Source organism: Leptodactylus fuscus, chromosome 1 (assembly GCF_031893055.1).
Source record: "Leptodactylus fuscus isolate aLepFus1 chromosome 1, aLepFus1.hap2, whole genome shotgun sequence".
Lineage (NCBI taxonomy): Eukaryota > Metazoa > Chordata > Amphibia > Anura > Leptodactylidae > Leptodactylus > Leptodactylus fuscus.
The window spans coordinates 221,482,888-221,554,976 of NC_134265.1; the positions used below are offsets into that span (position 1 = coordinate 221,482,888).

The following is a 72,089-nucleotide window of genomic DNA, read 5'->3' on the forward strand; positions in this document are numbered from 1 at the left end:
GTCTGCGCTCAACCTCTACAATTCCAACTCATACTCCTCCACCATCTGCGTTGCACAATTCTCATTCTTCTAGGCTCAATCCACCCTGATTTCCTGAAACTCTGCTGGTTAGAGGCTGAATCCGCCGTGATTTTCCCAAACTCTGCTGGTTAGAGGCTGAATCTACCTGATTTTCCCAAACTCTGCTGGTTAGAGGCTCAATCCACTGTGATTTCCCCAAACTCTGCTGGTTAGAGGCTGAATCCACCGTGATTTTCCCAAACTCTACTGGTTAGAGGCTGAATCCACCCTGATTCCCCCAAACTCTGCGGGTTAGAGGCTGAATCCACCGTGATTTCCCAAACTCTGCTGGTTAGAGGCTGAATCCGCCGTGATTTTCCCAAACTCTGCTGGTTAGAGGCTGAATCCACCCTGATTCCCCCAAACTCTGCTGGTTAGAGGCTGACTCCACCTGATTTCCCCAAACTCTGCTGGTTAGAGGCTGAATCCACCTTGATTTCCCCAAACTCTGCTGGTTAGAGGTTAAATCCACCTGATTTCCCCAAACTCTGCTCGTTAGAGGCTCAATCCACTCTGATTTCCCCAAACTCTGCTGGTTAGAGGCTGAATCCACCTGATTTCCCCAAACTCTGCTCGTTAGAGGCTCAATCCACTCTGATTTCCCCAAACTCTGCTGGATAGAGGCGGAATCCACCGTGATTTTCCCAAACTCTGCTTGTTAGAGTCTCAATCCACCGTGATTTTCCCAAACTCTGCTGGTTAGAGGCTGAATCTACCTGATTTTCCCAAACTCTGCTGGTTAGAGGCTCAATCCACTGTGATTTCCCCAAACTCTGCGGGTTAGGGCTGAATCCACCGTGATTTTCCCAAACTCTGCTGGTTAGAGGCTGAATCACCCTGATTCACCCAAACTCTGCTGGTTAGAGGCTGAATACATCGTGATTTTCTCAAACTCTGCTAGTTAGAGGCTCAATCCACCCTGATTCCCCCAAACTCTGCTGGTTAGAGGCTGAATCCACCGTGAGTTCCCCAAACTCTGCTGGTTAAAGGCTGAATCCACCTGATTTCCCCAAACTCTGCTGGTTAGAGGCTCAATCCACTCTGATTCCCCCAAACTCTGCTGGTTAGAGGCTGAATCACCCTGATTCCCCCAAACTCTGCTGGTTAGAGGCTAAATCCACCGTGATTTTCCCAAACTCTGCTAGTTAGAGGCTCAATCCACCCTGATTTCCCCAAACTCTGCTGGTTAGAGGCTGAATCCACCGTGAGTTCCCCAAACTCTGCTGGTTAGAGGCTGAATCCACCGTGAGTTCCCCAAACTCTGCTGGTTAGAGGCTGAATCCACCTAATTTCCCCAAACTCTGCTGGTTGGAGGCTTAATCCACCCTGATTTCCCCAAACTATGCTGGTTAGATGCTGAATCCACCTGATTTCCCCAAACTCTGCTGGTTAGAGGCTGAATCCACCGTGATTTCCCCAAACTCTGCTGGTTAGGAGTTGAATCCACCTGATTTCCACAAACTCTGCTCGTTAGAGGCTCAATCTACTCTGATTTCCCCAAACTCTGCTGATTAGAGGCTGAATCCACCTGATTTCCCCAAACTTTGCTTGTTAGAGTCTCAATCCACCGTGATTTTCCTGAACTCTGCTGGTTAGAGGCTGAATCTACCTGATTTCCCTGAACTCTGCTGGTTAGAGGCTGAATCTACCTGATTTCCCCAAACTCTGCTGGTTAGAGGCTCAATCCACAGTGTTTTTCCCAAACTCTGCTGGCTAGAGGCTGAATCCTCCTGATTTCCCCAAACTCTGCTGGTTAGAGGCTCAATCCACCTTATTTCCCCAAACTCTGCTGGTTAGCGGCTGAATTCACCCTGATTTTTCCAAACTCTGCTGGTTAGAGGCTGAATTCACCCTGATTTCCCCAAACTCTGCTGGTTAGAGGCTGAAGTCACCCTGATTTTCCCAAACTCTGCTGGTTAGAGGCTGAATCCACCTGATTTCCCCAAACTCTGCTACTTAGAGGCTAAATCCACCTGATTTCCCCAAACTCTGCTGGTTAGAGGCTGAATCCACCGTGATTTTCCCAAACTCTGCTGGTTAGAGGCTGAACTACCTGATTTCCCCAAACTCTGCTGGTTAGAGGCTCAATCCACTGTGATTTTCCCAAACTCTGCTGGATAGAGGCGGAATCCACCGTGATTTTCCCAAACTCTGCTTGTTAGAGTCTGAATCTACTGTGATTTTCCCAAACTCTGCTGGTTAGAGGCTGAATCTACCTGATTCCCCCAAACTCTGCTGGTTAGAGGCACTAGTGAGCGTAACAATCCCGCTCTTGTGTGTGATGCGAGAATCCCTCATTGCCATCAGGGATAACGCAGATCACACTGAGGAGTCAGGGATAGCAGCAGAACCGTCACAGCAGGAGAGTAGGTCCACACACCTGTCCGTTTCACAGCGTTTTGGCTGACTTCATGTTGGGGTGCTTTTCAAGTGACAAGCACGTAGTCAAAATAACGGAGAGCAACCAATATTGGATATTTGCAATCCTTGACCCCCGGTATAAAAATAACAGCTCGTCTTTTATTCCGGTAGAGGGGAGGGCCAATCGCATTAATGATTGCCACAAACAATTGGTGCAGAACATGATGGAGATGTTTCCATCAAGTGTCGTTGGCGGCAGAGAGGACAGTTCCTACATGAGGCGAACAAGTGCCGTCCGGTCCACACCCACAAGGGGCACACTGTCTAGGCTCTGGGACACGTTAATGGCACCCCCTCGCCAAACCCCCGCCACTAAGGGGCCTAGTGTCACCAGGCGGGAAAAGTATAGGTGCATGTTGCGGGAATACCTGTCCGACCACAGCCCTGTCCTCTCCGATCCTTCTGCGCCCTACACGTATTGGGTGTCGAAGTTGGACCTGTGACTTGAACTTGCCCTAAACGCCTTGGAGGTGCTGTCCTGTCCTGCCGCCAACGTGCTATCTGAAAGGATCTTCAGCGCAGCCGGTGGCTTCATCACGGATAAGCGCAGCCGGCTGTCAGCTGAGAGTGCCGACCGGCTGACTTTCATCAAAATAAACTGCCACTGGATAGACCCATCATTTTCGTGCCCACCAGCGTCAAGCACCCCAACATGAATTGGCATGTCTGCGCTCAACCTCTACAATTCCAACTCATACTCCTCCACCATCTGCGTTGCACAATTCTCATTCTTCTAGGCTCAATCCACCCTGATTTCCTGAAACTCTGCTGGTTAGAGGCTGAATCCGCCGTGATTTTCCCAAACTCTGCTGGTTAGAGGCTGAATCTACCTGATTTTCCCAAACTCTGCTGGTTAGAGGCTCAATCCACTGTGATTTCCCCAAACTCTGCTGTTTAGAGGCTGAATCCACCGTGATTTTCCCAAACTCTACTGGTTACAGGCTGAATCCACCCTGATTCCCCCAAACTCTGCGGGTTAGAGGCTGAATCCACCGTGATTTCCCAAACTCTGCTGGTTAGAGGCTGAATCCGCCGTGATTTTCCCAAACTCTGCTGGTTAGAGGCTGAATCCACCCTGATTCCCCCAAACTCTGCTGGTTAGAGGCTGACTCCACCTGATTTCCCCAAACTCTGCTGGTTAGAGGCTGAATCCACCTTGATTTCCCCAAACTCTGCTGGTTAGGGGTTAAATCCACCTGATTTCCCCAAACTCTGCTCGTTAGAGGCTCAATCCACTCTGATTTCCCCAAACTCTGCTGGATAGAGGCGGAATCCACCGTGATTTTCCCAAACTCTGCTTGTTAGAGTCTCAATCCACCGTGATTTTCCCAAACTCTGCTGGTTAGAGGCTGAATCTACCAGATTTTCCCAAACTCTGCTGGTTAGAGGCTCAATCCACTGTGATTTCCCCAAACTCTGCTGGTTAGAGGCTGAATCCACCCTGATTTCCCCAAACTCTGCTGGTTAGGGGTTAAATCCACCTTATTTCCCCAAACTCTGCTCGTTAGAGGCTCAATCCACTCTGATTTCCCCAAACTCTGCTGGTTAGAGGCTGAATCCACCTGATTTCCCCAAACTCTGCTCGTTAGAGGCTCAATCCACTCTGATTTCCCCAAACTCTGCTGGTTAGAGGCTCAATCCACTCTGATTTCCCCAAACTCTGCTGGATAGAGGCGGAATCCACCGTGATTTTCCCAAACTCTGCTTGTTAGAGTCTCAATCCACCATGATTTTCCCAAACTCTGCTGGTTAGAGGCTGAATCTACCTGATTTTCCCCCAAACTCTGCTGGTTAGAGGCTCAATCCACTGTGATTCCCCCAAACTCTGCGGGTTAGAGGCTGAATCACCCTGATTCCCCCAAACTCTGCTGGTTAGAGGCTAAATCCACCGTGATTTTCCCAAACTCTGCTAGTTAGAGGCTCAATCCACCCTGATTCCCCCAAACTCTGCTGGTTAGAGGCTGAATCCACCGTGAGTTCCCCAAACTCTGCTGGTTAGAGGCTGAATCCACCTAATTTCCCCAAACTCTGCTGGTTGGAGGCTTAATCTACCCTGATTTCCCCAAACTCTGCTGGTTAGAGGCTAAATCCACCGTGATTTTCCCAAACTCTGCTGGTTAGAGGCTGAATCCACCGTGAGTTCCCCAAACTCTGCTGGTTAGAGGCTGAATCCACCTGATTTCCCCAAACTCTGCTGGTTGGAGGCTTAATCCACCCTGATTTCCCCAAACTCTGCTGGTTAGAGGCTGAATCCACTGTGATTTACCCAAACTCTGCTGGTTAGAGGCTGAATCTACCGTAATTTTCCCAATCTCTAATGGTTACAGGCTGAATCCACCCTGATTCCCCCAAACTATGCTGGTTAGAGGCTGAATCCACCGTGGTTTTCCCAAAACTCTGCTGGTTAGAGGCTGAATCCACCTGATTTCCCCAAACTCTGCTACTTAGAGGCTGAATCCACCTGATTTCCCCAAACTCTGCTGGTTAGAGGCTGAATCCACCCTGATTCCCCCAAACTCTGCTGGTTAGAGGCTGACTCCACCTGATTTCCCCAAACTCTGCTGGTTAGAGGCTGAATCCACCCTGATTTCCCCAAACTCTGCTGGTTAGGGGTTAAATCCACCTGATTTCCCCAAACTCTGCTCGTCAGAGGCTCAATCCACTCTGATTTCCCCAAACTCTGCTGGTTAGAGGCTGAATCCACCTGATTTCCCCAAACTCTGCTCGTTAGAGGCTCAATTTACTCTGATTTCCCCAAACTCTGCTGGTTAGAGGCTCAATCCACTCTGATTTCCCCAAACTCTGCTGGATAGAGGCGGAATCCACCGTGATTTTCCCAAACTCTGCTTGTTAGAGTCTCAATCCATCGTGATTTTCCCAAACTCTGCTGGTTAGAGGCTGAATCTACCTGATTTTCCCAAACTCTGCTGGTTAGAGGCTCAATCCACTGTGATTCCCCCAAACTCTGCGGGTTAGAGGCTGAATCACCCTGATTCCCCCAAACTCTGCTGGTTAGAGGCTAAATCCACCGTGATTTTCCCAAACTCTGCTAGTTAGAGGCTCAATCCACCCTGATTCCCCCAAACTCTGCTGGTTAGAGGCTGAATCCACCGTGAGTTCCCCAAACTCTGCTGGTTAGAGGCTGAATCCACCTAATTTCCCCAAACTCTGCTGGTTGGAGGCTTAATCTACCCTGATTTCCCCAAACTCTGCTGGTTAGAGGCTAAATCCACCGTGATTTTCCCAAACTCTGCTGGTTAGAGGCTGAATCCACCGTGAGTTCCCCAAACTCTGCTGGTTAGAGGCTGAATCCACCTGATTTCCCCAAACTCTGCTGGTTGGAGGCTTAATCCACCCTGATTTCCCCAAACTCTGCTGGTTAGAGGCTGAATCCACTGTGATTTACCCAAACTCTGCTGGTTAGAGGCTGAATCTACCGTAATTTTCCCAATCTCTAATGGTTACAGGCTGAATCCACCCTGATTCCCCCAAACTATGCTGGTTAGTGGCTGAATCCACCGTGGTTTTCCCAAAACTCTGCTGGTTAGAGGCTGAATCCACCTGATTTCCCCAAACTCTGCTACTTAGAGGCTGAATCCACCTGATTTCCCCAAACTCTGCTGGTTAGAGGCTGAATCCACCCTGATTCCCCCAAACTCTGCTGGTTAGAGGCTGACTCCACCTGATTTCCCCAAACTCTGCTGGTTAGAGGCTGAATCCACCCTGATTTCCCCAAACTCTGCTGGTTAGGGGTTAAATCCACCTGATTTCCCCAAACTCTGCTCGTCAGAGGCTCAATCCACTCTGATTTCCCCAAACTCTGCTGGTTAGAGGCTGAATCCACCTGATTTCCCCAAACTCTGCTCGTTAGAGGCTCAATTTACTCTGATTTCCCCAAACTCTGCTGGTTAGAGGCTCAATCCACTCTGATTTCCCCAAACTCTGCTGGATAGAGGCGGAATCCACCGTGATTTTCCCAAACTCTGCTTGTTAGAGTCTCAATCCATCGTGATTTTCCCAAACTCTGCTGGTTAGAGGCTGAATCTACCTATTTTTCCCAAACTCTGCTGGTTAGAGGCTCAATCCACTGTGATTTCCCCAAACTCTGCTGTTTAGAGGCTGAATCCACCGTGATTTTCCCAAACTCTACTGGTTACAGGCTGAATCCACCCTGATTCCCCCAAACTCTGCGGGTTAGAGGCTGAATCACCCTGATTCCCCCAAACTCTGCTGGTTAGAGGCTGAATCCACCGTGATTTTCCCAAACCCTGCTAGTTAGAGGATCAATCCACCCTGATTCCCCCAAACTCTGCTGGTTAGAGGCTGAATCCACCGTGAGTTCCCCAAACTCTGCTGGTTAGAGGCTGAATCCACCTAATTTCCCCAAACTCTGCTGGTTGGAGGCTTAATCCACCCTGATTTCCCCAAACTCTGCTGGTTAGAGGCTGAATTCACTGTGATTTACCCAAACTCTGTTGGTTAGAGGCTGAATCTACCGTTATTTTTCCAATCTCTAATGGTTACAGGCTGAATCCACCCTGATTCCCCCAAACTATGCTGGTTAGAGGGTGAATCCACCGTGGTTTTCCCAAAACTCTGCTGGTTAGAGGCTGAATCCACCTGATTCCCCCAAACTCTGCGGGTTAGAGGCTGAATCCACCGTGATTTTCCCAAACTCTACTGGTTACAGGCTGAATCCACCCTGATTCCCCCAAACTTTGCTTGTTAGAGTCTCAATCCACCGTGATTTTCCTGAACTCTGCTGGTTAGAGGCTGAATCTACCTGATTTCCCCAAACTCTGCTGGTTAGAGGCTGAATCTACCTGATTTTCCCAAACTCTGCTGGTTAGAGGCTGAATCCACCCTGATTCCCCCAAACGCTGCGGGTTAGAGGCTGAATCCACAGTGTTTTTCCCAAACTCTGCTGGCTAGAGGCTAAATCCTCCTGATTTCCCCAAACTCTGCCGGTTAGAGGCTGAATCCACCTTATTTCCCCAAACTCTGCTGGTTAGCGGCTGAATTCACCCTGATTTCCCCAAACTCTGCTGGTTAGAGGCTGAATTCACCCTGATTTCCCCAAACTCTGCTGGTTAGAGGCTGAATTCACCCTGATTTTCCCAAACTCTGCTGGTTAGAGGCTGAATCCACCTGATTTCCCCAAACTCTGCTACTTAGAGGCTAAATCCACCTGATTTCCCCAAACTCTGCTGGTTAGAGGCTGAATCCACCGTGATTTTCCCAAACTCTGCTGGTTAGAGGCTGAACTACCTGATTTCCCCAAACTCTGCTGGTTAGAGGCTCAATCCACTGTGATTTTCCCAAACTCTGCTGGATAGAGGCGGAATCCACCGTGATTTTCCAAAACTCTGCTTGTTAGAGTCTGAATCTACTGTGATTTTCCCAAACTCTGCTGGTTAGAGGCTGAATCTACCTGATTCCCCCAAACTCTGCTGGTTAGAGGCACTAGTGAGCGTAACAATCCCGCTCTTGTGTGTGATGCGAGAATCCCTCATTGCCATCAGGGATAACGCAGATCACACTGAGGAGTCAGGGATAGCAGCAGAACCGTCACAGCAGGAGAGTAGGTCCACACACCTGTCCGTTTCACAGCGTTTTGGCTTACTTCATGTTGGGGTGCTTTTCAAGTGACAAGCGCGTAGTCAAAATAACGGAGAGCAACCAATACTGGATATTTGCAATCCTTGACCCCCGGTATAAAAATAACAGCTCGTCTTTTATTCCGGTAGAGGGGAGGGCCAATCGCATTAATGATTGCCACAAACAATTGGTGCAGAACATGATGGAGATGTTTCCATCAAGTGTCGTTGGCGGCAGAGAGGACAGTTCCTCCATGAGGCGAACAAGTGCCGTCCGGTCCACACCCACAAGGGGCACACTGTCTAGGCTCTGGGACACGTTAATGGCACCCCCTCGCCAAACCCCCGCCACTAAGGGGCCTAGTGTCACCAGGCGGGAAAAGTATAGGTGCATGTTGCGGGAATACCTGTCCGACCACAGCCCTGTCCTCTCCGATCCTTCTGCGCCCTACACGTATTGGGTGTCGAAGTTGGACCTGTGACTTGAACTTGCCCTAAACGCCTTGGAGGTGCTGTCCTGTCCTGCCGCCAACGTGCTATCTGAAAGGATCTTCAGCGCAGCCGGTGGCTTCATCATGGATAAGCGCAGCCGGCTGTCAGCTGAGAGTGCCGACCGGCTGACTTTCATCAAAATAAACTGCCACTGGATAGACCCATCATTTTCGTGCCCACCAGCGTCAAGCACCCCAACATGAATTGGCATGTCTGCGCTCAACCTCTAGAATTCCAACTCATACTCCTCCACCATCTGCGTTGCACAATTCTCATTCTTCTAGGCTCAATCCACCCTGATTTCCTGAAACTCTGCTGGTTAGAGGCTGAATCCGCCGTGATTTTCCCAAACTCTGCTGGTTAGAGGCTGAATCTACCTGATTTTCCCAAACTCTGCTGGTTAGAGGCTGAATCCACCCTGATTCCCCCAAACTCTGCTGGTTAGAGGCTGAATCCACCGTGATTTTCCCAAACTCTACTGGTTACAGGCTGAATCCACCCTGATTCCCCCAAACTCTGCAGGTTAGAGGCTGAATCCACCGTGATTTCCCAAACTCTGCTGGTTAGAGGCTGAATCCGCCGTGATTTTCCCAAACTCTGCTGGTTAGAGGCTGAATCCACCCTGATTCCCCCAAACTCTGCTGGTTAGAGGCTGACTCCACCTGATTTCCCCAAACTCTGCTGGTTAGAGGCTGAATCCACCCTGATTTCCCCAAACTCTGCTGGTTAGGGGTTAAATCCACCTGATTTCCCCAAACTCTGCTCGTTAGAGGCTCAATCCACTCTGATTTCCCCAAACTCTGCTGGTTAGAGGCTGAATCCACCTGATTTCCCCAAACTCTGCTCGTTAGAGGCTCAATTCACTCTGATTTCCCCAAACTCTGCTGGATAGAGGCGGAATCCACCGTGATTTTCCCAAACTCTGCTTGTTAGAGTCTCAATCCACCGTGATTTTCCCAAACTCTGCTGGTTAGAGGCTGAATCTACCTGATTTTCCCAAACTCTGCTGGTTAGAGGCTCAATCCACTGTGATTTCCCCAAACTCTGCTGGTTAGAGGCTGAATCCACCGTGATTTTCCCAAAATCTACTGGTTACAGGCTGAATCCACCCTGATTCCCCCAAACTCTGCGGGTTAGAGGCTGAATCCACCGTGATTTTCCCAAACTCTGCTGGTTAGAGGCTGAATCACCCTGATTCACCCAAACTCTGCTGGTTAGAGGCTGAATACATCGTGATTTTATCAAACTCTGCTAGTTAGAGGCTCAATCCACCCTGATTCCCCCAAACTCTGCTGGTTAGAGGCTGAATCCACCCTGATTTCCCCAAACTCTGCTGGTTAGGGGTTAAATCCACCTGATTTCCCCAAACTCTGCTCGTTAGAGGCTCAATCCACTCTGATTTCCCCAAACTCTGCTGGTTAGAGGCTGAATCCACCTGATTTCCCCAAACTCTGCTCGTTAGAGGCTCAATCCACTCTGATTTCCCCAAACTCTGCTGGTTAGAGGCTCAATCCACTCTGATTTCCCCAAACTCTGCTGGATAGAGGCGGAATCCACCGTGATTTTCCCAAACTCTGCTTGTTAGAGTCTCAATCCACCATGATTTTCCCAAACTCTGCTGGTTAGAGGCTGAATCTACCTGATTTTCCCAAACTCTGCTGGTTAGAGGCTCAATCCACTGTGATTTCCCCAAACTCTGCTGGTTAGAGGCTGAATCCACCGTGATTTTCCCAAACTCTACTGGTTACAGGCTGAATCCACCCTGATTCCCCCAAACTCTGCGGGTTAGAGGCTGAATCCACCGTGATTTTCCCAAACTCTGCTGGTTAGAGGCTGAATCCACCTGATTTCCCCAAACTCTGCTGGTTAGAGGCTGAATCACCCTGATTCCCCCAAACTCTGCTGGTTAGAGGCTAAATCCACCGTGATTTTCCCAAACTCTGCTAGTTAGAGGCTCAATCCACCCTGATTCCCCCAAACTCTGCTGGTTAGAGGCTGAATCCACCGTGAGTTCCCCAAACTCTGCTGGTTAGAGGCTGAATCCACCTAATTTCCCCAAACTCTGCTGGTTGGAGGCTTAATCCACCCTGATTTCCCCAAACTCTGCTGGTTAGAGGCTGAATCCACTGTGATTTACCCAAACTCTGCTGGTTAGAGGCTGAATCTACCGTTATTTTCCCAATCTCTAATGGTTACAGGCTGAATCCACCCTGATTCCCCCAAACTATGCTGGTTAGAGGCTGAATCCACCGTGGTTTTCCCAAAACTCTGCTGGTTAGAGGCTGAATCCACCTGATTTCCCCAAACTCTGCTACTTAGAGGCTGAATCCACCTGATTTCCCCAAACTCTGCTGGTTAGAGGCTGAATCCACCCTGATTCCCCCAAACTCTGCTGGTTAGAGGCTGACTCCACCTGATTTCCCCAAACTCTGCTGGTTAGAGGCTGAATCCATCCTGATTCCCCCAAACTCTGCTGGTTAGAGGCTGAATCCACCATGAGTTCCCCAAACTAGGCTGGTTAGAGGCTGAATCCACCTGATTTCCCCAAACTCTGCTGGTTGGAGGCTTAATCCACCCTGATTTCTCCAAACTCTGCTGGTTAGATGCTGAATCCACCTGATTTCCCCAAACTCTGCTGGTTAGAGGCTGAATCCACCGTGATTTCCCCAAACTTTGCTGGTTAGAGGCTGAATCCACAGTGTTTTTCCCAAACTCTGCTGGCTAGAGGCTGAATCCTCCTGATTTCCCCAAACTCTGCTGGTTAGAGGCTGAATCCACCTTATTTCCCCAAACTCTGCTGGTTAGCGACTGAATCTACCTGATTCCTCTAAACTCTGCTGGTTAGAGGCTGAATCCACCTGATTTCCCCAAACTCTGCTGGTCAGAGGTTCAATCCACTCTGATTCCCCCAAACTCTGCTGGTTAAAGGCTCAATCCACCCTGATTTCCCCAAATTCTGCTCGTTAGAGTCTCAATCCACCCTGATTTCCCCAAACTCTGCTGGTTAGAGGCTGAATCCACCTTATTTCCCCAAACTCTGCTGGTTAGCGGCTGAATCTACCTGATTCCTCCAAACTCTGCTGGTTAGAGGCTGAATCCACCTGATTTCCCCAAACTCTGCTGGTCAGAGGCTCAATCCACTCTGATTCCCCCAAACTCTGCTGGTTAAAGGCTCAATCCACCCTGATTTCCCCAAATTCTGCTCGTTAGAGTCTCAATCCACCCTGATTTTCCCAAACTCTGCTGGTTAGTGGCTGAATCCACCTGATTTCCTTAAACTCTGCTAGTTAGAGGCTCATTCACCCTGATTCCCCCAAACTCTGCTGGTTAGAGGCTGAATACATCGTGATTTTCCCAAACTCTGCTAGTTAGAGGCTCAATCCACTCTGATTTCCCCAAACTCTGCTGGATAGAGGTGGAATCCACCGTGATTTTCCCAAACTCTGCTTGTTAGAGTCTCAATCCACCCTGATTCCCCCAAACTCTGCTGGTTAGAGGCTAAATCCACCCTGAATCCCCCAAACTCTGCTGCTTAGAGGCTGAATCCACCTGATTTCCCCAAACTCTGTGGGTTAGAGGCTGAATCCACTCTGATTTCCCCAAACTCTGCTGGTTAGAGTCTCAATCCACTCTGATTTCCCCAAACTCTGCTGGTTAGAGGCTGAATCCCCCTGATTTTCCCAAACTCTGCTGGTTAGAGACTTAATCCACCCTGATTTCCCCAAACTCTGCTGGATAGAGGCTGAATTCACCCTGATTTCCCCAAACTCTGCTGGTTAGAGGCTCAATCCACCGTGATTTTCCCAAACTCTGCTGGTTAGAGGCTGAATCTACCTGATTTCCCCAAACTCTGCTGGTTAGAGGCTCAATCCACTCTGATTTCCCCAAACTCTGCTGGATAGAGGTGGAATCCACCGTGATTTTCCCAAACTCTGCTTGTTAGAGTCTCAATCCACCCTGATTCCCCCAAACTCTGCTGGTTAGAGGCTGAATCCACCGTGTTTTTCCCAAACTCTGCTGGTTAGAGGCTGAATCTACCTGATTTCCCCAAACTCTGCTGGTTAGAGGCTGAATCTACCTGATTTTCCCAAACTCTGCTGGTTAGAGGCTGAATCCACCCTGATTCCCCCAAACGCTGCGGGTTAGAGGCTGAATCCACAGTGTTTTTCCCAAACTCTGCTGGCTAGAGGCTGAATCCTCCTGATTTCCCCAAACTCTGCTGGTTAGAGGCTGAATCCACCTGATTTCCCCAAACTCTGCTGGTTAGAGGCTCAATCCACTCTGATTTCCCCAAACTCTGCTGGATAGAGGTGGAATCCACCGTGATTTTCCCAAACTCTGCTTGTTAGAGTCTCAATCCACCCTGATTCCCCCAAACTCTGCTGGTTAGAGGCTAAATCCACCCTGAATCCCCCAAACTCTGCTGGTTAGAGGCTGAATCCACCTGATTTCCCCAAACTCTGTGGGTTAGAGGCTGAATCCACTCTGATTTCCCCAAACTCTGCTGGTTAGAGTCTCAATCCACTCTGATTTCCCCAAACTCTGCTGGTTAGAGGCTGAATCCCCCCTGATTCCCCCAAACTCTGCTGGTTAGAGGCTCTACTCACCCCAAGGGCCAAAAGCACTGCTGGTGCAAGGCTCTACTTACTCCAAGGGCCAAAAACTAAAACTCTACTGGTGCAAGGCTCTACTCACCCCAAGGGCCAAAAACTATGCCGATGCAAGGCTGAGCTAAGTTAAAAGGCCTAAAACTCTGCTGGTAAAAGGCTCAAGTCACCTCAAGGGCCTCAATCAATAAACTGGTAGTTCAGCTTAAGGGTCTCTAACTTAATTTGGAAGGGCTCACGTGAAGGGCCAGAAAAGTAATTTTTTAAGTTCTCACCACATCACACCCATAAACAATGATAGTTAAGAGTGGGGGCTTTTGGATATCCCATTGCCTATGCCATTTGTAGTTGTTATGAGCAACGTGATTTAAAGGGGTGCATGCTAATGTTTCTTTAGCTTTAAATTTGTGTTTCTGTCCACACTATTGTGGAGGAAAGTAGGTTTCCAAGTATTTTTCCACTTTCATAGGGGTCCTACTCAGTTTGGAAAGTGTCTAGTTGATAGGCTGGTAGCAAAAAAGTCAATGGTACCGCACACTGTAAAATTATATGTGGTGCTAGCGAAAAAAGGTCCTTCGACCCAAATATACTAGTGAAAATAGATTTTGCTGCACACACTGTTTTGTGATCAAAGGAATATAGAGATTTATTTTACAATATAAAAATTATATTATATTGTAAAATAAATCTCTATATTCCTTTGATCACAAAACAGTGTGTGCAGCAAAATCTATTTTCTCTAGTTGATAGGCTGTGATAGTGGGGGATAGTGGGGTAATACAGGGACTTTGGCGTGTTAGATGCCCTCCTGAGTCGAATATTGGTTTCCCCCTAAACGAGGATATTCGTTCGAACAGTCGAGTTTTGAGGGGCTACTCAAATTGAATATCGAAATTCGAACATTTCACTGTTCGCTCATCTCTAGTTGCGCTCTAACGAGGACAGGCATATTCAGCTTGGGATGACCACTGACAGAAAATAATGCATTTCAATGCTTTTTATAGAACAGGTGAAAGGAGAACGCCTACATGCCCAGGAACAAGATAGTCAACAGCACCTGGGATTCCCAGTCAGTCTCCCACGCTGGTTCTTGCTAGGCCTTAAGCTGCTTGGCGGCTAGCGATCTGATGAGGGCAGGCATATACGACTTACTATGACCAATGACAGAAAGTTTTCAATGTTCTTTATAGAATAGGTGGAAGGAGAACGCCTAAATGCCTAGGAATAAAATAGTCAACGGCACCTGGGCTTCCCAGCCAGTCTCCCACGCTTGTACTTGCCAGGCCTTAAGCTGCATGGGAGCTGCGATTTGACAAGGGCAGGCTTTTTCAGTTTAGGATAGCCACTGACAGAAAATGATGTAATTCAGAGGGGGCGGAGCTTGACCGCCGAGTACAGCGGACGCATGAGCCTGTAGCTCCGTTGTATCTGAGGCTAAAAGGAACGATAGAGCAGCAGTACCAAGACAAGAATGGTCAAGATCGGCAAGGAGAAACCTGGGGATCCCCCCTCTACCCCCAAAACGAGCCGTTCGCAGCTGGACCTGCGGAAATTCGCCAGGAAACACAGCCCACATAACAAACAAGGAGCAGCCAAGAGGGCGCTGGAGAGCGCGAAGCATAGGCCCGATCCCCATGTAGCGGCAGACATGGAGAGCGAGGGAGAAAAAAGTGCCTGTGAACTTACCACTTCATGTATTTCGAAATCATTCTTTAGGCAGGCACCTTCACAAGCGCTCCATCCAGTCCTGTCGGATCTAGCAGAACTTAAAGCCGAAATCCCGTACTTACGTCGGAGAGTAGAAGTGGTTGAAGACGCATGCGCAGAGCTAACGACTCACTCATCTGCCATTGTGGACCTGCTTACGATACAGAAAGCTCAGCTAGACAACGCCCTGACCCTCCTGGAGGACCAGGAGAATAGGGACCGATGCCGGAATGTACGCATAAAAGGCCTAGCAGAGTCTTACTCTCCGACTGTCCTAAAGGAGACTGTAAGTGACGTTTCTTCTATATCATTGGGCCCGGATAGAGCTAGCTCCCTAGCTATTGAGAGCGCGCATACAGCCCTTAGGCCTAAGCCAAAAGAGGGAGACCCTCCCAGAGACGCTATTTGTAGTCTTCTTTCATATGTAGACACTCAGGATATTCTTTCACTAGGTAGGTCTAAGGGAAAGATGGCTTATGGGGAAGACAAACTTACCTTCTATCAAGATTTGTCACCTTCAACACTTGCCAAGAGAAGGACACTCCGTCCATTACTTGAAACTTTAAGAGGCCACAACATACCGTACTCATGGCTATACCCGTTTGGGATTGCAGTCCATCATAAAGGGAGATGTATCTATGTTCACACTCTGGCAGACCTTCTGGCCTTGTGGGATCAGCTCGATATCACCCCAGTGGACATTTCCTCATGGCTCCCAACCCCAGATATCGCCACTCTTCCTCCGCTACCTGATTTCTCCTCCTGGCAGAAACCACTGAGAACCAAATCTCCTAAGACAAAGAGGTCACTACACCGCTATCAAGATGATACCTGAGGAATGAAGATCTGGCTCATCTCTACATTTGCTGGTAACAGTAAAACAGGTTCTAATGCTTATATTTTCTGTTCTTTTTCCCCCAGTTATAGCTCTTCACATAGATACTAGGGATATGGCCAAAATACTCCTATTGCGTCACCTTAAAGTTCACATGTCTGTGCACACTGTTTTTGATTTTTGGATTATTTACTGCTACAGTACTGCGCCCTCCAAAGTATATCTCTAAATGTGATTTTTCTTTCTACCAACCCAGAAAAGAGTTTCTCTAAGATTTTAGAAATTATTGAAAATTATGGCCATATTTCCCACTACAAAGTCAACTTGAATAAATGTGAAATTTTAAATATTTCTGTATCCGACCCATCAGCTATAGTTTTTATGAAAACCCTCCCATTTAAGTGGGCACCCTCTAGCATTAAATATTTGGGAGTTAAAATTCCAGGTCACATTAGAGATATTTACTTGCAAAATTTTGAGGAATTGCTTTTGGAAATTGATAGATTACTACGCCAATATGATATCCCATTTATTTCTTGGTTTGGTTGGCGGAACTTGATCCAGATGTATGTTCTCCCGAAGATCCTATATTTTCTGAGAATGTTTCCCATTAAGCTTGACTTCAGATTCTTTTCTGCCATCACCAAATTGTTCCCGAAGTTTTTGTGGAAAAGCAAAAGACCTCCACTAACTTATCGCTTGCTTCAAGGACATAAACTAGAGGGCGGCATAAGTCTTCCAAACGTAAAACAGTAGTAGGATGCAATCCAACTTCAACTCTGGGCAGAACTCTCAACACCTACAGGTACTTCCTCGGTCAAGAAATTGCTACTGGCGCTATATGGTCCAAATCTTCTTAAGGCCCTCTGGTTGACCACACCCTCGCAATCTGCGACTGATCTTAATTGCTGAAGAAACAATATCCTTTTAATAGGGGCAGTAGACACGTGGAAAAAATACAGTGCAGACTTACCACCTTATGCCTTCTCGCTGCTTACCTTTGGGACTTATGCCACACGTCACACCAGGTTTTAGGAGACCACTAGGTCATGTGACTTGCCCACAGGTGTACAGCTGATTACCAGGCAGATGTCTGATTACTGTGCTGTGACTGTAACGAGCGGCACCTGTGTGCGCATCACATGACCATGGACCGTAAATCACATGACCATGGTCAGCGTTTTATCCTCTAGAAGTAACAGAATGAGTGACAGCAAGCAGAGATCTAGAAAACCGTGAGGAATTGATAAAGAAAGTATATTGGAAAATTGTATATCTTTTTATTGTACATTTGTTTGTCAATATTGGTCTGAAGGTGGCCAACCCCTTTAAATGCCCAGGAACAAAATAGTCAATGGCACCTTGGATTCCGAGCCAGTCTCCCACACTGGCACTTGCCAGGCCTTAGGCTGTTTAGTTGTTGCAATCTAACGAGGGGAGGCAAATTCAGCTTAGGATGACCGCTGACACTATAGGATGTAATTCGATGCTTTTTGCAGAACAGTTGAAAGGAGACTGCCTAGGAACAAAATGGTCAACGGCACCTTGGATTCCCAGCCAGTCTCCCATGCTGGTACTTGCCAGGTTTTTAGCTGCTTGACAACTAGCGATCTGATGAGGGCAGCCATATGTAAGAGAGTGAAACAGCCCCTGTGGAGTGAATGTGCAATGTGTAATTGAGTTGGTGTTTTCACAACCTGACATTTTGTTGTTTGACCACAAGAGGTCGCTGTTGCAAGATGACAAGTAAAAGGAAAAAGGCTGTATGCCCCTGGAGGATTGATGTGGGAACCCTGATCGTTGTAGGAGGGTTTAGGAGCCATTTTTGAGACAGTGTGTGCTGGAATCTGAAGCAGAAGAGAGAGCTGTGGAGACATCTCGGTGCGGAGAGGGTCCTTGGAGGGAGAAGCCACAGCAAGAATAGCTGAGAATTCAAGACTTTCAGAGTTTGTCCAGACACCATCCTAAGGAGAAGATTACTGTCAGAGACTTGGCTGAGAAGTGAGACTGTCAGTGAGACCGCATGCTGTCTGAGGAGCTCCTCTTCAACCTGCTGCTAACAGAGACTAAAAGGTACCCAACAGAAGTAAACGTGCACGCACCACACTGCAAGTTTGACGCCAAATTGCTTGGCACTGAGTAAAAGCCTGTAGTTAGCTAGTTAGGTATAATCATCACCCCAGGCTGCAATACTGGTGAACTATCTACCTGTCTGGTAGAAGGACTAAGTCACAGAGGATTTCTACAGAGTTGTATCTCTCAGAAAGGGACTTTTAAGGAAGTCTGGGAGCAACAATTAGTTTAACTTTGCACTGTTTGGCTTGCAAGCTAACCAACTATTATGCTTGCTTAGTTGTACTTGGTTTGGGGGGGGAATTTAGTAGTATTGCGATAAGATTGTAAACTTTGATGTTACACCGCCGGTGCCTGTGTCACACACACTGAATTGTTCCTGTGTAATAGGGTAATAAAAGGTAACAGGCAGCTGCATAGGCACAGCCTGCAGGTAGGTAAAAGCTTGGAGTATATTGAAGGCCACATTAGTGGGCACCGTGCTGTATAACACCAGGGTCCCAGTCTCTAGGCTGTGTAAATGTAATACCTGGGAGTGTTCTTTTGGACAAAAGAGGTTAACTAAACTAAGTAAAATCCTATCTTGGTTAAATTGAATTGGACTCACTTCCTTTGTTCGTGACTTTGCTGTATCCTGGGGAGCACACCTCGGTACACGGCTTACACATCCTCAGCTTAGGATGACCGCTGATATAAAATGATGTATTTCGATGCTTTTTATCGAACAGGTGGAAAGAGAAATAGTCAATAGCACGTGGGATTCTCAGACAGTCTCCCATGCTCGTACTTGTCAGGTCCTAAGCTGTTTGGCAGCTGCAATCTTACAAGGGTAGACATATTCAGCTTAGGATAACTACTGACGAAAACTGATGTAATTCGATGCTTTTTGTAGAACAGGTGGAAGAAGAACGCCTTTTTGCCCAAGAAACAAAATAGTCAACGGCACCTAGGATTCCCAGCCAGTCTCCCATGCTGGTACTTGCCAGGTTTTTAGCTGCAATCTGACGAGGGCAGGCATATTTAGCTTAGGATGACCACTGACATAGATTGAGGTATTTTGATGCTTTTTATAGAACAGGTGGAAGGAGAACGTTTAAATGCCCAGGAATAAAACGGTCAACGGCAACTGAGAATCCCAGCCAGTCTCTCACGCTGGTACTTGCCAGGCCTTAAACTGCTTAGCTGTTGTGATCTAATAAGGGCAGGCATATTCGGCTTAGGATGCCCACGGAGAGAAAACACTGTATTTCAATGCTTTCTACAGAACAGGTGGAAGAAGAACATCTTGCCCAAGAAACAACCTTGTCGACGGCACCTGGGATTCCCAGTCAGTCTCCCACACTCGTATTTGCCAGACCCTAAGCTGCTTGGCGGCTGCGAGATAACAAGTGCAGGAACATTCAGCTTAGGATGACTGCTGACAAAAGTGAATATAATTCAAAGCTTTTTTTGTAGAACATTTCGAAGGAGATTGCTTAAACACCCAGGAATAAAATAGTCAATGGCGCCTGGGATTCCCATCCAGTCTCCCACGCTGGCACTTGCGAGGCCGTAAGCTGTTTAGCGGTTGCAATCTGACAAGGGCAGGCATGTGCAGCTTAGGATGACCGCTGTGAAAATAGAATGTAATTCGACGCTTTTTGTAAAACAGTTGGAAGGAGAACGCCTAACTGCCCAGGAACAAAATAGTCAACGGCATCTGGGATTCCCAGCCGGTCTCCCACACTGGTACTTACCAGGCCTTTAGCGGCTTGGAAGCTGCGATCTGAGGAGAGGAGGCATATTCAGCTTAGGATGACCGCTGAAAAGAAATAATGTAAATTGATGCTTTTTATAATATAATAATATAGTTACATAGTAGATGAGGTTGGATAAAGACATTAGTCCGTCAAGTCCAACCAATAACCCTACAATCCCTACAGTGTTGATCCAGGGGAAGGCAAAAAAAAAAAAAACCCCTATGAGGCTTATGCCAATTGCCCCATTTCAGGGGAAAAAATTCCTTCCCGACTACAAATCTAGCAGTCAGTATAAAAACCCTGGCTCAATGTGTCCTTAAAATCTAGAGTCCATAACCTGTTATATTTTTCTCTTCAAGAAAGGCATCCAGACCCTTTTTGAACTTGTTTAATGAATCTGCCATCACCACTTCCTGGGGCAGAGAGTTCCATAGCCTCTCAGTTCTTACTGTGAAAAATCCCCTTCTATGTTTCTGGTGAAACCCTCTCTCCTCCATACGTAGTGGATGTCCTCTTGTCACAGTCACTGGCCTAGGAGTAAAAAGATCCTTTGAAAGTTCTTTGCATTGTCCCTTCATGTATTTGTACATTGTTCTAAGATCTCCCTGTAGACGTTTTTCTCTAAACTGAATAACCCCAAGTTTGTTAATCGATCGTTGTACTCCAGTCCACCCATTCCCCTAATCATTTTGGTTGCCCGTCTTTGCACTTTTTTAAGTTCACTTATGTCTTTCTTGTATATCGGGGCCCAAAATTGCGCACAATATTCTAAGTGTGGCCGTACCAGTGATTTGTATAGAGGCATAACTATGTCCGTGTCATGAGAATCTAGACCTCTTGATGCATCCCATAATTTTATTTGCCTTGGCAGCAGCTGCCTGGCACTGGTCACTAAAGGTAAACTTGCTGTCCACCAAAATCCCTAAGTCTTTCTCATTGTTAGTCTTTACCCAGTAATTTACTATTAAGTACATAATTAGAGATGAGCGAACACCGTTCGATCGAATAGGTATTCGATCGAATATCAGGCCGTTCGAGTTATTCGTTTCCAATCGAATACCACGCAGCATACGCAGTAAAAATTCGTATCCCCTCCCACCTTCCCTGGCGCGTTTTTGCACCAATAACTGTGCAGGGAAGGTGGGACAAGAACTACGACTGCGGAGGCATTGAAAAAAATGGTAAAAACCCATTGGCTGCCGAAAACATGTGACCTCCCATTTATAAGAATAGCCAGCGCCATCTTCGTGTCATTTTGCGGCTTGTAGATGTAGGGACAGATGAGCTGCTGAGGGCTAGAGAGGATTTAGTAGGCAGGGAAAAACTGAAGAAAAACAATAGCTCTTTTCAAAGCTATACTGCAGGGAGAGGAGTCGAGCTTTCCATGGGGTGTCCCCCCGAAACAGGAATACAGAGCAATTCAGTCCAGTTCTATACGCTCAACCCAGCTTTGCAGGCGGTGTCCCCCCAAATACCTAACAGGGGTACAGAGCAATTCAGTCCAGTTCTATACGCTCAACCCAGCTTTCCACGGGGTGTCTCCCCAAACACCTAACAGGGATACAGAGCAATTCAGTCCAGTTCTATACCTTCAACCCAGCTTTCCATGAGGTGTCCCCCCAAACACCTAACAGGGATACAGAGCAATTCAGTCCAGTTCTATACCTTCAACCCAGCTTTCCATGGGGTGTCCCCCCAAACACCTAACAAGGATACAGAGCAATTCAGTCCAGTTCTATACCCTCAACCCAGCTTTCCACATGCTGTACCCCCCCCCAAAGCTAAGTGGGAGACAGCCGTTCAGTCAGGCCATGTATGGTCAAACCTGTTTTTAATGCTGTACCCCCCAAAGCTAAGTGGGAGACACAGCAATTCAATCAGGCTATATCAGCTCAATCCAATTTTTAAGGGTCTACCCCCCAAAAGCTAAGTGTGATACACAGCAATTCAGTCACGCTATATAAGCTCAATCCAATTTTTTGTTCAATCCAGTATTGTTTGCTCTCCATGATGTGAACTATGCCTTTGTCTCTTGAAAAGAAACCCAACATGAAGTCAGCCATGTGTGCCAGTGTATTACTTGGCATGACTTCGCTGCCCCCAACTGTAAGGGTCACTCTCCTTTTCCTCCATTTTCCACTCCCCTTCACACCATCCGTGCTGAAGCAATGGATGCACTGAACTTCACCCTCAAGCCTCGTGTGGGACAGTGACATGAAATGCCACTTCATCCCCCTCGTCTTCCTCCGCCAGCCAATGGTGCGAAGATGACAGGAGTGTGCTCTGAATGTTTTCAGCCTAGCAGAGGCTACTTTTCACTTACGAAAATGGCTGCACTTTGACCAGTATATCAGGCACAATGGTGTAGGTTTCAAAGAACCTTTGCATCAACAACGTTAAAACGTGGGCCATGTGTGGACCGTGTTTGAGACTGGCAAGCTCCAGATCTGCTACCAGGTTCCTGTCATTATCACATACGCAAACAAGCCTGGGCCCAGGTGCAGCAGGGAAAGCCATATTGCCATATCATCCAGGATGGCATCCCTCTCCTCGGAGGCAGTGTGCTGACTGTCCCCCAAGCTTATGAGCTTCAGCACGGCCTGCTGACATCTCCCCATGCCAGTGTTACAGCGTTTTCAGCTCGTAGCTTGGGTCGAGGTTGCAGCGCAGGAGTAGGCTTTCAGAGAACCCCTGCCATGAATTTTGGGCTAGGAGAGGAGATAGGCCACCCCAGTTTTCACCCTGGGCCCAGACTCTACTACATTCACCTGGCCTATCATTAAAGAGAAGCAGCATCCCTGACCGCAGGCGCTTGTCGATGTGCCGGTGGTCAAGTGGACCTTGCAGCAAAGCGCGGAACTCTGGGCACAACTGATGTTATGGGACACGTGCAGGCGCAAGGCGGGGACAGCACACCAAGAGAAGTAGCAACGGCTAAGCCCAGCATAGCGAGGTGCCACAGCTGCCATCTGATGAAGGAAGGCCTGAGTATCCAGAAGCAGAAACGCCAACATCTCCAAGACCAGCACTTTTTAGATGAGGCCGTTGAAGGCTTGGGCATGTGGGTGGCTTGTGCTGTGCTTCTGCCTGCAATGAAACGCCTGGGAGATGGGGAGTGGCTGGGAAGGGGCATGATGGTGCAGGCAAAAGGCAAAAGGGCGGATGGGGGTGAACTGCTCTGCTGCAGAGCGGTCGCCATAGCAATCGGGTCTCCGCTATATGCGGAGGCCCGATGCTAATGCCTGCAATCAGAATGTACTCTGATTCAAGGCATTAAAACTTAACCCCACCCCCGTCCACAAAGCGGCCCCATACCTTTAAAGTTGCAGGCCGGGTGAGCCGACCTGTTCTGGTGACAGCCGGGAGCCTACTGAAGGCTCCCAGACCTGTCATAGCGATATTACTATCGTGGCTAGTCTATGACCAGCTGCGAAGGTAATGTACAAAATCTCCCATAGACGGCAATACGCTTGTCAACCCTAGTGACCATGCAGTGATAACATACTACACATGTGACTTCTGCAGCCAATCACTGGCCTTATAGTTCTTGTGCCGTAAATACAATCACTACTGTGGTGACACCAGTACAAGTGAAAGACTGTTTAGAGGAACCACCACTTAAGTAGAAGTTATATTTTCAGAGGAAAACATTTCCGATTTAATTAAAAAAATGAATCTGGACAACACCTTTATACCTCAACCACAAATAGAAATAAAACTTGGAAAGAATAGCAGAACTCTGTCAAACTCCAATATAGTCAGTTGGGCACTGTTTGTATTTATTATGTCACCTATAACATTATTTTCACTGTTCTGTTCCATAAGGTGTCCACACCATAATTACTTCATCTAACCAACGTGTGTATTGGAAGCGAATGTATCACCTTCAACAGTCTGTACGAGGGATTGCAAATTTTCATTTTAGGCAAGTACATTATGATCTCAGTGTTTTTGTTTTAAATTCTGATTTTATTAATAATTTTACAAATTTTAACAATGAGTTCACAGAAGAGGTACAGAAAACAGATACTAGTCAAGACAAGCATCTAATAGCAAATAGAGTGAAACATAGCAAGTAATCAAACAATGAAATGAAAACAACGTAAGAATATTATCTGTAAGAAACAACCAAAATACAGATTATGGGTCGTAACCTCGTTCTACAAATATAGAAGAGTATACACATATCCCACTAAAGAACCTAACATATTAACTTTCCATACTGGGACGAGGGGTAGGTAATATGACTAGACAAATGTGTATTGATTAAGCATTAGGTGGGGAGGTTACCTAAAAAAATGGGGAAGAAGGGTTCAGGTTGGAGGATAAGAGGGAGGGGGGAATTGTGTTATCAGTCCAGAAATTGGGGTAGGAAATAAGACAATAGAACAGCCGGTTTTTATTGGCTAGTGGCTAGATCCTCATAAACCTTCCACCAGGGAGACCATATTTTCAAGTACGTATCACGTGTGCGCGATTTGCAGTACATTAATTCCTCATACCTGGCGATTTGATGATTTTTTTTTCTCTCCAGAGTCGTATCGTTGGGGGAGTAGATTAGAGCCAGAATAAAGGCAACAGTGATTTTGCTGCTTCGATTAAATGGGTAATGAGTAGAGATGAGCGAACAGTGTTCTATCGAACACATGTTCGATCGGATATCAGGCTGTTTGAGATGTTTGATTCCATACGGACACCACGTGGCAAACTCCAAAAAAATTCAATTCCCCTCCCACCTTCCCTGGCGCTTTTTTTGCACCAATAACAGCGCAGGGGAGGTGGGACAGGAACTACGACAACGGGGGGATTGAAAAAAATTGGAAAAAGTCATTGGCTGCCGAAATCAGGTGACCTCCATTTTAGACGAATAGTGGATTTCAAATCCGGGTCATATGAGAATATGAACTTTGTGACTATGAGACAGGGATAGCTGTACAGGCAGAGATAGCTAGGGATAACCTTTATTTATGTGGGAATGTTATTAAAAATAACTTTTTGGGGCTCTATCGGGTGTGTAATTGTGTTTTTTGTGAGATAAACTTTTTCCCATAAGAATGCATTGAGCAGCGTTGATTGGCCGAATGAGGTACAGAAGACGTGCAGAGACTCAGCAGTGTTGAGCCAGTTGTGCTCAACTACACCGTGTGCCGGTCAGCACCACTGTGCGAGCTCAGCACACACTCAGCTCTGCATCACCGCTGGCATTGGCCAGCGTTGATTGGCCAGTATACAGAATCAGTATACAGAATCAGCAAAGCTGAGTGTGTGCCGAGCTCGCACAGCAGAGCCGACCGGCACACGGTGTAGTTGAGCAGAACTGGCTCAACACAGCAGAGGTGAGTGTGTGCACTCGCTCAGCTTGGCTGCATCACCGCATACCCATAGGAATGCATTGGCCAGTCTCCAGCCAATCAGCGCTGGCTCTGCCGGAGGAGGCGGAGTCTAAGGTCGGACCTGAATGGAGACTGGTGTGGAGCGATCTTAGACTCCGCCTCCTCTGGCAGAGCCAGCGCTGATTGGCCGAATTCTGAAGACTGGCCAATGCATTCCTATAGGAAAAAGCTTGCGAAAATCGCAAGCTGACAGGGATTTCCATGTAATAAAGTGACTTTTATGCCCCCAGGCATGCTTCCCCTGCTGTCCCAGTGTCATTCCAGGGTGTTGGTATCATTTCCTGGGGTGTCATAGTGGACTTGGTGACCCTCCTGAGACGGATTTGGGTTTCCCCCTTAACGAGTATATGTTCCCCATAGACTATAATGGGGTTTGAAACCCAGTCGAACAGTGAGCGGCTGTTCGAATCAGATTTCGAACTTCGAACATTTGGGTGTTCGCTCATCTCTAGTAATGAGATTTATTTTTGAAGGTGAGTATTGGGGTGAGGGCTTGGACAATAAGACCATTTCGGGTGTCAATCAAATTTGATTTTTCATCACTCTAGAAATTTGAGTTTCTACACCCGTCCAAAAGGGTCGGAGCAAGTCACATGACCACCAGATGTGTAACATGCTACCCGTCTGTGTCCTACACCTCCAACACAATTTGGACTCCGCTAGGCCATGGGCATGCAACTATTCAGGGGTTTTGTACCACCTTGCTAGGACCTTAAAGTGAGTCTCTTGCAATCTTACACACCTAGAGAAGCCATGAGAATTTTTCAGAATTAGGTCAGTCTCTGCACTTGTGAATTTTGTGTTTAATTCTTTTTCCCATGAGGAGAGATAAGTGGGTATTAGAGATGAGCGAACAGTAAAATATTCGATGTTCGTTATTCGTTACGAATGGCATCTCAATATTCGACTATTCGAACGAATATCGAACCCCATTATAGGCTATGGGAGAAAATGCTTCGTTTCAGGGGATCCTACCATTCGACTCAGGAGGGTCACCAAGTCCACTATTACACCTCAGCAAATGATGCCAACACCTCTGCAATGCAACTGGGACAGCAGGGGAAGCATGTCTGGGGGCATCTAACAAGCCCAAGTCACTGTATTACCCCACTATCACAGCCTAACAACTACACACTTTCCACACTCAAAAAACCTCCATCAAAGTGGGAAAATACCTGGAAACCTTCTTAACTCCCCAAATGGATGGACACAAACCCCAATTTAAGCTCAACAAACAATAACAAGCACCCCTTTAAATCACGTTGCCCATGACACCCACAGATGGAATAGGCAATGGGAAATCCTTCAGTCCTCACCCCGAACTGTCATTGTGGATGTGTGTGTGTATGTGTGTGTGATGTGGTAAGACCTTCCAAAATTCACTTTTAAGGCCCTTAACGTGAGCCCTTCCAAACAAAGTTACAGGCCCTTAAGCTGAGCTACCAGCAGAGATTGGGGCCCTTCAGGAGACTTCAACTTTATACCTGCAGAGTTTTAGGCCCTTTAACTTAGTTCAGCCTTGCACCAGCAGAGATTTCTTGGATCTTTGAGTGAGTGGAGCCTTTAAAATACAGTGCTTTTGGCTGTTGGACTGAGTAGAGCCTTTCAAATACAGTGCTTTTGGCCCTTGGCGTGAGCAGAGCCTTTAAAAAGCAGTGCGTTTGGCCCTTGGAGTGAGTGGAGCCTTTAAAATACAGTGCTTTTGGCTGTTGGAGGGATTGGAGCCTTTAAAATACAGTGCTTTTGGCCCTTGGCGTGAGTAGAGCCTTTAAAAAGCAGTGCTTTTGGAGTGAGTTGAGCCTTTAAAATACAGTGCTTTTGGCTGTTGGAGTGAGTAGAGCCTTTAAAATACAGTGCTTTTGGCCCTTGGCGTGAGCAGAGCCTTTAAAAATCAGTGTTTTTGGCCATTTGAGTTAGTACAGCCTTGCACCAACAGTGCTTTTCGCCCTTGGCGTGAGCAGAGCCTTGCTTTGATGTAACTTTATGGGAAGTGTTTCAAGACTCATTTCCAGAGGACATTGAGGGACTCACACATTGCATAACGGACTACATTAATTTCTGTGTGGACAGCACGGTACCAACTAGAAAGGTGAGGTGTTTCTCCAATAACAAACCATGGATCAACTCTGAGATTAAAACTCTCCTCAAGGGAAAAAAAGAGAATTTTTAGGTCTGGGGACAAAAATGGCCTGGGCGCGGTGCAGAAACAACTAAGACAACTGATCAGAGAAGGGAAAGCCAACTACAGGCGGAAGATGGAGCTACAGATGGGGGAGGGTAGAGTCTCTGAGGTGTGGGACAGCCTTAAGGCAATTTCAGGACACAAGGAAAAGACAGGGCACCGAACAGTAGGGGACAGGAAGTGGCTTAACGAGCTTAATCTATTCTTCAATAGATTCGACTCCAAGCAAATGCTCCCTCCACCAGCATGTCAGCCAACCGCCCTCCCCTCACACACCAAGACCCAACCCCCACCGAACTGCGGTCAACTGCAATCTGACTATCTGATCCTGCAGGAGTCTCAGGTGTGTAAGGAAATGAAGAATATTAGAGCAAACAAAGCGGGGGGACCTGATGGTATAAGCGCAAGATTTCTTAAAATGTGCAGCGACCAGCTGGGTGGCATTATTACGCACATGTACAATATGAGCCTGAAGCTGGGAGTAGTACCTCAACTGTGGAAAACATCTTGCGTGGTACCAGTCCCAAAGAAACCCAACCCGATGGGCCACAATGACTACCGACCAGTAGCACTGACATCACACCTGATGAAGGTCCTAGAGAGACTGGTCCTGACACACCTACGCCCCCTAGTGAGCTCCGCTCTGGACCCCCTCCAGTTTGCCTACCAGCCAGGCATTGGGGTAGATGATGCCATCATCCACCTTCTTCATAGAGCTCTCTCTCACCTGGAGAAACCCGGGAACACTGTGAGAATAATGTTCTTTGATTTCTCTAGTGCTTTCAACACCATTCAGCCAGGGCTACTGAGGGAGAAGCTGAACCTTGGTGGTGTGGACCATCACCTGTCTAACTGGATACTAGACTACCTGACAAACCGCCCTCAGTATGTGAGAGCCCAGGACTGTGTGTCTGACACTGTGATCTGTAGTACGGGGGCACCACAAGGTACAGTTCTTGCCCCATTCCTCTTCACACTGTACACTGCTGACTTCAGGCACAACTCATCCAGCTGTTACTTACAGAAGTACTCCGATGACTCTGCTATAGTCGGCCTTATCACTGATGGCGACGATAGGGAATACAGAGACTTAAACCGGGATTTTGTTGAATGGTGCCAGCAGAACCAGCTCAGGATTAATGCTGGGAAGACCAAGGAGATGGTGGTGGACTTTAGTAAACGGAGAGGTGCTCCGACCCCGGGGGAGATCCAAGGAACATGTATTGAGATAGTCAGGACCTATAAGTACCTGGGCGTGCTCCTCAACAATAAACTAGACTGGGCTGATCACCTGGAGGCGCTGCACAGAAAGGGCCACAGCAGACTCTACCTGCTCAGGAGGCTGAGGGCCTTCGGAGTCCGGGGGACACTTCTTAGGGCCTTCTTCAACTCTGTGGTTGCCTCAGCCATCTTTTTCGGTGTGGCCTGCTGGGGAAGCAGTATATCAACCAGGGACAGAAATAGACTTGACAGGCTGATCAGGAGGGCCAGCTCTGTCCTGGGGAGCCCCTTGGACCCAGTACAGGTGGTGGGTGACAGAAGGATACTGTCTGTGGTGACCTCCATGCGGGAGAACAAATCCCACCCCATGTATGGGACCCTGATGGGACTTGGCAGCACTATAAGCGACCATCTGCTTCACCCCAAGTGTGAGAAGGAGCGCTATCGCAGGTCCTTCCTTCCAACCGCGACCAGGCTGTATAATCTACATCAGACCAAACGAAGATCACTCCGCAAAGAGAACTAATGATTATGACGATGACCATGAGGTCTTCCTCTTTCTTTTCTGTTTTTCCTTAGCTGCCATGGACTCCTAGTATATCTTCTCTTCTCAGCTTATCTATGTCTACGTCTGTAATATATTACTCTGTATTATCCTGTATCTGTATTACTATGCTGCTGTAACACGCTGAAATTTCCCCCAATGTGGGACTATTAAAGGATTATCTTGTCTTATCTTATCTAAAAAGCAGTGATTTTGGCCCTTTGAGTGAGTAGAGCCTTTAAAATTCAGTGCTTTTGGCTGTTGGAGTGAGTAGAGCCTTTAAAACACAGTGCTTTTCGCCCTTGGCGTGAGCAGAGCCTTTAAAAAGCAGTGATTTTGGCCCTTTGAGTGAGTAGAGCCTTTAAAATTCAGTGCTTTTGGCTGTTGGAGTGAGTGGAGCCTTTAAAATACAGAGGTGTTGGAGTGAGTAGAGCCTTTAAAATACAGTGCTTTTGGCTGTTGGACTGAGTAGACCCTTTAAAATACAGTGCTTTTGGCCCTTGGCTTGAGTAGAGCCTTTAAAATGCAGTGCTTTTGGCCCTTGGAGTGAGTGGAGCCTTTAAAATACAGTGCTTTTGGTTGTTGGAGTGAGTAGAGCCTTTAAAGTACAGTGGTTTTGGCTGTTGGAGTGAGTAGAGCCTTTAAAATACAGCGCTTTTGGCTGTTGGAGTGAGTAGAGCCTTTAAAATGCAGTGCTTTTGGCTGTTGGAGTGAGTAGAGCCTTTAAAATGCAGTGCTTTTGGCTGTTGGAGTGAGTGGAGCCATTAAAATTCAGCGCTTTTGGCTGTTGGAGTGAGTGGAGCCATTAAAATGCAGTGCTTTTGGTTGTTGGAGTGAGTGGAGCCATTGAAATTCAGTGCTTTGGCTGTTGGAGTGAGTGGATCCTTTAAAATACAGTGCGTTTGGCTGTTGGAGTGAATAGCTTGTTGTCACTGGTGCTGGAAGCCGACATCTGTGTCCTTGGTATAGCGGTGGTGCCGGAGCACTACAGCCCTGCTCCCAATAACTAGGAACACAGCTGCAGTATTCACCCCCGCCTATATACAGTGAACAGAGCTGCAGTATTCACCCCCGCCTATATACAGTGAACAGAGCTGCAGTATTCACCCCCGCCTATATACAGTGAACAGAGCTGCAGTATTAACCACCACCTATATACTGTGTACAGAGCTGTAGTATTAACCACGGCCTATATCTGTGTACAGAGCTGTAGTATTCTACCCCGCTTATATACAATGAACAGAGCTGTAGTATTAACCACCACCTATATACAGCGAACAGAGCTGTAGTATTCTACCCCGCTTATATACAGTGAACAGAAATGTAGTATTAACCACCGCCAACATACAGTCTACAGAGCCTTCTAGGTTCTAGCACTGGAGACTGGCTGGAAGTGCTGAGCCCCACTGATCCAATATTGGTGACCCTATCCTAAGGGGGAGGGGGGGCCATCAACCCAGAAAACCTGCTTGATGAAAGTTTTTTATAGACCACAGAGAAAACGAAAATGAAAACAGGACAATGAATATTTTTAGTTAAAAATTGATTTTTAATTTCATATTTAGTATCAAAAAGATAATAATAATTTAAGGTAAAAAAATTTAAAACCCTACAAAAGAAAGACCAAGGAGGAGGGGAAGACCCAAATAAGCAAGGAATGGGAATAGGAAGGGGAGAGGCGGGGGAACGGAATTCTAGACCACATCATGTTAAAAGATTATATAGTATATACTTAATAATGGACATCTGATGGGGCCGGGGTAACAGCTAGTGTCAGATCCTGAGGGGTCGTGCCTACACTGCACTGGGATTCGTTGTTACTAGCAATAGGTGGATTAACACCTGCAATATTTCCATTGGGGGAAAGCAGCACTTTTCTCTCCGCATGATTCATGCGGAAAATACACAGACCCCATTCTAGCCTGTGGGGTCCGTGTGGTTTCATTGCTCATCGCTTTTTAATGCGTTCAATATTCCGTTCAGAGGGCATCTCCAAGCGGTCTCCCCAAATGGAATACCGAACACAGATGTGAAGCAGTCTTAGCTAATGCATCATGGTACGTGTACGCTGACTTGCACTACCTCCCCCTCCGTCTCTCTAGCTATCCCGACCATTACTAGACCTTCTCAACTAAGGTTTGGTTCACACATCAGTATGCCATCCAGTATGCAATCAGTATGTGCATCAATCCGTTTTAAGTCTCAAACTGAATTCAAACGGACGGATGGCATACTGATGTGTGAACCAAGCATAATAAGCCCACCGCCCCATCATACTTGCCTCTCTCTTACTTCCAGACTTCCTCCAGTAAAACAGCTCCTCCCTCTTTTCTGACTCTGCCGCAGCACACAATAGTCCAGCCGTTGCTCTTTGCTCTGCAGTCGGCAAGCCACCACTACAACGCAGGCATGGGAGGCTATTGTTGTTTTAATGGCATTTACTCTGTAACCAAAAATGACATGTCACCTGTATTCTATGTTTTGGTACAATTCCAGGGAAAACAAATTTATATGGTTTTATTTACATTTTAACCCCGTAACAAAAACCCAAAACTGTGCCAATATTATGACACCCATAACTTTTTTTCTAATTCCGTGTATGGGGGTGCATAGGGCATTTTTTTTGCAGACCCAGGTATACCCCCCCCCCCCAGGGGGCCTTATCCCTAATGTAATGCATTACGAAATATTGGCACTTCTACTGCAGGCTGCATACATGTAGAGGCAGAGTAAGGGCCATTATATAACATGCTGGTCGCTGTGGGGTCATTATATTACATGTGGGCAGCGAAGGGGACATTCTCCTGAGTGTGGGGGCACTGAGGGGGCCATCAAATAACTTTTACTGAAGGCTCCAAACAAAGCCTTATTTTATAAACCTTTATAAGTGTTGCCTATTTAGAGGAGCCCGGTTGAGACATTTGATCACAAGGGGGCACTTCGCTTGGTCTAGAGCACTGGCACCTAATGATCTTGAAGTGGAGTCTTCACACCATTAAGATCTCACATAAACCTAGAAACAAACAAAAACCTAGTTAAACATTGTTTTGAGGTTTATTTTTAGTCAAATGTATAAAAAAAAAAAAAAAAAAAAAAAGGACATTCCGGAATTTGATGTGACAGCAGAGACACAAGCCCCATGTAAAACAATAAATAACATGGGGGGGGGGGGGGGGGATTTAAGTGTTCCCTTCATGAGACTGACCCATTTGTCACACAGCCTGAACCCCTCTATCATGCTCACACACAGTCTGAACGGTTGTGACTAAATACTAGACGCCCAGTGGCGTAACTAGGAATGGCGGGGCCCCGTGGCGAACTTTTGACATCCCCCCCCCTCCCGAAGACCTCGACCGGCCCCCTCCTCCGCACTCTATTATGTCCCTTACTGCCCCCTGCACACAGAATTATGTCCCATAGTGGCCCCTGCACACAGTATTATACCCCATAGTGGACACCCATAAACAATTATTATACTCTGGGGTATGAAAAGACCCCAGAGTATAATAATCGGAGACCCAGGGGAATAAAAACATAAAAAATTACTGTTTCTTACCTGTTCCCGGCTCCTACGCTGTCTTCTCCGCTGCCATTCTTCTGAAATGACGTCAGACATCACATGACCCGGGACGCAGGCCGGGTTCATGTGACGTCAGAGACGTCAGAAAGGAGGCCTGGCAGGATCGTAGAGAGTTAAGTAACAGTGTTTTTTATGTTTATTACCTCTCCCGGTCCGCTGATCATTATACTCGGGGGTCTGCAAAGACCCCCCGAGTATAATGATAGTATTTGTGGGGCCCGCAGTGTCACTTACCGATCCCGGCCCAGCCAGAATCGGCAAGTGAATAGCGCCCCTAACAGCCTATAAAGAAAAAAAAAAAAAAAAATGCAGCGGTAGCGGCTGTCACCGGGCCCCCTAATGGCCCAGGCCCTGTGGCAGCTGCCTCTATGGTAGTTACGCCCCTGTAGACGCTGTAGGGACCTGGTCCTTACCAGGTCTAGTATTTAGCCGGCTCAGTGTGAGTTGTCTATTTCCCCTTACTGGTAAGGACCTTTTTGCCGCCTGGTGGTCGGGTCCTTAACCGAGATAGTATTTAGCCAGCTCACAGTGAATTGGCTAAATCCCGTACTCCAGAGGGACCAGGTCCTCACCAGTGATAGTATTTAGCCAACTCTATGTGAGCTGTCTATTTCCCATCATTTGTAGGGACCATTTTTGCCCCCTATTAGTCGGTCCTGATCTCTTATAGTATTTAGCTGCTTCAGGGTGCGTTCACACGATGTAACGTGGAGCGCAATCTGGCACGTATACACGTGTGAGCAGATTGTTTTGCGGCCGCAAAATAACACGGCGTATACGTTCCTAACTCCCATTGAAATGAATGGGATCTTTTTCAGAGCGCAATCTGCTCACACGTGTATACGTGCCAGATTGCACTCCACGTTACATCGTGTGAACGCACCCTCACTGTGAATTGGCTAAACCCCGTTCTCTGTAAGGACCTTTATAATAGCTGGGCTCCGGCTTCAGTAATGTTTGTAAATCTCACAATAAAGGGACAAGATTAGATCATAAGAATTATAAGATAAAGATAATATGTGTCTTATTATTATTATTATTCCAACAATTGTTTGGAAATCAACAATAAAAGCGGTAAAAATATTTTTCAGCAAAAAGTGTGAGGGAGTTTTCCTTTTCCATGTTTCCTATACATACAAGGTTTCATACCGGTGAGGTCCTTCCAGTGATAGTATTTAGCCGTCTCACACTGTATCCATGTATCATATACTGTACTTAGAAGGTTTCAGATGGTATAAGATAGTATAGAGACAGTGTATGAAGAGATCTGTGGAGAAAGAGAACATGTTGTATTGTTTGACGGTCCGTGACCCGGCTATGTGAATAGCCTCATTGGAGCGCTCCCATTGAAGTGAACGGGAAGTGTTTGGCAGTCTGCCGTAATGCCGGCGTGTACGGCTGTGATACACGCCCGGCGTTACTCCGTGTGAATGAGCCCTTAGGCAGGAATTGGGAATAATAACAGCTCTTTTCAGAGCTCAATTAATAACTAGCTAGCAAATCATGCAGCATAGCAGCAGGGGACGTGGAACTAGATACCCAGCTGGGTATCAGCTCCAGAGTCCAGGTACTGGAGAGAGGCTGCCAGCAGCAGCATGAGACGTGGGTGAGGATGTAGATATCCAGCTGGGTATCCACTCCATAGCCCAGGTACTGGAGAGATTCAGTCAGGAACCAATTTACTCTTCCTCATCCTTCTCATCCTTCTACAACCCCAGCCCCTACTACTGAATGTTTGAAAAAATTATTTCAATTAAAAAAAAAAAAATATCTCATGCATACCCCCCCCCCCCCCCCCACAGGGGCCTGCAAATTAATATTTTAGGGCTCCCCCCACAGGCGCCTGCAAATTAATGTTTTAGGGCTCCCCCAAGGGCCAAAAAAAAATAAAAAACCCTGCTGCTACAAGGCTCTAGTCAGCCAAAGGGCCAAAAAATAAAACCCTGCTGCTACAAGGCTCTAGTCAGCCAAAGGGCCAACAAATCTCTGCTGCTGCAAGGCTGAACTAAGTTCAAGGGCCTAAAACTCTGCAGGTAAAAGGCTGAAGTAACCTGAAGGGCCTCAATTTCTGCTGGTAGCTCAGCTTAAGGGTGTGTAACTTAATTTGGAAGCGCTCATGTTAAGGGCCTTAAAAGTGAATTCTGGAAGGTCTTACCACATCACACACATCCACAATGACAGTTCGGGGTGGGGACTGAAGGATTTCCCATTGCCTATTCCATCTGTGGTTGTCATGGGGAACGTGGTTTAAAAGGGGTGCTTGTTAATGTTTGTTGAGCTTAAATTGGGGTTTGTGTCCATCCATTTGGGGAGTAAAGAAGGTTTCCAGGTATTTTCCCACTTTGATAGAGGTTTTTTTGAATGTGGAAAGTGTGTAGTTGTTAGGCTGTGATAGTGGGGTAATACAGTGACTTGGGCTTGTTAGATGCCCCCAGACATGCTTCCCCTGCTGTCCCAGTTGCATTGCAGAGGTGTTGGCATCATTTGCTGAGGTGTAATAGTGGACTAGGTGACCCTCCTGAGTCGAATGGTAGGATCCCCTGAAACAAAGCATTTTCTCCCATAGACTATAATGGGGTTCGATATTCGTTACGAATAGCATCTCAATATTCGACTATTCGAACGACTAACGAACAGGTTTCCGTCTTCTTCGTTTGCGAGAAACTGGACAGGAGACAAAAACTGGCAGTCACTTTTCATTTGAATGGGTTTGCAAAGTGTCCGCCCGTGAGCGTCTTCTGGCATCCGCGGCGAAACCTTTTTTTTTTTCCTGCATGTCCGACTTTGTGTCCAGTTAAAAAAAAACAAAAACTGTTTCGCCGCAGAGATTTGAAGACGCTCACGGCCACTCAGAAGCGGACACTGGCTGCCGGGTTTCCATCAGGGTTTCTCGGGCACAAGATGGAAACTCACAAAGCAGAGACCGGGCGCAAGTGTGGACCCGCCCTTAGATCAGTCCTATTTTGTGAGGTCTCAGCCTAGAGTTACATGAAGGTATAAATTAAAGGGATTATTGGGACTATGATATTGATTGCTGTGGTCTCTTCTCTACTTACTAAGCACAGTGCCATACACTGTATAGAGGCTGTGCTTAGTATTACAGCTCATCCCCATTCATTTCAATTAGATTGAACTGCAGCATGGCCGTGTGACGGGGCCCCACGTTGCGGAAACACAGCTTTACTAGTTGCAGTTTTTTGAGTCAAAGCCAGAAGTGGATTGTGCAAAAGGTAGAAGTATAAGAACTTCCTATATATTTCCCATTCCTCTTGTAGCTAGTCTTGGCTTTGCCTCAAAAAACTGCAACAAAATAAGCAGCGTTTCCGCAACGTGGGGCCTCACATATTAGTAACCCTTAGGCCGGCTTCACACGGACATTACAGTATGGAACGCTGAAGCTGCGAGGAAGCCGGAACTCCTAGCATCATAAACAACTATACTGCTGGGAGTCCGGGTCCTGGTCTGGGAACCACAGCTGACAACCAAATGTTTCCATGTGAAGCCGGCCTTAGGGTGCCATTACACATGTGGTCTTTATTCACATTAGCGCATGTGCTGTTGTTTCTACTCTGATCAAAAACACACCTGTGTAATAGCAGCCCTAGAGCGGGTTCAGGCTACCCTTGTTAAAGGGGCTCTATCAGCAAAATTTTGCTGTATGAGCCCCACATATGCGTGAATAGCCTTTAAAAAGGCTATTCAGGCACCGCTAACCTTATTTTAAACCCCCGTCCCGTTTTAAAATAAAACTATAAAAACATATAGGTAAATCATACTTGAACATCCACGGGGGGCGGTCGTGCACGATACGACGTCATCTTCTAGCACACCTACCTCTTCTTTCGGCGACGCCCTCCGGTCCTGGCTCTTCCCGGCTTCATCTGTATCTACTTCCAGCGGTTCAAATCCAATTGGTTGAAGTCCGGCGCGTGCGCAGTAATGCTCCCTCTGGAGCTACTGCACATCCTCTGGCACCATTTTTCTCAATGGCAGTGCCGCCGGAGTGTGCGCAGTAGCTCCGGAGGGAGGGCTACTGCGCACACGCCGGATTTCAACCAATTGGATTTGAACCGATGGAAGAAGATGAAGCCGGGGAAGAGCCAGGACCGGTGGGCGTCGCCGAAAGAAGAGGTAGGCGTACCAGAAGATGACGTCGGATCGTGCATCACCGCCCAGTGTGCACGTTCAAGTATGATTTACATATATGTTTTTATAGATTTTAAAACAGGACGGGGGATTAAAATGAGATTAGCGGTGCCTGAATAGCCTTTTTTTAAAGGCTATTCACGCATATGTGAGGCTCATACAACAAAATTTTGCTGAAAGAGCCCCTTTAATGTCCTTTGATGGATGACCGCAACGAACATTAACTGCAGCAGAGAAATGGACAGAGACAGTCAGTGTCCATTCAAGTTAACACTAATGTAAACAACACGATGGCCGCTGTCTCCTGTCTGTCCTCAGTCTCCCATCTTTCCTGCATCATTTAAGTTTAGTTTTGTGACTGAAGAATAAGTTGTGCGCGCCAGACATTTTCCTTCCTTTACAAAAATAAACAAAAATTACGGAAAAAACACAAGAGACAGAAAAAAGGAGACAGAAGACGGCGTCCTTAATGGGTTTTTTTTCTTAATGTTCTAGTCAATGGGAACAGACGCAGGAGGATGAGGAGACTCCATCTATGTCTGTTGCTCTCATCCTATGACAGATAACAGTAACGGACGTGCATAACAGTAGTGTGAACGTAACCTTACTCCATCATGTTCTAGGTCTTCCACTACTGTATGCAGAGATCTTGTTGTGCCTTGATGAGTCAGAGTCGCTTTGGTGACACAAGAGGTGGGGATGGGGTAAGTTATAGCTAATTGATGGATTTCTTACTATTAAAGTTATGACATTCAGAAAACACTATTTACACATCTATTTTTTAATTTTTTTGCCCAAAAAATAAAATTTATTAAAAATAAAAAAGTCAAAACAACAAAATAACAGCAAAACATGAACAAACTCAGGATCCCTTTAAAAAGTGACCTCTATCATTCAAACGCATTTTTTTATGACTAACACGGCGGAATAGCCTTAAGAAAGGCTATTTGTCGCCTACCTTTATCAGTCGTCTCCGGCCCGCCGTTCAGTAGAAATACCGGGTTTTTACCGGTATGCAAATGAGTTTTCACAGCACTGGGGGCGTCCCCAATGCTGCCAGAGAAGTCTCTCCAGCGATGCCTCCATCTTCAACAGAAACCACCTCTTCTGCGTCTTCTCTGGGGTCACACTCCGGCACCTGCACAGTCTGCTCTGCCATTGTGACGCAGGCAAAAGCCAAGTGAACAGGCAGGCGGCCATTTTTTTGGAGGCCGCTACGCTCGCATGCACAGTAAGCTCCTATAGTTGTATGGAGAACAGGAGCGTACTGCACATGCACGCGTATGCATGCGCAGCTATTCCGACGTGTCAGCTAGGAAAAAAAAAAAAAAAAGTGTTTAAATGATAGGATCCCTTTAAATAATTGTATCCCTTCCCGACATCTGTAATAGTACATGCCGGACCTTTAAAGATGGCGGCCATCATAGCCACTGGGTCTTCACAGTATTGGAGACCCGATACTAACGAGTGCAGCTATAACTACATCCAGGTATATCCCACTATCCCCCATGTCCCTCTGGTGTACCCCTGTCAGAGCTCAGGTCACGATTATAGCATGTTATATTTTACGTTTTGTTGAAATACTAATTTTCCTTTAAAACTAAAGACTATCAGCTTTGGAATAAAGAATGTATTCTAAGATGGCGCTGACTCTCATGTTTTGCTGAATTCCTTAGATTGTAACCAAGACTACAACAGGTTATACGTCACGATCAAGAGCCAATCATGTGAAGAATTTCAGGTTATATTATGCATCAACCCTTTCTTTTCCTTTCCTGTATAACTATGTGTGACGTGAAATAAACGCAGTTCAGTGCTGGGCTGGGATTGAAAACGGAACTGAGTGTCTGTGTCATTCTTCGCGCGGTGCACACATGCTAATACTAATTTGGATCTGACCGATTGACCCGTGCTGTCGAATTCGACCCTGACACGCACCGCAACAAGCACTGCACTATCCCCACATTACTTTTTGTACATTGCAGCACATGGAAACTATATGTATATCTAAAGTAGAAAGTCCGCAGAGGAAAACTGCACATTTTACGTGAAAGGCCTTGTAGGAAGATCGCAATGTGTTTCCACAGAGGTTTTTCCTGCAGAGCTTTTTGGCTGTGGCCCCCTATGTGGGGCTTTAACCTAAAGCACATTGTCAATCACCTCTGCACCGCCAATGGAGGAGTTTCTTTGTGCCTCTTATGCAATCCTTAGGCCGGGTTCACACGGGGTATTTTGGACCGGAACCTGAGGCTGCCTCAGGTTCCGGTCCCAAAATACAGGTGGCTGTGACTGGATACCAGTGCACTGCACCAGCATCCAGTTGCGCACTCCGCTCCGGATTAGGTCCAAATGAATGGGCCTAGTTGGGAGGAGGGAGTGCCTTCAGGCGGATGTCGCGAGGTGTCTGAAGAATGAGCATGTCCGTTCTGGAACAAACGGCTCCCAGAAAAAAAAGAACTGAGCAAAAAAAAAAAACCTGTGTGAACTTACCCTAAATCCACCAAGCATCAACCATAGCTTGCCATCCATTAAAGTAACACAGCTCTAAATCCCCCCCCCCCCAATTCACCAGGCACCCCACACTTCCCCACCCCACAGTTTGCCATGCACCCATCTCTCCCCCACAGTGAATTGTGTACCCCACATCCACCCTGCACAGGGTCGGACTGGGGTGTTTAGGGCCCACCAGTGGAATTGTTTTTAGGGGCCCACCGCCAGGACCCCTGTAGATGAGTTGTACAGAGACAGGATGGCTAAAGGTAATATCAGGAGCCGGCTGCTCGCCTGCCATACGATGTGTACCACTGCACTACCTAAACCCACTGCTACATCCTGTATGGCAAGAGAGCAGCGTGGCTCCTAGAATTGTCACCATTACCTGTAGCCGCACTGTAATGAAAAAGCTCATCTGCAGAGGTCCTGGCTGTCAGATTCCCACAGATGTAATATTGATGGCTTATCCTGAGGACCGGCCATAAATATTAGAAACATGGATAAATCCTTTAAAGATATTGTCCAGGAATTGGAGCAACTCATGTGCCGGGCTGGAGGTTTAAAATAAAAAAAAGCATACTCACCTGTCCTCAGCAACCCGTTGTCCTCGGCCAGTGTCCATTCAGTCTCGTGCTGGCACCTTCTTGCTGGGAGTCCTGCACATCATGTGACCGCTAAGAGGAATTGGGTACAGAATTTCCAGAAATTAGGTGTTGCCATGAGACGGAACAAACAGAGGCGGAGGACAACAGGGTGCTGGGGACAGGCGAGTGTGTGTTTTTGTTTTTTTTTTTTACACCTCCGTGGCTGAGGTGTAATAATGAGGGATGAATCAGCTGTTTGAGTGAATCGTGGCATCTGTGCAAGCGCCGTGACCCCTTCTCTGTTTACGCAGTATCGTACATCTCACAGTGGCCATGTCATGTAACTACAGCCTCGTCCTATAAGCGTCTATGTGACAAGGCTGTAATTACACCACACGGTCACTATAAACAGACAGCGTGTGATATAAACAGGCACCATGGCCCCTTCATACAACTGATCAGGGGGTCACTTATCTCTTATTGATGATTTATTCTGAGGATAGATCATCAATATAAATAGGCTTAAGGAGTTTTCCAGTTCAAGGCCCCACGTGGTGTCCTGCAGCAAAAAAGCGCTGCGGGAAAAACCGCATCCATGACGCATCACGTTTCTTCCTGCAGGCCTTTGCACAGAAAAGTTTGCAGAGCTTTCCTCTCTATTTTCTGCTTCAATTATATTGAAACCGCCAGAATTTCCGTAGGCATGCTGCAATGTCTAACGCTAAAACCCAAGACTGCTTTGGAAATTACAGCATGTATCTTATTTTAACGCAAAGTGTGGATGGGGCTTCATATGGCGAAAACACCACGGAAAAAGCCAACAGTTCCTGCAATGTGAATGGGATTCTAGCAAATCCCATCCACACGTTGTGGAAAATTATGTGCAGTGAACATGCTGCGATTTCCAAAACCGTTGGGGTTTTGGAAATCGCTGGAATATCACTTATACCTACGAAAACACTGATGGTTTCCCTATAGGTGTAATGGAAGCAGAAAATGAAAAGCGCTGCGGGAAAAAAAAAAACACAATGCGTTGCTGCTGCGGTTTTTCCTGCAGCGCTATTTTGTTGCAGTTTGCAACGTGAGGCCTTAGTCTTAATAAAGCCCAAGTGCCACTTTCATTAAATTAATTGCCCCCTCATAGTATGCCCCTAATTCCCCCTGACATAAATACTGCACCCCTAATATCAATGACTTATGTTCATAATGCCTCCTAATATAGCCTCCCCTTGTATTCGTAATGTCCCCTAATAACCCCTATAAAAATGACCCCTCTTATGTTCATAATGCCCCCTCCTTATAATTATAATTTCCCTCTCCAAACAACCCCTTGTACTATTAAAATACCCAAAACTAAGCTAAAAAAAAAAAAAAAAAGTGTTATACTCACCTACCTGCGATCCTGATGAACGGAGGTGCCCACTTTACATCCAAGTACAGGACGTCTGTGTATCAGCACAGTCGATCTAGTTAAAAATAAGCTATATTACTGGCGGTGCCTGGACCCAGAGCAGCGCCATTGGTGTAACTAATGTTTTGTGGGCCTGGGTACAAACTTTTGTCCGTGGTCCCCTATCCCCTTACTAGAGTGAATTCTTGATAGTGGCGGTTATGGGCGCTAAAGTAATATCTCAGATACCTGAAAGAGATACAGCTTTAGTACCCACAACTGCAGCTATCAAGAATACGGTGAGAAAGCAGCGCAACGCCCCACATGTAAGCAATACTGGGACAGCATAACGTGCTCCACAGGGGCCCCCAAACAGTATTACGTGCTCCATAGTGACCCCCATACAGTATGATGTGCACCACAGAGGCCCCCCAAACAGAATTAGGTACTCCATAGTGACCCCCATACAGTATGATGTGCACCACAGGGGCCCCCAAACAGAATTAGGTACTCCATAGTGACCCCCAAACAGTATTATGTGCACCACAGAGGCCCCCAAACAGAATTAGGTACTCCATAGTGACCCCCAAACATTATTATGTGCACCACAGTGGCCCCCAAACAGAATTATGTGCTCACCAGTGACACCCCCCCACGGTATTATATGCTCACAGGGTCGTGACTAGAGTGGAGTTGCTCCTGGTAGGTATGATGTCACAGGAAGGGGCGTGGCCTCTCAGAGGAGGGCAGAGTTTCGGCCATCACTGCTCTGTGCTGTATAGAGGAAGCCGGAGCCGAGCTCATGAAGCTGGAGAACAGAAAGCAGAGAGGATTGTCTTGTGGTAATGGAGGATGGAAGGGAAGAGACAGGTTTGTTTTACATGAGACGACATGTTGGATGAGGCTGAGGGGAGAGAGTGATGTAGTTACATGGGACTGTATGTTGGATGAGGCTTAGGGGAGAGAGTGATGTAGTTACATGGGACTGCACATTAGATGAGGCTGAGGAGAGAGTGATGTAATTACATGGGACTGCATGTTGGATGAGGCTGAGGGGAGAGTGATGTAATTACATGGGACTGCATGTTGGATGAGGCTGAGGGGAGAGAGTGATGTAGTTACATGGGACTGCACATTAGATGAGGCTGAGGAGAGAGAGTGATGTAGTTACATGGGACTGCATGTTGGATGAGGCTGAGGAGAGAGTGATGTAATTACATGGGACTGCATGTTGGATGAGGCTCAGGAGAAAGAGTTATGTAGTTACATGGGACTGCATGTTGGAGGAGGCTGAGGAGAGAGAGTGATGTAGTTACATGGGACTGCACATTAGATGAGGCTGAGGAGAGAGAGTGATGTAGTTTCATGGGACTGCATGTTGGATGAGGCTGAGGAGAGAGAGTGATGTAGTTACATGGGACTGCATGAGGCTGAGGGAAGAGAGTGATGTAGTTACATTGGACTGCATGTTCGATGAGGCTGAGGGGGAGCGCATTTTTATGGGACTGTATCCCGAAGGGTCTGGTGGATTGGATTGATCTTTAGGGTGGTATAGGAGTCGTTGGCATAGAGGGAGACGGGGTCCTTTAGGTGTTTCTGGCATTTAAGGGGGCGCAGGAGATCTTTGGGGGTACTGCTGCATCTAAGAGGGGAGGCAGTGGCGTGCACAGTATTACATACCCAGCAGCCCCCCCCCCCATATACAATATTACATGTCGAGCAGTGCCCCCCCCCCCCCCCAACACACACATTATATCTCCAGCAGTGCCTCCCCCCCCCCCCCAGTATTATATGCTCCCAACAGCCCCCTCCAGTGATATTATTCTACACTGTGGTCACCTCAGACCCCAGAGTATAATAATAGGAGGCCCAGGGTAGGTGAATAAAATTAACAAACCCTAATACTCGCCTTTCCTGGGCATCCTGGCTCCGGCTGTCTTCAGCATCTTCCTGACGTCTCTGTTGAGTCCTGTGATTGGTCCTCAGCAGTCACATGAGGGGTCACTGACATCATTACGCCGCTGCGCTCCATCTGACTGCTGGGGCCTAATCTTAGGCTTCAATCACATGATGGAAGACGCCGGAGAGGACGCAGAGAGGTGAGTATATCTGTTTACTTTAAGTCACCTCTCCTGGGCCAGTGTCTATTGAAAAAGGGCCTGGCAATATGCCGGTGCCCTTTTTCATTTACAATATATATAGTGGTCGGGGAACCAGGCTTTCCCCTGCTGCTGTCACATAGTGGTACTGGACCCCGACTATCTCTAGCTGGCTACTGGCCCCGTGTCTCACCGGGCCAGGTCACGATCGTTACACCCCTGGCAGTGGGTCTTTGAAGAACTGCTGGTATCTAATGGGGGGCACTGGGTCTTTGGGATACTGCTGGCATCTGGGGGGGGGGGGGGTCTTTGGGGTACTACTGGCATCTAAGAAGGGGCAGGGGCCTTTGGGGTGCTGCTGGCAACTAAAAGAGAAGGACAGGGATCTTTGGTGTGCTTCTAAACGGGGGGGGGGGGGGCAGGGGTGCAGTTGGCATCTGTAGGAGTGCATGAGTCCCTTGGATGCTGCTAGCATCTAAGTGGGCAGGGATCTTTGGGATGCTGGCATCTGAAGAAAGGTAGAGGTCCTCGAGGTGCTTCTGGCATAAAGGGGGAGGTCCTTGGAGTGCTATTAGCATCTATGGTGTATGCTGTTGGCATGGATAGGGGCAAGGTGTCCCTGGCGTGCTTCTGGCAACTAAAAGGGGCAGAGACCCTGGGGTGCCATCGACATCTAATTATGTTGGCATGTATCCTTGGTGTGCTTGGGCATCTACAGGGGGGGCGGTGTCCTTGGGGTGCTGCTGACATCTAATGGATGAGCAAACATCCCTGGGGTGCTGCTTGCATGTAATGGTGGGGAGGGTCCCTGGGGGGGCCTGCTGCATGCGTTTGTGTGGGTTCCCAGGGGTATCGAATTTGTGTGTTGGGGTCCTGGGGTACTGCTTGTATGTGAGAGGGAGTTCTGGAGGTGGTCCCAGGGTGCTGCGACCTGTGTCCTTGTTTGGAGGCCCCTGGGATGCTACCTGTGTGTGTGAGGTGGTTTTGGTGGTGGTCCCTTGGGTACTTCCACCTGTGGGCATGTGGCGGAGGTTCCAGGGTACTGCTTTGTTGTGTTTAGGTCATTTGGGTGCTGCCTTCATGTAAATGGGGGATTCCTGCAGTGCTGTTTGTATGTGGGTGGGGGTTGTTCTTGGGCCCTGAGATGTTACCACCTGTGTGTGTTTGGGGATGCTGCCTGTGTGTTGGAGGGGTCCAGCACCTTGGATGTTGCCACCTATGTGTTAGGGTGCTCCTGCTGTATACTGAGGGGGGCTTCAGTCCATGGGGGACTGCCATCTGTAGCCTGAGAGGGGCATGGGGGCTGCCATCTGTATGATAGGGGAGATCCAGGACCTGGGGGCTGCCTCCTGTGTGAGCTGTAGGTATAAATATTCTGCACTGCTCACTCTCCAACCCTGCAGTGATCACTAGCACCAAACTGATGGGGGCGAATCTTAAGACATTACTTTTCTGTGTGTCATAACTGAGTGTAAACCCTTGACTGTGACTCTTGCACTTGGGGTTAGTCGTGGTCAGGTTATGACTGCAATTAACTCTTTCTAGTGCATGAGTTAGCAATTCTAACAAATGTCATGGTCACTTTACTCTCCCTGTACAGCAGGTGCAACCCTAAGGAAGATTAGGGCAGCTATACTTTATTTCAGTGGTCAGCAACCTTCGGCTCTCCAGCTGCTGTGAAACTACAACTCCCAACATGCTCCATTCACTTCCATGGGAGTTCCAAGAACAGCAGAGCAAGTATACATGCTGGGAGTTGTAGTTTTACAACAGCTGGTGTGCTGAAGGTTGCCGACCCCTGCTTTATTTGTATAGCAGGCTGCCTGTGTTCTCCCCCCCATATATTCATTAATACAACGTGCCCCCCGAAGACCACCAAGTGTGCCTGGTGAGCTGTATTCACCACTGACTCCCCCAACCTCCTGCAGTCAGTGATTCCATCTAAGTGATTGAATTGCTGATTACCCAAGAAGGGGTTAATCACAAGCTTGACATGACTTGTGGTTAAGGCCCCACGTAGCACCTGTAGCAAAAAAACACTGTTGGAAAAACAGCAACACATCGGGGTTCTTCCTGTAGCGCTTTGTACAGGTTTCCTCTGTGGACTTTCTGCTTTAACTATACCAATAGGGAAGCCGCCGCCACGTCCTGGGGTATAACTGGCATGCTCCAATTTCCAAAACCATGACAGTGCAGCGTATCCGCTGCATCTATTTTACCGTAAAATGGGGATGGGATTGTTTTTGTTTTTTCTTCTGCCACGTTTCTTCCACTGTGTTTAAGTGGTGTGGGGAGCAAGCCTCATGGAGTTATCCACTTTCTCAGGGTAGGCCATCAATATTAGACCTGCAGGGGAACCCCAACACGTAAAACCCCTGCATATCTCCGGTACAGAGATTGTAATGGCGCATCGCTGCGGTACCTACACTCGCCACTACAGTTTGTACAACACCAGAGATCTGCAGGGGCCCCCACACATCTAATACTGATGGCCTATCCTGAGGTACTATCCTTTCAGTAGGAGGAGGCCTCACATTCTGGTTCTCCATTAATTAAAAAAGAAGGTCACTGGACTAAATTTGCGGTTAGATTCACATCGGCCGCAGAAATCGACAGAGAGAAAAGTCCTGCACGGAGGATTGTTCTCTCTGCCCGTTTCAGTATGGAAACGGCTGACCCCATTAAGTCAATGGAGTCCACTGGTGTCCATGAGTAACCGATGTTTTAGCGATCTGGCTTTTCATCATTCAGGTCACATGACAGATTTAAAGAGGACCTTTCACCTCCTGGGGCACATGCAGTGTAATACACCGCTAGAAAGCCCAAAGTCGTACTGTGAGAGTGGTGAGGAACGTTTCCTCCCCTCCTGATAGTACTCGTCCATAGACGTCATTGTTGGAAATAAGCAATGCCCCCCAGTCTCACAATACAGCGCAATAGATGCTACTGTGAATAAAGGCGTTCCTGACTGTCTGTTAGAAACGCCCTTCTGACAGTGAAGAACTACGGTACCGGAACAGAAAGGGAAAGCCGATAGTGCGCTGAATTCAGCACACTGTTGGTTTTCTAGTGGTGTATTACACCGCATGTGCCCCAGGAAGTGAAAGGTCCTCTTTAAACAACGTAGAACCTGGCGCACATGTGATCCTGTCTTTACTCTAGTAACCCCACCGCATGAGACGACAGTGGCTGGTTTATTCCATGAAAGCAGGTAATACTAGACCAGGACAGGTAAGTTGGTAGAAGGGAGGGGGTTGATGGACTACGTTGGTAACTAGTGGAGGTGGTTTTTTGTTTAGGTTTTTTTTTTTTTTTTAAATATGGATAATGAGGATTGTGCGGATGGTTTTAGTTCAATAAAATATAAATTTTTAAAATGTGTGTTTTATTATTATTATTATTACTGTAGGCGGAGCTTATAAGATATAGGTCCTATACTGAATAACCTATGGAGAATATACCGATACCATGAACCTACCTGCAGCAACTCCATTCTAGTCAGTTCTGTATTGAGACAGCTAGAATGGAGTTGCTGCAAGGAGGACCCACCTACAGCAACTACAGAGTATACCCAGACCATCAACCTACCTGCAGCAACTCCATTCTAGTCAGTTCTGTATTGAGACAGCTAGAATGGAGTTGCTGCAAGGAGGACCCACCTACAGCAACTACAGAATATACCGATACCATGAACCTACCTGCAGCAACTCCATTCTAGTCAGTTCTGTATTGAGACAGCTAGAATGGAGTTGCTGCAAGGAGGACCCACCTATTGTAACTACAGAATATACCGATATCATGAACCTACCTGCAGCAACTCCATTCTAGTCAATTCTGTATTGAGACAGCTAGAATGGAGTTGCTGCAAGGAGGACCCACCTATTGTAACTACAGAATATACCGATACCATGAACCTACCTGCAGCAACTCCATTCTAGTCAGTTCTGTATTGAGACAGCTAGAATGGAGTTGCTGCAAGGAGGACCCACCTATAGCAACTACAGAATATACCCAGACCATCAACCTACCTGCAGCAACTCCATTCTAGTCAGTTCTGTATTGAGACAGCTAGAATGGAGTTGCTGCAAGGAGGACCCACCTATTGTAACTACAGAATATACCCAGACCATCAACCTACCTGCAGCAACTCCATTCTAGTTAGTTCTGTATTGAGACAGCTAGAATGGAGTTGCTGCAAGGAGGACCTACCTATAGCAACTACAGAGTATACCCAGACCATCAACCTACCTGCAGCAACTCCATTCTAGTCAGTTCTGTATTGAGACAGCTAGAATGGAGTTGCTGCAAGGAGGACCTACCTATAGCAACTACGGAATATACCGATACCATGAACCTACCTGCAGCAACTCCATTCTAGTCAGTTCTGTATTGAGACAGCTAGAATGGAGTTGCTGCAAGGAGGACCCACCTACAGCAACTACAGAATATACCGATACCATGAACCTACCTGCAGCAACTCCATTCTAGTCAGTTCTGTATTGAGACAGCTAGAATGGAGTTGCTGCAAGGAGGACCCACCTATTGTAACTACAGAATATGCCGAGACCATCATGAGCCTACCTGCATTAACTATATACTGATAAATCAGGCGCACAGCGATACGTCAGAATTTAGCTCTATATCAGTTATTAAATTGCCATATATTTCCATTATCACTTACAATAAGTGGCGCAAGTTATAATAAACACGTAAGGCTGCGGCGTCACCTCCCTGTACAGAGCATATGGCAAATATATATTTATATAGGTATATTTTATGTAATATATATATATCAATGCCATATGTAAACATGTCCAGGAATGTGTTTTTCCTATATTTTTATTGATATTATATACATATACAATGTCTCTCTTGGCCAGTTACGGATCCTCCCTATAGACACTCCACTCTAGCTGCTCCTGTAGTGAAGTGACTAGATTGGAGTTTCTGGCAGCAGCTCCTCGAAGCAACTCCATTCTAGTCACCTCAGTACTGAACAGTCTACATTGGAGATGATTCTAGCAGGTCCTCCCTCCAGCAACTCCAATCTAGACCGTTCACTAGTGAGGTGACTAGATTGGAGTTGCTGGAGGGAGGACCTACCAGGAGCAACTCCAATCTAGACGCAACCATGCTCACACAGCCTGCACCTCCATGTCTCCCCTCTCGCTCACACAGCCTGCACCTCCATGTCTCCCCTCTCGCTCACACAGCCTGCACCTCCATGTCTCCCCTCTCGCTCACACAGCCTGCACCTCCATGTCTCCCCTCTCGCTCACACAGCCTGCACCTCCATGTCTCCCCTCTCGCTCACACAGCCTGCACCTCCATGTCTCCCCTCTCGCTCACACAGCCTGCACCTCCATGTCTCCCCTCTCGCTCACACAGCCTGCACCTCCATGTCTCCCCTCTCGCTCACACAGCCTGCACCTCCATGTCTCCCCTCTCGCTCACACAGCCTGCACCTCCATGTCTCCCCTCTCGCTCACACAGCCTGCACCTCCATGTCTCCCCTCTCGCTCACACAGCCTGCACCTCCATGTCTCCCCTCTCGCTCACACAGCCTGCACCTCCATGTCTCCCCTCTCGCTCACACAGCCTGCACCTCCATGTCTCCCCTCTCGCTCACACAGCCTGCACCTCCATGTCTCCCCTCTCGCTCACACAGCCTGCACCTCCATGTCTCCCCTCTCGCTCACACAGCCTGCACCTCCATGTCTCCCCTCTCGCTCACACAGCCTGCACCTCCATGTCTCCCCTCTCGCTCACACAGCCTGCACCTCCATGTCTCCCCTCTCGCTCACACAGCCTGCACCTCCATGTCTCCCCTCTCGCTCACACAGCCTGCCCCTCCATGTCTCCCCTCTCGCTCACACAGCCTGCCCCTCCATGTCTCCCCTCTCGCTCACACAGCCTGCCCCTCCATGTCTCCCCTCTCGCTCACACAGCCTGCCCCTCCATGTCTCCCCTCTCGCTCACACAGCCTGCACCTCCATGTCTCCCCTCTCGCTCACACAGCCTGCACCTCCATGTCTCCCCTCTCGCTCACACAGCCTGCACCTCCATGTCTCCCCTCTCGCTCACACAGCCTGCCCCCCCCCCCCCCCCCCCCATGTCTCCCCTATTACTCACACATGCTGTCTCTTCAGCACGGAGTCTCTCTCCCTTCATACTTCACAGTGACTTGCCCGGGTGCTGACACCAGCCCTGAGCAGACGCCTTACCGAACCTCCACTGTCTACTAAAAAAAAAAAAAAAAAAAAAAAAGGCAGTGGAGGTCCGGTAGGGCCCCATAATGAGGGTCTTAATAGTCCAGGCTGGGGCCTACGGGGGGATTCCCCGGTCTCCCGGCGGGCCTGTCCGACCCTGCACATCTCTCCCCCTCTACACTACTCCCTGCAGTCCACCTACTGTATCTCCCCCCCTTCACTAAATCGTGCACCTCGCAGCTCTCCATGTTGCTCCACTACACAGGATACTGTGGAAGGTCTTGCTTACAAGTAAAGACACGCCTATCCGGTCATGTGACCTTGTATCGGCAGACGGTCCTTACGGAGTCTAGTATTTAGCTTTTACCCATCCAAACTCCTATATCATGCTCACACACAGCCTGACCCTCTCCCCCAGCCCTTTCCACCCCTCTTGCTTACACATGCCGTCTCTTACCTCCTTCCAGTCTCCATTCACTGCAACTTCTTTTTCCTGTGTAACTCGGCACTGTCCTAAATAGCTCCGCCCACGCCAGTCTGATCACATGATCACGTCGTCACCGGAAGTCCTTTAGCCCACTAGGATTTCGCGTCTACCATCTTTAATACTGGTACTGTCAGCACAGTCATATAAAGTGTAGTCTTAGTGTAATACCGTTGATTGGTCGTATTAAGATTGGTTGACGGATTGAAAGTTCTACTTGTGGTAAAGGAGCTGGGGAAGAAATACAGGTATATTTAGTCATTCTACAGTAACAGCAATAGATGGATGCTTGGGTCCTGTGAAGAGATACAGAAGTATCTTTAGGAAGACACGTTTTCATTACTCACAAAAATAAAAACAAGGTACTTGTGTCCTATACACTGCTAACATTCCACTCAGCACTACTCCAAGTGCACATCTCCAAACTATTGAAGAACAGAAAGAGGGCGAAAACGTGCTTTAGAAACATATTGCTTTCGACATTCTGCTGTTTCCCTGCTATGTGAATTTATTCCAGCCACACCCACTTTCACTTGTTTGGCACGTGCTACAACAGCTGTGTAGAAACCTTCCCAATTAGTTGGCCACGCCCCCTCAGAAACACGTGAGGGGGTGTGGCAAGCATGTGATGCCTTAAATACAGCTGTTGTAGTATACGGAAGCTAGTTGTGCAGAAGGAGGACGGCGCGTGGACTGGTGTGCTGCAGAGACGTGGGACCGGCTGAGTTGACACGGTAGGTTTCCCCCCTTTTATTTGCTCTTAGCTTTGCCTGTGGAACTCTGTGGGAGCTCTGAAGGTGACCGTTCTTATAGGGAGACCTGTGCTTGCTAGTTCTTATAGAGACAGCGCCCGGTGGTTCTTAACAGATCTATGCCTTGGCGGGTCTTATAGAGAGCTATGCCTGCCAGTTCTTACTTGAGAGCAGATCCTGACGGGTTTAGCCGTCTGTCATTGTATTTCTGTGATATTTCGGTCGGTTATTACATTAATGCATTTGATGGAACTGGCCTCCCTTATTCCTAATGGCATTAATAGGTCTAGCTCTAGTCCGGCGGTTTTGGCTGCTTTTGTCATTGTGTTACTGTGATAGTTGGGCGGGTTATTGCTTTAATGCTCTGATGAGAACGCCGCCGCCTAGTGGCATTAGTATGCCTAGACTAATAAAACAACCTGGCAGCTCACCATACAACTGCATGGTGAGGCCATAGCCCATCCCTAGTCCTAGCTAGATAGGGTGCCGGAGCATGACCCGTTGCATTGATATTGGAGGGGATATTGATGTAACACCGTGTGAAGGCTAGTAATTAAATTAAAAAACAAACCAACTTTGCAATTGATGCTCTGCATTTCTTGCTTCACCATGCCATCAGAGTAACTTTCTGCTTTGGCTAGTCTCTGCCCTAGGCCCCCTGAGTTGTAGTAGGTTTTTCCCTCTAATACCATGATAGAAATGAGTCTAATCCTAATGGCATTAGTATGCCTAGACTAATATAAGCTGTAGGGAAATGGCAGCTCACCATACAACTGTATGGTGAGACTGTCGGCCCAGCCCTAGCTCAACCTACTATAGAGAATGCATGTATTGCTACTTTTTTTTTGGCTGTCCCCAGTCCTAATGGTAAATCTAGACGAGTTTTTCCAGGGTCTTATACTGACTGCCGTACTGGAGTCGGGAAGGAATTTTTTTCCCATAACATGGGGTTATTGGCATTGGCCTCATGGGGTTTTTTGCCTTCCTCTGGATCAACTCTGTAGGGCTGTACTTTATGTATGTTTCTCTTTATGCAACCTTATCTAATGTGTATATGAATGTTATAAAACGACACACTGTGGATATTATATTTCAATATTCCCTACTGTATGAGGGTTTTACACTTGTTAGAATAGTTGATCCTGGGTCTTGTACTGACTGCCAGTTTTCGCCTTCCTCTGGATCAACTCTGTCGGGGTTATAGGTTGTATTTGCTGGCCTTGTCTTCCTCCACCTTCCTCTGTGTATATAATATTAGACACACTACCCTTATTACTGTCTCGGGCAACTCTTGGGTAACTGTTCACTAAAAAAATCTTGGTCATTATTGTCACTGTATCATTGTGATAATGGAGGGGTTATCACTTTAATACTTTGATCAGAATGACTCTGCCCCCCCCCCCCCCCAACAATAATCCAACAATATTCAATCTCCTGCAGTTTCTGAATCGACACTAAAACGGTTTTTTAAGTGTCGTGTTTTCCTCTTTTGTAGCTGTGAAAGCTGGATCTACTACTAGAAGAACATCACCTTGCCCTCTACAAGATTGTAGGTAAGTTCCATTTGGCCTTTTTTTTGGGTATTTTGCAGCTGCTGTGAGCAAGGATCAATATAAAACTGGTGCCTAAAGCTATCCTCTTCATTGTTATGTCGGAGGTCTATGGATCATAAGTCCCTCATTATGAATTCAAGCCTTCGTGTGGTGATGGCAGGGGTGGTGGAGGGCACTAGCGGTAGATTACTATGTGCTCTTTAGGTTTTGCCTGTGTCCTTGAGAACTGACCTCTAATCTAGGTTTATAAAGCTTGTATCCTACTGTGTGGTTAGTTGTTAGAAAGATAATGCGTTGTAGAGTCATGAAGGGGCAAGTAGATGTAGACTAGGTGTGGATGGCTGTCACGACTTGTCAAATCCTGCATCCGGCTAGCACTGAGGGGACATGTCACAAGCTGCATGGGATTTGTGATTCCCGCACTGTGATGCTGTATGATCTGAGCAGTGTAGGTGCTGAACTAAACCCCACCAAGTGGAGATTGTGGGTAACAGTTGGAGTCCAACTCAGGAGCTCCCTGAAGACGATGGTGGTGACTTCTGTGACCTGTAGGAACGGGCAGCACATGTGCCGGAGATCATGTGCTGTTCGCTCCTGCTAATTACGGAAATGGCTGCTTTCGTTCTCAGGAGTTGGCATTCCTGTTCTGTGCCAGATCTCTGAGGGGTCCTGTCGGTGCATGCTATGTTTAGGTTGTGCGATGTTGCAGTGTGTCAGTGTTCTTGTAAGATGGGGCGGGTTATTGATGGTTGTCCATATGTGGTTTGCATTTGTGAGTCTCTTCAAAGCTGTGGCACATTATCCTTTATAGTCTGTAGTTCCCAAAACTGCCTTTACCATTGTTGCGTCGGAGGTAAGGGTTCATAAACCCCTCCTTATGAATCTGAGCCTTCATGTGGTGATGGAGAGGGTGGTGGAGGATGTGGGTAGACTGCTATATTTAGTACGTCTGCTTGTAGTATCAACTTTTAGCATGGGGTCTTTTTAATGGGATGAAGGCAAAACCTCTCTTGGTACTCAAAACTCTTTTCATACAGTACAGGCAGTTTGCTGTGGGGTTAACGCTAAGGGTTGTGGTGAACCGAGTCATGGGTAGGCGCCTAAAGTCCAGATGGGCTTTCTGGCAACTGGTATCAAACGCTGGCCAGTGTAGCTGTGTTCTTTCTGCGGTGCTGTGTGGTCTGAGTGGTGTAGCTGCTTCAGTGAAGCCCTTAAGTGGGCGTCTGGCTGGATGAGGCCTGGAGTCTCAACTCTGGGAGCTCCCTGAGGAAGATGGCGGTGACTTCTGTGATATGTAGGCACAGGCAGCACATGGTTTTTTGGTGCTTGTTGGGCACTGTGCTACAAGTGGTGGTGTTGCTTGTACTATAGCGCATGGTGGCCACGCTTTCGGCCGGAGCGTATCGCTATGCTTGTCTATATTTCGGTAACATCACCGCGAGTGGTATGGGGCTTAGCAGGGGCTGGAGATCATGTGCTATTTGGGCCTGCAAGTTACAGGAATCCCTGCTTTCTTTTACAGGGAGCTTCAAGAGTTGGTATTTTAGGCCTTATCCATATCAGATTTCCAATTGAGGACTTCACTTTAGTACCTGCGCTGCTTAGCTCATACAGCATCGTGGCGGGAGTGTAGCTGCATTGACCAGCATCTGACACCAGTCGCCAGAAAACCCTCTGGTCTAAAGGTGGCTGCTCAGGCTTTGTTTGCTGCATCCTGCGGTCTTGGTTTTGCAGCAGGTTGTCGGTGTTGTGTGGACGGATGACGGTGTGCTAAGAGTTTTTCTTTGTTTGCAATGGTGGTAAAATGTTCATTCCAAAAGTATGTAGTGGAGCGTTTTTGTCGGTCGGTTGTCGTATCTTATAGCATTCCAAATTTATTTTGTCGTATCCGGTTTCCCATTTTTCTGTAAAATGACATGAACTTACTTTCTCTTCTAGACTTGTGCTTGCTTCAGGAGTGGAGAACATGTGACATGGACACCTGGCTGGACCTTCATCTCGCGTATCAACTATTAGTTCTATGAAATGTTTCAATTTGTCTTTTTGCTGTAAAGTTTCCTATGAACATAACCAGCTAAAAAAAAACTTGAATCTTCAGAAGTGGATACATTTTTTTTTAATGTCTAAGGGGGGGCGTTCACACTACAATCTGTGTCCGCTGCTAATGTCCATTCAAAATCTTGTGCGGACATTAGCAGCGGACACTGACGATTGTGTGAACGCCCCCTTACTAATGACAGATTACAAGCTTTTGATGCTCTCTGCTTCTTCCTCAGGTATATTTCGAAAACTCTTAATCTGTCATTAGTCATTAATAAAGGGATCCACTACCAAAGACTCGTTTTGGTTTTTTGTTTGTTTTTTTTTGTTTTGTTTTTTATTGATTTCATATCCACTGGCTAACACGGTACAAAAAAAAATGTTTTCCTTAACCAGCTAGCAACTCTGACAGATCTTAGAAAGTTCTTGCAATTATGGTCTAGACTCCAAAAAGTCACAATTCTTATTGTATTGTATATTTGTTTCTGAAATGTCTCCAGAAAAATAAAGTGAAATTTCCCATTGCAATGGTTGTCTTCACATGATATCTTTATTCTACTGTGTGGTTTACAAACAAAGGTGGAATTTCTTCTTTGCTGCAGGTCTACAAACTGCCAGCAATACTAAGGGTAAGTTCAGACGGAGGTTTTTTTTTTTTGGTCCGAAACCTGAGGAGGCTGCCTCAGGTTCGGGACCTAAAGCCAGGTAACTGCGACTGAAAGCTGGTGCACTACCCCCGGCATCCAGCTGCGCACTCCACTCCAGGCCCAATGAAGGGGCCGAGTCTGGAGGAGGGTGTGTCTTCAGGCCGAATCATGAGGCAAAACAGCCTGAATGAGCAGCTCTCCTCTTTTCCAGAAGAAACTGCTCCTGGAAAAAAGACCGGAGTGGATCTCATTGACTTCAATAAGAGCCATCTTTTTGGTCAGGATTTTGAGACTGTATCTGGCTATGGCCTCAAAATCCTGACCAAAAAAACTGCGAACTTGGCCTCTGTGCCAGGAATTTTTTTTTTTTTTTTGTAGGTCCTGCAAAAAAACCTTTGTCAGTTATGTAAAGGCTCCACACAAGTGTGACCGGTCACAATAGCCTTATGCAAGGTAGAAGCTGTACAGGACTGAGCTAAAGGGGGGACAGGGGGAGGCTGCTGTAGTAGAGCTGTGGGAGAGAATAAACTGGAAACAGAGGTTTGTGTAAAGTAACAATATGTAGTGTGTGTGTATATTATATATTTTCTAGCAGGAAGACCTGGCTTTGCACAGGTATATTTAATCTTTTGTTTGTGTATTGGGCCCCATACGAATAGAGTAGTTGCTATGGAAAGCTGTGTGTATGTGAACACTGAAGAAGCTGTGAGTTTCTATTGATCCACAAGCATCATGTGTATCAGTTTGGATATCATTGAAAAACCTGCCATCAGTTGTTACCGCAAGTAATGCTCTGCTACATTTTCATAAATGCACCACCTACCAAGCTCTTCTACATCTGCCAATTTGGATTAAAGGGGGGGGGGGGGGTTTCTCATCTGTGGCAGCAGCTTCTGCAGATCAGATAATACTCAGTGGCTTCAGTACAAGCAGTTGCATATTATCTGTGTGTTTACATAGAGATAACAGAGCTGGCTATCAGCAAAACTGCAAATAGCTGAAATTTCCTGCGTTTTGATATCTATATATTTTATAGATCTCCAAATCTGTAGTAGTCTGCTCTATACAAATCCACAGTTCTTGCCTGATTTGAGTGAAATTTAGCGCGCACCCCCCCCCCCCCTTCTCCACCCAGAGGAGCAGAGTACTGCGCACGTTACATCTTGCTAGCGCCCCTCCTCGTCATGAGATTTGGGTCCCTGAAGTTAGGCCCTATCCATAGAATTGGGAAACGTGAAAGCGCTGAAGGGAAACCGTTTGTGACTGACAGGGACGGATTATAGCGCCTGCACAAAAGAGTCACCACTAAAGGGGCCACAACACGTATTTCACCAAAACCATGTAAACATCACACATACACCAACCCACAAGCACAACACAAAAACCAGACCACTCTAGATAGACACAACACAAACACTACCCCCATAAATACCACATGCACACCATACACACGCACGGGGGAAGACACTCGGCTGAATGCACACTATATACATGGACGAACAGAGCGCACACACAACTACTGCACACGCACAAACTCATGGATCGCACATACACATATATGGATGATATATGTGCATGCGCGCACAGATACATACTCGTGGATCACACACACGTGCACACATACATGAATGCACTGACAAAACATGTCTGGTATCCTTAGTGGCTGTTTGCACACTACAGTTTTTTTTTTTTTTTTTTTTTTTTTTACGGGCTTCCGTGCCGTGGATTCGGTGGTTCCATAGAAGACTTTGTGCACAAAGCTGTGACTTTTGCAGCTCTATAGAAGTTTATGGAGATGTAGTATCCACAGCCCAGGGAGCCGTGAAAAATCCTGTAGTGTGCAAGCAGCCTTACTGAGCAGCAATATTGGTCAGGCGAAAACTGCCTCATGGTGTCATTATTGCTTACTATGCAGGAGCTTTCATCACTGGAGCTGCTGAGGTAAAGTGAAAGCTGAGCTCTGGTTGCTATGGGCAAGTTCACCAGTCTGCCGGTGAGGCGGTTTTCATTACCGAGATGTCAGTTCAGGTCATAGTATGGGTCCAGTCACACAGAGGAAAATGGCGCTGTATTTTCAGCTAGCGGAAAATTACGTGAGTGAAAAAAAAAAAAAAAAGCTAGCAGAGCCCATTGAAATCAATTCGGAGGCTTTTTTTTTTTTTTTTTTCAGAACGCATCGCTGTTCTTCCTGCAGCTCTTTGAACAGAAAGTTCATGGAGTTTTCCTCTGCTGACTACTTTCTGTTACAATTATATCTACAGGGAATTTGCCAGCGTTTCCGTAGATATAATTGTCCGTGCTGCGATTTTTATTTATTTTTGTTTGCCTCTGCCAATTTCAATGGGCTCCGTCTGACACAGATGTGAAGCGGACCTGAAAGGCACCATTTGCGGTCTGGAGCAGGTGATTGGCTTTCACTCCCCCCTCGAGAGCTTTGTGATACATTTCCCTTTACAGAGGTCCTTTCACCGCCTGGGGCTCATGCGGTTTTGTATACCGCTAGAATTCCGCCTTCTGGCGGTAAAGAGCTACGGGACCAGCACAGATCGAGAAAGCAGACAGTACGCTGAATTTTTTATTTTTTCTAGAGGACGGAAGCTCCTTGTTATAGAAACGCTTTAGTTTTACAGTATCTTTTATAGTGACTGAGTGTGTGACAAATTTTTGAAAGTCTGAACATGTCCATTATACCTGGGGAAATGCTGATGTTTCCAATATAAGTATAATAAGCGAAGAAAGGCCACCGAGGTAAATTCTGCAAAACAATAATGAAAAAAGATGAATCGACTGCGCTGCATTATGGTACGTGTGGCCTTAGCCTAAGTGTAAGCTTTGGCTAAGGCCTACTGCACACGTGTAGTAGTTTTTACTGTCCGTGAATACTAATCCTTAAAAAAAATAAACACATTTTCGTGTGTTATCCGCAGCTCTGGATCTGCATAAAGACTTGTTGGATTTCCTACAGTAGGATAGGCTTCATAATTTCTGTTCCTGGTATAGGACTTGGACACAAAATCTACAGCCTTGTTTATGGACCCATAGAAATGAAGTGTGTGAATAAAAACTACGCTGACTGTAACGGGTTTATTTTGCTGCTTTTTATAGAACAGGTGAAAGGAGAATGCCCACGAATAAAATAGTCAAAGGCACCTGAGAATTGTAGGAGTTAGTTGCCCCTTTCAAACTTTTCTGTGACATTACCTTTTATTGCCTAGGACTGTACTAATGTAAGAGACAATAATCTCCCTGGTTCTGCCTGCTTAATGGTGCAGTCCAAAAGAAGTGACGTGGAGCAGGAAGCTGAGAGCAGCCAGTTTGGGCCCAGATTCTGTGCTGTGAGGACCTGTTAGTCAGCCATAGCCTCTAAGCGCATAGTGCAAGGCCCGAAGCACTGCAGAGGCTTACAGGAAAAAGCAGCAGTGTTGTTGAGAGTCTTACTAGAGACTAAAGGCCGGTTGAGAGACTTGCTATGGACGGCTGCAGCTCAACCAAATATTCATAGACTGTTTTCTGGAGGTGCCTTACCATTATAGCGGTTTGCTGCGCATGTTGCAGACTGTGCCTTAGACTGCCATCACCGTGTTCAGACCTTCACCCAAGACCGAGTTTGCTGAGTTCCTGGACCCAGGCCTGCACCGAGGGAGCACCACAGAGAGCTAAGAGACTGTATAAATCCGGTACCGTACAATTACCTCAGGGTCAGATAGGGCCAGTTTATATAGTGCGTTATACTCATGTCTTCTCTCTATCTTATAAAAATGAATTCTTGTCTGTCTGTTCTTTATGCGCGACCAAACGAATGGACCGATCTTCACCAAATTTGGTACAGAGATACTTCAGGTATCCGGGAAGGTTTAAGACGAGACTCCAACTCGCTCGGAAGTACCATTGCTGAGATACAGCATTCCCAACTCAAGGTCTCCATAACAACTGATCACAGGTTTTTCACTGATATTCGAAATGAGATACACATGATCACATGACGCTTATGGACACACACAAACGATATACAAAATACACCAGTGCAAAACTGGACAATTCTTATGGGGCCACTACACAAACAAAAAATGAAATATACCCGTGCGAAGCCGGGTCCTCCTGCTAGTTTAGTATATTTTTGAAGATGTCCCATTTTGTTTGTGTTCCCGTCACGTTGAGGACATTGTCCCAGTGTATGCTGCTAAGCTCCTCTCTCAGCTGGTTAAAATTGGCCTTCCTGAAGTTTAGTGTTTTTGTACCCCCTCTAATGAACATCTTCTTAATGTGTACAAGAAAACATATGATGTTATGCTTACTATTACCCAGATGTCCACCAACCTCCACTTTTGACAGTGTGTCAGGTTCATTTATTAAAATGAGGTCTAAAAGTGCCTCTCCGGGGGGCGTGGCCTGGCTATGGAGGAGTAGAGACGCACGTCGCCTGAGCTCCTTCCCCGGCCTCCGATATAGCCTGCTGTTCCGACCGACCGGCTTCTCTACAGCCCTTCCGACATGGGCAAATCTCGCAGGGGGACACAGCGATCCTCTTCAACCCCTCCTGGGGCATCCCACGACTTCTCCATCGAGCGGTTTCTCCGGGGACCGCGTTTCGAAGCAGCCTGCATCCACACAGGATCCAAGATGGCGCCCGCCACCGCTTCTCCTCCACGCAGCTCATCTCCCGGCTCCCCTGCTAAGGACCCGGCCAGCCTGCGTTCCTCCTCGGAGGCCTCCGGTCACCTTGCAGCTGCTCCTGGGATCTCCGGAAAGCCTGCTGTCACTCCTAGCCCGCAGACATCGTGGACACAGGGCAGCCATCATCAGTGCTCCCCTCCCCTCCTGGATGGGGGTCTGGATACCACATGGCCTTCCCTGCCGCCATCGCCTGCACGCTTGTAGTGCGGGCATGCGCAGTCGGCTCTGCCCAGGCCCGATGCCTAGCAGAGTGAATTCAAGGCCGGAAGGGGACGCTGCGCAGGGAGAAGAATCCAGCCCGACTGTAATGTCCCGGTACTGCTCGTCCCATTCCCTTTAATAGTCCTTGCAGACCGAGATGGTATGGACATTTGCATATAAGGTAAAGCGTTTCCTCCCCCTTCATTCCTTCTATATATTACCAGAGCCAGCACACAGGGAGTCTATTAATTTTTTTTTTTTTTAATTCAAAAGTTTATTGAGCAGAAATAACACAAAATAAACAAATACATGAGCGTGAGCTACAATTGAAAAGAGAGAGCTCAAACAAGTACATACAGCAAAACGAAAAGCAATGTTGTATATCACATAATTCAGTATGAACTATAAGAAAGTTACAAAGTTAAGCCTTACATGACTGACTAAAAATAAAAATGAGGGAGGGAAGGGAAGGGAGGCTAGGGAAAGACAGAGGGGCAACGGGCAGGGAAGGGAAATCAGGGATTGGGAGTTGAGGGAACTTAACATTTAAGAAGGACAAGAGTGAGAGAACTAGAACAGAAAAAACATAAATGAGAGACAGGAAGGGAAGGTAGAGCGCAGGAATAAGAAACAGAGTATAGCGTAAGAGAGGGAACAGAAAGAAAGAACAAACAGAATGGAGATCCGCAGACTTCATGAGCTGCCAAGGCGGTCACGAATCAAGGTGTCATGCTTACATTCCGAAGTAACCATGTACTTCTATAAGTATCATGAGAACGTTGTGAGCAGGCCAAAAGTTCCTCGAACCTAGCAATTTGTGATACTTTATCATCCCAAACAGAAATAGGCGGGGTGATCTTCTGCATCCAAAATAACGGGATGGTCAATTTTGCTGCCGACAATAGGTGATTAGCCAACTTGCTCTTTTTAGGATTATAGCCTGGGGAGGGGAGATTCAGAAACACAATCTGTGGGGTTATTGTGAACGATCTGCAAGAAACTAATCGAAGGGAAGTCTGAACAGCAGCCCAAAATGGTTTCATTAGAGAGCAGTCCCACCAGAGATGTTTATAGGTACCTCTCTCCAAGTTGCACCTCCAGCACATATCTGTGGTGGTAAGACCTCGCTGGCGGAGCCAGTCAGGCGTTCGGTACCAACGCGCCAGTAGCTTAAATTGGTTTTCTTGGATACGGACACATGGCGAGGTACCATGAGAATTAGATAGTACAGAACTAACCTCCTCCGGAGACAGAGACAGATCAAGTTCTCTTTCCCATGATGACAAATATGCCGGTTTGTACGTGGAGGGAGGAGAGATATGCAAGTGCAATAAATGGGAAACTTTCCTAAGCATCTTAGTACTGGAAGATAGCGCCTTCTCGAAAGGGGTAAGATCATAGCGAAATGGGAGAGAGTCACGAACCTTATGTAAAACGTGGGATAAATGCCGTTTATGTAGGAAAGAGATGGACAGGTCAGGAACCCTAGCCAATATATCTTCTAACGGAAGTAGGCCGGCCTCAGTAGAGATATCTCTCAATGACAAATGGTTCAATCGGGCCCAAATGGATCGGTAAGCGTGCGCATCCACCCCCACTAAGTCTGGAAGAAAACCCAGTGGTAATAAAGGGGAAGGTTGGGGTGCTAATTGTGAGCCGCATGTGGACCATACATAAGGGGCACTGTCCAAAAACGGGTCTTGAGAAGTTCGTCTAAGGGCTCGTTCACATCTGCGTCGTCGGTCCTTATTGCAGGTTTCCGTTTCCTGCATAAAACAGATGCAGGAGACGGAAGCCTGCTGGAGACTTTCTCACCCATTCATTTGAATGGGTGAGAAAGCTGTCCGCCCGTGCGCGGCAGTGAGCGTTTTGCGCTCTCCGCCGCGAAACCAGGTTTTATAATCCGGACACAGAGTCGGACATGCAGTACTCTGTGTCCGGATAAAAAAATCCGGTTTCGCGGCGGAGAGCGCAAAACGCTCACCGCTGCGCACGGCCGGACCCGGTCTGTGGTTTCCGTCTTCTGGCATGCAGAAGACGGAAACCACAGAACGGAGACCCCAGACGCAGGTGTGAACCCAGCGTCATACTTAGCGCTGGTATCCATAGGTGACGCAAAAAAGTAGAGCCATAATGATTAGAGAGAATTTGAGATGAATGTATCGGGGAATGCAACGGAGTAGCCAGCTCTGTCCACCAGCTAAGCAATGACGCCCGGTAGTAGTTAAAGAGATTAGGGAGGCCCAATCCCCCTTCCGACTTACGTCGTGTGAGTAACGACCATGGTGGTCGAGGAGGTTTATTGCGCCAAATGAACTTAGAGAAGATTTGACGAAGTGAGACAAAAAACGACTTTGGGATTAGGATCGGTAGCATCATTAGTTTATATAATACTTTTGGGAGGAGATAGGTCTGAATAATAGCCTTGCGGCCAAACCAGGAAACTGGTAGTGTCGCATAGGAAGAGAGGGATCTTTTAAGATCATCTAGTAAAGGAGGGAAGTTCCTACTAAAAAGGGCCGTAGGGTCAGATGTCAAAGAAATACCTAAGTATTTGATTTCCGAGGACGCCCAGGAGAAGGAGGTACGGGTACGTAGGATATTAACCATAGGCTTCGACAAAGTAATATTTAAAACTTCTGACTTCGAGAAGTTGGTCTTGTAACCTGAAAGTTTGCCAAATTCGAATAATTTATCACAAAGAGCGGGTAGACCGTCTTCAGGATTGGTTATAAGAAACAAAAGGTCGTCTGCAAAAGCAGTAACATGTAGATCATCTTCCTGTACCCGCACTCCCTTGATCCTATCATCCTGGCGCACTGCCTGAAGGAGGGTTTCAATAAAAAGGATAAAGAGGGTTGGGGAAAGGGGGCACCCCTGTCTCGTCCCGTTAGAAATTACGAAACTATCAGATAGCGTGCCATTAACTCGGAGACGAGCGGACGGGCAATCGTACAGAGAGAAGATAGCGGATATAAACCGTTGTGGGAAGCCAAATTTTATCAGCGCAAGACGCAAGAAAGACCAATCAACCCTGTCGAACGCTTTTTCTGCGTCAACACTAAGCAAGACCAGGAGGTGTTTCGTGATCCGAGCTACATGTATAGCAGGTAAAAGCTTCATCATATTGTGGCGACCCTCTCGACCCATTACAAATCCGGATTGTTCATCTCTGACCAGGCCAGGGATAAATGATTGTAGTCGTCTAGAGAGCAATTTTGCCCATAACTTAATGTCTAGATTTAACAAAGAGATGGGTCGGTAGCTACCACAATCAGAGGAATCTTTACCCTCTTTGTGTATTAATGTAATATGGGCCTCTTGTGCTTGTGGGGGGAGTTGAGCACCCGATAGAAGGGCATTGCACCAAGAGGTGAGGTGAGGGCAAAGGATCTCCTTAAATTGTTTAAAGTAACGGAGGGGGAGGCCATCTGGACCTGGGCTCTTACCCATTTGGAAACTATCCAACGTGTCTAGAATTTCCTCCTGCGAGATAGGGGCCAATAAGGATTCTCCAAGGAATTTCTCAATTTTGGATCGCTTCTCCTCCTTAGATAGGGCAGTATCCAGGTTATAAAGACTAGAATAAAAAGAAAGAAATTCTTTAGTTATATCGAGTGTGGCAGTTGCTAAGGGGCCCTTGTGAGTACGAATAGAGGATATAAAAAGCTTTTTCCTTTCCTTTTTCAAAAGGTTGGTCATAATACGACTCCCCTTATCTCCATGCGCATAAAGTCATTTCCGATAGTGAAGGTGTTGTTTAGCAGATTGGCGATTAAGATAATCTTTAAGTTGGTCCCTCAAGGATACTAACTCATCATGGGCTGCGTCCGTCAGGGAGCGCTTGTGCAATTTTTCAATCTGAGCTATACGTAACAATATCTCATCAAGGCGTTTTCGGGTGTCTTTCTTTACTCGCGTGGCTAGGGATATAAAATAACCTCTGACATAAGACTTGTGAGCCTCCCAGACAATGGGTAAACTACAAGAAGAAGCTGAATGTATTGCAAAGTACTCTTTTAATTTATCTCCAATCCATTCAGCGTCTATTTCGGAATCTAGTAATGACTCATTTAATTTCCATGACCACTGAGGTCTCGGGACATTTTGGAGGAGAATTTGCAGTGAGACAGGGGCATGGTCTGAAAAATCAATATTACCAATAGCGGAATCCAAGACATTAGAGAGAAGGGTGCGGGATACTAGAAAGTAGTCTAACCTATGATAGGTCCGGGCAGTATTAGAAAAGAAGGTAAAGTCTTTAGCTGATGGGTGCAAAGTCCACCAAACATCTAGCAATTGCAGATCCTGCAAAGAGGACATAAGCCTGCCGATTGACCTTTGGCTTTGGGTGGGTCTACGAGCCGTAGAGTCCAGGGCATAATCAAAAGTGATATTGAGGTCTCCCCCCAAAATGAGATGTCCCTCCGCAAATAGTTTTAGAGTTCGTAACATATCTAAGATCCAAGGGACCTGGCCCTGGTTGGGGGCATATACAGAAGCAAAGGTGTACATAACTGAGGCCACCGTTCCTTTTACAAAAATATAGCGGTATGGAATGATGGATAAGCAGTGAAGCTCCTTTGGAGGCAGAAGAGGGATGGGTGCTATGAAAATGTTGAGGGAACTGCCTCTTGGGGATATAGGGGATTTTACCATCTTTAAAATGGGTCTCTTGAAGAAAGACCAAGTTAGCTTTCCTACGTCGAAGCATGTGAAACAAACCGTTACGCTTATTCGGGGAGTTTAGGCGTTTTGTATTCAGTGAAAAACACATCGTGGTTGCCATGGCAGCGTGGTAATCTCGGATATTCTAACAGCTAGAGAGAGAAAAAGGGGAGTAAAACCAAAGAAAACAGAGCAAGAGATAAAGGAGATAGAGGAGGTGAAGCACGCAGAAGAAGGCAAGATCAAGTTCAAGAATTCAGACAAGATAGAGAGAAGATAAATCAGGCAAGGGTAGAGTAGACACACAGGGTAGGTCAGATATGCGGGGAGGGGGGGAGGGAAGGACAAAGGAACGAGGAAAAAGGGGAAGTCAGTCAATCAGTGCAGCTCACAAAAGTACGGTGGATAGAATCTGTGCGTCCACCGCACCAAACCAGACCAACTAAAGCAGGTAAAAAGTTAACAAGAATACTTCTATGTCTAGCGAAGCGGTAGGGAACGGGTGAAGAAAAGCCTGATCAATTGGGAGCCCTCCTCCACCCCCCTACCAGTACTAGCAAAAAAGAACCAGGTCAAAGGACAGGCAGAAAAACTAACAAAAACAAGTCACACAGCTGGAACCTAACAAACCAACAAGCCAGCAAATAACGAACAGACAAAGGCAGGGAGAAAAGATGGAGAAAGGGAGAGTAAAAGAATAGGGAGCATCACATACAGTATCGGAGGGTGGGAGTCGCATCCACCTCAGGTGCCAAGAGACACTCTCGTGGAAGCATTGTTGCCAATGCGCAGTAGAGAATAACAAGCATTCGGTCAATGTGAACATATATAAATACAATCCACCTCACGCGCCCAGGAAGAAGTCCAAGAGAGGGGACCGGAAGTAGCTTAATCAGAATCTAGCGTACTAACGCGTAAACCTGGGGGCGCACGGGAGTATGGGAAGAAGAAGGGGGAGAAAAGGGGAGGTGGGGGGGAGGCAAGGGAATTGGAAGGGAGGAGGCGTGGTGCTGTAGGAGGGCGCGGCGAGTGGGGGAGTACGGGGCAAGAGTAACCATAAGAGGGAGAAGTCAGGGGAGTAGACAAAGAGCGGAAAAAGGGGCGGGGCAAAGCAACATAGACTAACAATATGAGAAGTACGGTTTAGAACTGAAAGAACTAGTCCATTACCAGCATATTTCTAACTCAAAAAGACTAGAAGCATTTGTCCAAGTAGGCGTCTCCTCAATTAGAAGTGCACACAATACACGTCCCATCTGATCTGAAGGGGGGAAATGGTACAAGCCCAAATAACAAACTGTATAAAACATCTTAACCAAAATCTCCGTTATAGCATACGAGGTACGACAGGTATTCCTCAAGTAGCAATTTAGAAATATCTCACGATCCAGTAAAGAGTAAAGTCCTCCGGGGACAGCACAGGTCCATAAACGAGTGATTACTCGTCACGGAGAACCAGTTCACGTCGGCGAGGAGTTCCTTTGGGAGCTCTAGGGGAGCGGAGTCGGCTCCGGGCTCGAGGAGAAAGCAACAGGGAGGTAGTCTCTCTTTCATCCCGAGAATCCAGTGGTATCGGGAGCCAGGAAGGGATGTCCACTGGTGCAGCACCAATAGTCGCCCATGCACCTGGGAGGTCTGCAGGTGAGTATACATTAAATCGCCGTCCGTTATGAAGAATAGACAGGCCAAAGGGGAAAAGCCATGAATATGGGATCTTGCGGGTCTTCAAGGCATCCAGTAGGGGTTTCATTGCTCTACGTTTCTGTAGCGTAGACGGAGAAAGGTCTTGAAAAATCTGTATTTTTGCCCCCTCTAGATCTAGCGCTGAGGAGTCTCTAGCTGCCTGAAGAATAGCCGTAGTGTCGGCTGAAGAGAGCAGGGCACATATAACATCGCGAGGTGGGTCCTCAGGCCCTGGTCTGGGGCGTATCGCTCTATGGATCCTTTCAATGGCTGCTACGGTAAGTCTATCAGGCCCCAATAACATCTCAAAAATCTTACAGGCTGTACCTGGTAGGGAGTCCGACTCATACGACTCTGGGATGCCCCGTATTCTCACATTGCGTCTACGATTGCGATTTTCCAAATCCTCCAATTGTAGAAAGCTTTTGTTAATGAAGTCCGCCTGCGTCTCCAGCTGGGACGACATAGAGGACGCAGAGTGAACTATTTCTCTTTGGATAGTTTCAAGCTTTTCGACTCTCTTATCCATAGCCTTCAAGTCGGCTCGGCGCTCTGCAATTTCGGCCAGTACCGGGGCGATGGCCTGAGACAAGGCTTTACGCAGAAAGTTTTGAGTAATAACAGTGGTCTGACCTCTATCATGCGACTGACTCTCCACATCAGATTCCAGCGCCATTTCCTCAGCGCTGCTATCTCCCTCTTCCGGCGCCATCTTGGAGGTAAGTTGAGGGGAACGGGGATCTTTCTTTCGCAGGTATTGCTGCATTCCAGACTGTGAAGAATGTGTCCGGGGGGGTACCCGAGGATCCCCCCGATCGATTGCCGCCAGTCTTGACCATGTTCGCTCGATATAGCTGTAGTAAAGGGGTGAAGTTCGGGCGTACGAGTGGCTGAGCTACAGATCAAGCGGCCATCTCGTTTGACGGTCAGGCTCCGCCCCCCCAGGGAGTCTATTAATGCGCCATCTTGTGGATGTTTTTGTGAACTACTCCTGCCTATACTTTGCCATTGTAATTTGAGTTGCCAGTGTAAAGGGGTGTCCAGTATAATCAGGTGACCTTCAGGACCAATCAAGCTCCCTTGACTGGCCTGGAGGAGGAGGAGTTACAGCCCCCTCTAGGGGGGGTTGGGGACCTTTTGTCTGAGTTCTTTGTGTGGAGCTAGCGGTAGACAAGACATGTAGACACAGACACATGGAAAGCTGAAAATGGCAGCCAACCCTCAGAGCACTGCAAGCAGAGATGTCTCTTCCTCTGTACTCAAGATTCTCCTCAGAGAGTGTTTTCCTCTGAAGCTCCAAGCTTACAAGCATTAAAGCTTACGGACCTGCCTATCCATACATCTGGGACCTCACACGTATCTCTCTATTCAAGTAAGTCTTTGGGACAAATCTATATTTAAGAAGCCCATAGCTAGTCTGGCAGAAATTGAGGGTCTCCCGCTGCTGGCACATTCTAGTTCCTCTTCTACATACGTGTACCCAGTTTGTTGAGGACTAACCCCCTGGATACAGGCCATCTTTACAAGTATATACAAGTTTAACTACCCAAGCAACTACTAGTTAAACTATCCAAAGCATTACTGCTCCAAGCACCATCACCTGCTCAATTGGGCACTACCTACAAAGATCGCTGTATTGTATGTGAAGGATTACTCCATATGTACATTTGTATTACTTTGTCCTTTGTCAGATATCAGAGTGGGGATGGGTAGTCGGGGACATCAAAAAGGAGATTTTGTGCACATTGGGGACCCAGGGACCCCCTAAAAGCCGGCCACATCTGATATATTACCCGTGATACCAGCCCTGGCCCTCCCGAGTGTTACACGACCCTCACTCATGGACTTGGTAAGTAGAATTTGATCGAATGTTGCGTACCCCTGAAACGAGCATTTCCCCCCATAGACTATAATGGGGTTCGAAACCCGTTCGAACAGTCGAACAGTGTGCGGCTGTTCGAATCGGATTTCGAACCCCGAACATTTTAGTGTTCGCTCATCTCTAGAGATGAGCGAACACCGTTCGATCGCATAGGTATGCGATCGAATATCATGGCGTTCGATGTATTCGTTCACAATCGAATACCAGGCTGCATACGCATTAAAATTCGTATCACTTTCCCTGGTGCGTTTTTAGCACCAATAACTGTGCAGGGGAGGTGGGACAGGAACTACGACAACGGAGGCAGTGAAAAAAAATGGAAAAAACCCATTGGCTGCCGAAATCAGGTGACCTCCCGTTTATAAGAATAGTCCAGCCCAATATTCGTCATTTGCCGGTGAGAGACAGGGAGAGATAGACATCTGCTGAGGGCTAGATAGCGATTAGCTTCAGATAGGCAGGTAAGAACTAAAGAAGAAAAGCAACAGCTCTTCTCAGAGCTATACACTGTAGGGACATCAGTCCAGCTTTCCCCGGATGGTGGAAAACAGGGATACAGAACAGTTACAACTTCATATATAGCGGAGAAACAGCTTTCATTTTTGGCTGTCCGCACACAGAATAGCCGGAATCCACAGCAGTGACTAGTTCATATAGAGCCGAAAAAAGCCTTGAATTTTGGGGGGTCCTGAAAAATAGCAGCAATCCACAGCAAATTGAATGAAGTTCTACTGTTAAACTCTATAAACAACTTAAGTCATGACTTTTTGATTGGGTACAACCAGTCATGTGACCTGTCATAATATACTAATGAAGCTCTATCTGTGTTCCAAATTGTTATTTATTATATTTTATTTTTTATCTAATAATATGTGGAACATCTAGATAAAATTGGAAGACATATTACAGAGTATGAAGTGGCCAATATAGAGGTCATATCGCACCCATTTTTTTGATGTCCGGGACACCATTCCTTTCGTGTTTGAGTGTTAGGTGCTGGTTTGTCGAATGTAGGTCACATGGGGGTCCACTACTGGACTTCATGAATGACTTGTTTTGTCATTCCCTGATTGGGTAGAACGAGTCATGCAAATTAGAGCGCTTATTATTTTTTTCAACTAGAAATGTATAAATCTTCATCTATAACGATCTGACATGGTAACATATAGTGAGTTATATATCACTCTTTAATATCATCTATGCTGTCCCATTTTGAATGGAGCAGCTTGGAGGTTGTTGTTGTACCGTTGACCATGCGTCATCTTGTTGAATATATGTGTGATAACATTTAACATTATATTTCTATGTCATCAAATACATGTTTTATGTAACTTTTCAATACAAATTGGATCATATTCTTGTATGTGAATATATGAAGAAAAGTTTATTAACAAATGTGCTGTAGGACAAAGGGTGTTATTCGAAAGTGGGAAACCTCATCTGTATTCATTTAGTATTGATTAACCGGAACTGGTACCTTAGGCTTGGGGAAGCCACACTATATAAAGGGTGAAGTCAATGATTGTTACACATGCCTTGAAAAAAGAACGTCATGTTCTGAAACGTGTAGGCGTTTTCTTAGGGGGATTTTTTCTGTTTTTGTTTATTTTTTGTTCCCTCTTTTGTTAATTTTATGATTTATTATTAAAAGTTAAATTTTATTGTACTTTCCCTTCGGATGAGTTGCCGGCTTTTTTTTTTTTTTTTTTTTCCATTTCTGCATTCAAGACATCCTTTGTTCGTGATGTGCCGTGCACCCTGAAGAATGAACAAGACCGCTGCCTAGACATAGATAAATTGGGCGAGCTCTAAAATCTTTTTTCTTGATTTGTGCACCACATGCCCAAACACTGGAGCTTCCTCCATCTCCTTTTGATTTTGTGGCGGTTCACCAGCAACCCACCCTCAGTGACAATGACAAGACACAGTTGCCATCAGAGCAGCCTGTTGCCATGTGCAAGGGTGTGCAGGAGGAGGAGGTGGCGAGAGAAGAATTGGAAGAGGAGGTGATGGACGACGAGGACACTGACCCGACCTGGACAGGGGGGATGTCAAGCGGGGAAAGCAGTGACGATGTGGAGGGAGGTGCAGCACCAAAGAGGGTAGCTAGAGGCAGAGGCAGAGGTTAGCTGCTTCGCCGAAGCCAGGCCACACCCAGAATGGCCCAAGATGTTCCCTATCATAGCCAGCCCAGAAAAAACTCCCCCATCGAGGGCACGTTCCTCGATGGTGTGGAGATTTTTCAAGGAATGCGCGGAGGACAAATATAATGCGATTTGCACAATTTGCCACTCGAAGCTGAGTAGGGGCTCTGAAAAGAGCAACCTTTCGACCACTTCCATGCGCCGTCATTTGGAATGCAAGCACTGAACTCAATGGGAGAGAGCAAACGCAGGGCAATCGTCGTCCGGCGTTGCCGCCACTGCCTCTCCCACTGTTGCCAGTGCTGACGCTGCAGTCCAGAGCACCAGCCAGGACACCACAACATCTGGCTCCACCACTTTGGGGACTTCTCCCTCATCCTCCCCTGTTCCTGTCTCAGCTCCTTCTCCTGCACCATCATGCGCCTCCTCCCAGCAACCCACCATCTCTCAGACATTTGATTGCAGATAAAAGTACAGCGCTACCCACCCACATGCACAAGCCTTAAACACGCACATCTCCAAACTCCTGGCCCAGGAGATGTAAAACTCTGGCCTTCCGTGACCTGATGGCAAGTGCGGCACCTCGCTATGCCGTCCCTAGCTGTCACTACTTCTCCCGCTGTGCCGTCCCCGCTTTGCATCAGAACGCGTCACGCAACATCAGGCGGGCCCTAAGTTCCGTGCTTTGCGCAAAGGTCCACTTGACCACCGACACGTGGACAAGAGCATGCGGACAGGGACGCTACATTTCACTGACTGCACACTGCGTGAATGTAGTTGAGGCTGGGACTGGGTCACAAACTGGGCCGGTGTACCTCGTCTCCCCGCCAATCATTCCTGGCAGGGACTCTGAAACAACACCCTCCTCCTCCGCCGCCGTTAAATTGACCCCAGCTACGAGCTGGAAATGTTGCAGCAGTGGCGTGGATAGACGTCAGCAGGCTGTGCTGAAGCTCATCAGCTTGGGGGACAGACAGCACACTGCCTCCGAGGTGAGGGATGCCCTCCTCGATGAGACGGCAATATGGTTTGAGCCGCTGCACCTGGGCCCAGGCATGGTCGTGTTTGATAATGGCAGGAACCTGGTAGCAGCTCTGGAGCTTGCCAGCCTCCAACATGTTCCATGCCTGGCCCACGTCTTTAACCTAGTGGTGCCCGCCTGTGCGCCCACTTTCGCAAGTCTACAGTAGACGCTGCTAGCCTCAAAACACTCCAGCAACGCCTACATCTGCCCGAACACCGGCTGTTGTGCGACGTCCCCACACGCTGGAACTCAACATATCATATGTTGAGCAGAGTGGTTGAGAAGCAGAGACCTTTGATGGAGTACCATCTCCAAAACCCTAGGGTGCCACAAAGTCAGCTCCCTCAGTTTCTCAACCATGAGTGGCCATGGATGGGAGACCTATGTGAAATCCTACGGGTGTTTGAGGAGTCCACCAAGAGGGTCAGCTGTGACGACGCACTAGTGAGCGTAACAATCCCGCTCTTGTGTGTGATGCGAGAATCCCTCATTGCCATCAGGGATAACGCAGATCACACTGAGGAGTCAGGGATAGCAGCAGAACCGTCACAGCAGGAGAGTAGGTCCACACACCTGTCCGTTTCACAGCGTTTTGGCTGACTTCATGTTGGGGTGCTTTTCAAGTGACAAGCGCGTAGTCAAAATAACGGAGAGCAACCAAGACTGGATATTTGCAATCCTTGACCCCCGGTATAAAAATAACAGCTCGTCTTTTATTCCGGTAGAGGGGAGGGCCAATCGCATTAATGATTGCCACAAACAATTGGTGCAGAACATGATGGAGATGTTTCCATCAAGTGTCGTTGGCGGCAGAGAGGACAGTTCCTCCATGAGGCGAACAAGTGCCGTCCGGTCCACACCCACAAGGGGCACACTGTCTAGGCTCTGGGACACGTTAATGGCACCCCCTCGCCAAACCCCCGCCACTAAGGGGCCTAGTGTCACCAGGCGGGAAAAGTATAGGT

General features: G+C 47.2%; 1 long non-coding RNA gene across 1 annotated transcript; it reads left to right on the forward strand.

Moving 5' to 3' along the window:
* The first annotated feature begins 50,010 nt into the window (after positions 1-50,010).
* On the forward strand, positions 50,011-54,705 carry LOC142195105 (uncharacterized). The gene is made up of 3 exons (XR_012715066.1): positions 50,011-50,590; positions 52,104-52,161; positions 54,100-54,705. It is a non-coding gene; the product is annotated as an uncharacterized LOC142195105 (long non-coding RNA).
* Positions 54,706-72,089: the final 17,384 nt, after the last annotated feature.